We start from the raw sequence: 72,089 nt of genomic DNA, 5'->3' as shown, positions 1-72,089 counted from the left end.
ATGAGACAACATGGCCAGTGACCAGAGACTATGAAATTGCAGCCTAAAGCAGCAGGAAGCCATCAGGTTTAACTTAGTTCTCAAAAGAGCCACTGAAGAAACAATCCAGAAAGGCGTTTTGGTTAAGTTGCTTGTGCAATCAGCACTTTGGAGAGCTCCTATTGCATTCCAAGCCAGACTCCCACAATCTTTCTGAATCCCATAATCCTTCTACCCTAACGTTGCAATGAATACTTCCAGTCAAAGGCAGCTAGTAAGTCCTGAGGTGGATCTAAGGATGAGATTGATCAGTTTGGCTGGGAGTTTACAGTGCCCGTGGCATGGGATTCATGCTGTAGTTGGTTGCGAAGAAACACTGCATCTGTAGTGAGGGTTCATAAGTAAACAGGAGCATAGGGAAGGATTTCCACTACCCCATGCCAGCACATCAAACCTTGTGTAAATACTGCAAGAATGATTGAGGAACATCGCTGAAATGCTTTTGGGAGGTGCTACCACTTGATTTTCCCCAGAGCACAGCCCAGCCCCTGAGCTTCTATAGTGTATTTTTAGAGGGAATGAAGTGACTGCTGTGGGGAGAAAGGGTGAGAAACCCTGCTTCCCACTTGCATGTGCCTAAATCTGGATCCATCCCAATGGATAGATGATTATTAATATCCAGTGTGAAGTGCAGAGATCTTTCCCATCCTATTCCCTGCTGAATCTCCTGGACCCCAAAAATCCTCTGCAGAAGTTGGAGGAGCCTACCAAACAGTATGGACTGTAGTCAGAGGGGGGAATTGCCAACACTGGAAAACTTCTTGCACAAGCAGTGCAAGACTCTTCAGCATTTATTTATTTATTGATTGATTGGTTGATTTATAGCCTGCCTTTTTCCTACAAAGGGCTCAAGGCAGCTTACATCATTCTCCTCCTCCATCTTATCCTCACAACAACAACCCTGTGAGGAAGGCTGGGCTGAGAGTCTGTGACTGGCCCAAAGTCACCCAGTTGGCTCCATGGCTGAGCGGGGACTAGAACCCAGATCGTGTGAATCCCAGTCCCATGCTCTTAACCACTACACCACACTGGCTCTCATTTCCCTCTTTCAGATCCTTGCTGTTCTGTTGCAGCCCCATAACATACAACTCACAATGTTAAACACTGAAGTTCCTACTTCCATGGATTACCTGTTCTGTTTTAGGCTGGTTTATTGTTTTAATTTGTTTTAATTTTTTTATATTCTTGTATGTCCCCTTGAGGGAATTTCTGCCTGTGTGAAAAGCAGTTTATAAATTATTTTATCAATAAAATAATGGTGTGAGAAAGATTATATATATATGAGATTCCCTCTTCTGAAATTTTGGACAGTGCATTGCAGCTGAACTACAGCTTAATAGTTAAATTCATTATATTCACCTTGCTCTGTTACTAAAAATAATCGTTTTTCAATTACTCATATATGTGTTCCCATTTCTCAATGAGCAGGAGTCTAGAATACTGAATGGCTGGCCACTACCTTCCAGCAGTTCTCTCTCCCTTTTGTTATCACTGGATGTTGTTAGTAGCTTGCTTTTTGCCCCAGGCCTGTGATCCATCTGGCCTTTGCATTCTAATCTTGCATTGCTATCAGTCACAGATTGTCACAATAACTCAAAAGTTTCACCTCACCATCCACAGATTGAGAGACTTGTCTTCCATCTAAGTCCATTGATCTTTCAGAACAGAGGCTAGAATCCCCATTTTCTTTGTGCCAGTTTACCTTTCTTGTTCCCTTGCAAGAATTCAGGGTAAAGAATAAGGAGTGAACTGCTCTGAAGTTCCCACTCTGCCAAGGTACCTCCAGAGGTTCTGTGAACTCCTTTCTGAAGTGGTAGATTAGAAGAACCTCAAAGTATACCAAACATATGCTGCATTCATGTCACTTTCTCCCTTCCACTTGACCTTCTCATCTCCATCAGAGAGTCCTGTGGTGTAGGCTTCCCTGTGTGAAGTGTTTATTGTACTCTCATGATCCCTCACTCATGGAAGGATTTTCATCACACTGTAATCTTCCAGAGCCTTTCCTGTGTTTTCCCGCTTTTTTAGTTGTGTGTGTGTGGGGGGGGGTAGTGCAAGGAAAGTCCGCTATTAAATTTTAAAGCATAACAAACCAGAACAAAAACCTCACAAATCCACTAAACTGCAACTATACCACAGCGCCACCTTGTGCATAGTTAATAGAATAAATAAAAAGGTAGAAAAATTAACTCAGTGGGGTGGGAGAAGCTTGTATATGATGGATTCTTTCCCCAACTATGAAAATAGAAGGTGCCTCAGTCAAGCACTGATCTTGCAACTTAAGCATACTCCCTGCTAAGAATGGCTCCCTCTCAGCAGTGAAGAATGTACAATGCAAAACAAAAACTCAGCACCCAACTAACTCAAGCCAACCCTATCATAAGGGAGGAGAAAAGTTGTCACTTTTACTCCCTAAGTTCCTTGCTTGGTATTTTCTAGCCTCCTGTAATCTAACCATCAATGCCACTCTCAGTAAAAGTGAGAAATGGAGAGCTGCTGATGCCAGTATTTCTGCTTCAGCTGTTGTAATTTCCACTGCCCCAAGAGCCAGAAAACGTCTTCAAACATCAAAACGTTAACATTGCTGCAGAAAACTCTGCCAACTGCCACTTCCAAACACAGAGTCCTTACTGGAAATGTAACTACTGATACTAATAAACACCAGTGATTACCGTGATGATGGTGACAGGGGAAAAAGGACTTAATTGCAAACTGCCAGCTATTTGAAAGTTTGGCTGTATATAATTGGAACTTTAAAAAGGTGATATGGGGCTTACAAGAAAATACTATAAAACTTCAGGAATTGTACTTTCTACTGGCAATGTCCCTAAACCCCCCAAGCCCCTCTTTGGGCTGGACTATGACTTATAAAGAAAAAAAATACTTGAAAAACTGCATTATTTGTTGCAACAACAACTTTTACTTTTGCCCTCAATGCTTTTATACCACAGCTTGGATCCAGGATCAGCTTTCCTGAAAAGGAAGGAGTAGGTGCACAGAAGGTCCATCCACCTGTTTTTGGGATTCCCCCCTTCTCTACCATCACAACTCATCCCAGTCAGCAGGCCTTTTTACTTACTGTATAAATTGTCCACTTTGCTCTCAGGAATGGATTGTGGTCAGTCAGTTGTTGCTCTATGATCAGCTACATACAAAATCACATCTCAGAGAATCCCTAGTTGGTATCAGATTCATTTTGATATACAGCTCTGAACATGGAAAGGAAAAGAAAGGTGGAGTTGGAAGTTGATATGGCTCAGTGACAGAGTATACACTTTGCATGATGAAAGTCCCAGTTTCAGTCTAAGCATCTCCAGATAAAGCTGGGCAAAAGCTATGCCTTAACATGCAGAAAAGGGTAACTAAAATTATCAAGGGGCTGGATCAACTCCTCTGTGATGAAAGGCTGCAACTTCTGGGACTGTTTAGCCTAGAAAAACAAGTAAGGGAGATATGATAGTGGTCTACAGAATCATGCATGTTATGGAGAAAATGGATGGGAAATTTTTTCTCTCTCCCTTATAGAACCCATGGTCATCCCATGAAAAAGAGTTGTGGAAGATTCAGGTCATATGAAAGGAAGTACTTTACACATAGCAAAGTTCAGCTGTCAAGTGCACTTCCATAAGATGTAGTTGATGCTCACCAATCTGAATGGCTTTATAAGGGAATAGAACAAATTCATGGAGGATAAGGCTATCCATGGTGACTAGCCTTGATGGCTATATGTTACCTCCAGTATTAAAGGCAATATCCAATGTACACAGGTTGCTGAGGTACCTGACTGCCATGTAAGTGTTACAAATGAAGAGCTTGCCAGAAAAAGAGGTGGTAACTCCCAATTCAGTTCCACAGACTGGGGTAAGAGTGAACACTCAGAGCTCTCATCTGAATGGACAAAGCTGCCCATTATGGTTACTTCAACATCTGATTTTTAAAAAAAAAAAAAATCAGCTGTGAAGAAGTTTGCAAATTTTGATGAACTCTTAGCAAAAACAAGTTGAAATAAAATTTTCATCTGTCCCAGTGCTACAACGGAGCTTTACCCTCAGTTATGTGGCTATAGAATCATGGCCTAAGGGTTTTGTAGAAAAAAATGTTTCTTTTGATTTGTTTCATTTTACTTTTTCATTTTGGAGGAAGGAAAATGGCAAGTTGTTATATAATTAGAGTTCTATCTAGCCCACTGATTGCTCAGCCTGCTCCTAGACTTCCTCTTGCTGGCTGAATGGAAAGCCACATATTCTGGAAAATTCCAAGAAGCTTTGTTGTTTTTCTTAAGATTACAAAGACTGAAGTTATGACAGCAGGAAGAGAAGCTGTCAAAGGAACACCAGTGTGTAATGGGGATGCAGGATGTGGTGAGGGACAAAAAATAGCTTCATGTTTATGTGTCAAGATGCACAGAAACTGAATTGCTCTGGACTCGTCTAGTCAAAAATGGACAGTGCAGTTTGCTGAGCACTGCCAGCACCCAGCTTCTCTTAGCTACAAATTGTCCATTGAAAATAATGCATAGCCAAGCAACCACAGAGCGAGAGCTGTCTGGCTGCATCAGCCTCTTTCCGCACAGTTGATTAATGTGACTGTCAAGCATTTACCCTGACTGGTACTTTGGCCCAGTTAGGATGGCAACTGTGGCTAGAGCCAGTTTTTTCTCCGTATTTATAACAAGCACATTGCAAGTTTCAACTGCTACATCTTTCTTTTGCTTGCCTGAAACAAACGTACCTTAGCCGCATTTGCATGACATATGAAGCCATTCTGCAAATGTGGCTAAGTTGTTCACGGAACCTATTTTTCTCCAGTTGTTACCATGGACACCCCTCACCCTTGATACCTATCCACCATGGACACCGACATTGGCAGTTGTACTCAAAAACCACCCAGAGGGCCTCAGGTGGGGGAAGACTCCTGTAGGATATTTTCTATAAGAAAATATTACCCATACCAATGTAGCTCAAATATGTAGAGTGATTTTTATGAAGGAACATGCATGGAACGAGTTGGAGAAGGAAGCTGTGCAAAACAAATATAAAAATAGCATAGTTCTGAAATATTGGTTATTGTTGAGAAAGAAGCCTTTTGACAAGCAGGAGAAAGAATGCTTTTTCTTCTTGCTTGAACTCAGCAGCTTTCTATGGAAAGGATATCCATGGATGGAACCCATGGATTGGAAAATGTGGAGTAGATGTCTGATTTAGAGTTTAGACTTCAGGGACTATATTGTATGGACAACCTGGTTTTTCTGGATTAGTTGATTTATTACATTTTAGTGGGGTCTTCTGGGGATAAAAAAGAGCTTTGTCCAAGAGTAAATAAGTATTTGCAAGTGTGAGGAAAATGAGAAAGCAGTCCTAGAGTAAAACCATCAGCAAAATTCTGTAGGTTTAAGGAACAAGAGAAACCAAAGAGTGTAAGTCCTATTTTTTTCCTGATCCTGAGATAAAAGAAAGGCAGAAGAAGCAAGTCCTATTCAGGTATTCTGATAAAGACTGTAGCAAGCCAAGAGGGCTCAGGAAAGATATGTGGTATTATTCTGGCGAGAGGAGGAGCAGCTTCAACAGCTGCAAGGAACAACTAGCTGAAAATGCCCCAATATATACATGTCTGTTCAGAAGTAAGACATATCGCCCTCAATGGTACTTATTCCTCAAAAAGTCACCCTGAGGGAGAGGGTGGGTTACTTTGGAAACTCCTTTCAGGAAGGAGGTGTAAGTTACTTTTATAAAATTTCCAGCCCTTCACATCAGTAAACCTGTGCATAATGGATCTAAAAATAAGACAAGACATGACAAGAAAAAACAAAATGAAGCTTAAAGGATCATTTCACAGCTCACATCCTCTTTTCTCTACCTACTTCTACAATTCCATTTGCGTGTGGCACAAGATAACATTTTTGACACAATATTCATTAGCATATGTCCCAACAGTGGTAAATGTGCTTTGTATAATGCTGCAACAGACCTTCCTGATAAATGGAAGTGGTTCTAGTGTAGATTCCCCTGGGAATAGTAAACAAATGAGGAGATGAAGGATGCTAGCCCTGTCTCTATCTCTATTAATATTTCCCTTTAGCAGAAGGCTTCCTCTCTTTCATTTTTCATATAATTTGGAACTCTAGAAATGATTTTTTTTAAAGGCCTTAACACTTTAAGCACAAACCAGAGCATACTAGCAGAAAATGATTTTGGACTTGTATGTTCCATAACCAAGCATTTTCACATGTATCTCATTTGTCTTCCTTGGCCTATTTATAGCAAAGTAGGGAGCCCAACTTGCAGTTGGAAATCTGAGGCTGAAAATGAGAATTCTATCCAGAGCCTTCCAACTAGTGCACATTCTCTATCTTATTTTAGTTGCATTAAGGCAAAGTTCTCAGTTAGGGGCAAAGTCCTGCTGTATACTTTAAAAGATGCTCCTAGCCAGAAAGATGACCAAGCAAAAAGACATGAATGCAGTCAAAAGATAAGCTGTGGAAATTAATAAGCAATTTAATCTGTTGTAAATCTACTTTTCCTTTACCATTTCCTTTACCGCTGCCACCTACCTCAATTCAGTCCTCCTCCAGAAATATCCTAAACTTCTCACACATTCCACATGTCCTATTCGTAACTAAGACCTGTCTTCAGGAAAGGAAGGGGGACTAGACTGGCATCGTTCTTCAGACCTGGTAGGAATGAGACATGGTCCTTTAGCTTACCCTGTCCTTCTGGCTCCTAATGGTTAAAGTGTCTCCTTACAGTCAAGATCCCAGGTGAAAGTGTTCTTCTTGGGCAAACTTGGCATAAGGAGATAACTCTGGCAACTTACATGTTAAGTTCTAACAGTAGAGCTTCTTTTTCATCTTAGGAGTCAGCAGAAGGACACGTAATGCTATTGAGACATGTCAATATCTGCCAGTTCTGCCTTTCTGGAGCCCATAAATGAAAGTTCCCATGTAAAAATCATTCTCTTTAGAGATCAGATCAGCTTTACTCTTTTTCTGCAAAGATACAAGGAGTATGAACCATTAAAGGACAGCAATAAATTATTGTGCATTGATGACCTTTTGGATTCTGCGGGGAGAGAAAGAGAAACTCACAAAGCTGTTTCTTAAAACAAAACAAACAAATGCAAATCCCTTAGCTTCTTGCCTTCCTGCAGATATTACACATGGAAACACTGTGCATGGCATTGTATATGTCAGTTCCAGAAAACTTTCTTCCACAGTAGTCCAAATGACTTCCTAGGGTGCCAACTTATGAATCTCCAAAATAAGAGAAATGCATCACTGAAAAGAAGAGGTCAACAAATAACTCAAAGTTGTATAAAAATTGCATATGTTAATTCATATGTATAAAAGTAAATTTAGAAGTAACTATTATAAATTAAATAATGGTAATAAATAGAGGGCTGCCCTTTATAAACAAGGTCAAATGTCCACTCAATGTCTTCCTCTAAGGTACTAAATGCCTAAGTTCATTATTTCAGACATGGGACAGCTTAGGCTGCTGTAGGAGCCAGACTGAAGGAAATTTGTCAATTGAATTCCCTGCAATCAGGCAAATCTGTTTGCAGGAAGAAGGGGAATGAGAAAGATTGGATCCATCAGTCTGGACACATTCTGATGTCAACTGGGGTACATAAATATAGCCTTCATTTCAGGAATGGGTTTTCAGCCTAGAAAAAATGTGAGTGGAGCATCCAATTGCACATGTGTCTCTGCAGTTAGTCAGCACGAGCTCCTAACAGAAGCAGGGTGTCAGTCTCTTCACCTCCTCACAAAGACGAAACGGCTTAATCATATTAGGCTATTGTCATGCACTGTGTCCTTTTCTTCCTTACACATATGCTCTTTGACATTTATGGCTTCTAGCTAAGCAGTTAAGAGGGTACAAGATGCTGGTTTGCTCTTTCATGAGAAATTACCCCAATTCATTCATGGGGGCATACACAGAAGAACCCAAATCCCTGTGTGTGCCAGCTTGACTTCTGACCTTTGTGTATTCACTGCAAAGATATGAAGGGGAATCCTAAGTGGGTTCAGAGCACACACATAGAAGCCCCACCCTATGCAACTGGGAATCTCATGAATAGGAACACGTACAAAGCAAGGTTCTAAGTACATGCAACTGAACACACTTGCAGTTTCACTTTGGAACTTTACAAAGAATGGAAAAAAGCAGAAGGAGAGCTAGTATAGTGGGGGCAGGGGGCAGGAGGAAGGGAATGCATGTGTACCACCCCTCCCTACTGTAAGCCCACATCCCTTCACATTAATGGGGCCACAGCTGAGGCCTTCTTCACTGTGTCCACATTTTTATTAGAGTCCACCCCTCCCCCCCCACACACACCCTTTCAGGTCTTGTTTGGCTGTCACGTAGCATTTATTTTTTTCTAGTATGGCATCTGGTTCTGCTGCTAACATAGGCTGGATAGATGTCTGCCCCAGAGAACAAGTGTATCAGCTTTGTGTCAGGCACCCACTTTGCCTGCACCACCAAGGCAAGTGTCCTTGACATCAGATCTGTATAACTGTACTTCAGGCAACAAGCATGTGCACCAGCTGGAGAACTGAAAGGCAGAACTTTGATGTGATTCCATGCCCAAGAAATGAAGTGCCTGTCTCTCTGTAGAAAATGATGATCAAACACACAAAGTCAACATCAGCTAAACTTGAACAGGCTAGTTCCAGTATCTTTAAATGCAAAACAGATGTGATGAATGCCAGCAGAGGGGCCAGCCATGCCTTTGGCACATCAGTTTAGCCCAAAATCACAAGTGTCAAGAGCAACACTGATGACAAGATGGGACAGTTTGTCATGTAGTAGTAAGGGATTTGAGCTGAATTCTTAAGATCCTGCTTCAAAATGTCTTTCTGGTGTTGTTTTAGTCCTGCTAGGACTAAGGAACCATTGGATTCTACAGCTTCCGTAGCGGCTTTGCTACAGCTTCCTGAATGAATGCTCACTGCAGGAAAGAATCCAGCTTTGTATGAATTGCTTGGAGTTTTCCTGAATTCTAAGAGTCAAATGAAGTTATGCCCTTGCATTACCTACAGATGCACTTTGACTTGTAAGAGGTTTGCAGGTGCCAGAATAAGTTCACAGAGAAAACACATCTCTAAACTTTATTTGAATGTTTGCAAAAATGTGCAAATGTTTTCTGCAACCATCTACAGAAAAGCAAGATCCTAGTTACTCTTCTCTCTAGTTGTGCCTTATATAGATTGGTGCAAGAGACAAAAAAGTGGACTCAATGGCCAGGAGTACGTTCCTTCAGCTGTGATTAATTTATCAACAATGGCTGTATCTTGACAGACAGAGCTTAGCCACAGTTATGCTTGCCCTGGGAACATCCCAGTTGGATTATTGCAATGCACCCTACGTGGGGCTGCCTTTGAAGACAGCCCAGACATTCCAACTGGTTCAAAATAGGGCCTCACTACTGTTAAGAAAAACCACTCCACAGGCCCATATTTTACTAGTTTTATACCATCTACACTGGCTACTAGTAGAAGTATGGGCCCAATTTAAAGTGCTTGTGCTCTAAATGTTATAAATATAAAGCTCTAAATGGCTTGGACCCTGGATACCTAAAGGATTGCCTTCTCCCATATGTCCCTACCCTTCCATTAAGATCAAGTCAGGAGGTCCTTCTTAGAAGGCTATCCACCAGGGAGGGGAAGGGGAAGGTGGCTGGAAGAAGGGCCTTCTTTGTAGTTGTGCCTCACCTCTGGAATATGTTCCCCACAGAGGTGTACCTGGTGCCATCACTGCCATCATTTCTCTTCTCTGGCTATTTTAACAGTTGACTTTAATGGTGGTTTTGATTTTAACTTGATCCTGGGTTGTGGTTCTATCTTAGTTTATATTATTTATTTTAAATTGTAAACTTCTGTCCTAAAATGCCTATAAAATACGGGATGCACATGCTTTAAATAAATAAATAATGTGATGAACTTCATTTGCTTGATTATAGTTTGTATTGTTGATGTTTTGGGATTCTTTTTAGTATTACTGATCTTAGAATGTTATGTTGTTTAATCATGGTAAGCACCTCAGGAAGCACAACTATAGCTTATGGCATTTATATGCTGCTAGAAGCTAATGTGGCAGCATATAAATGGAAATAATTAACAGTATAAAGCAGAAAAGATGAGACTTCAGGGTTGATGGATTTACTGTGGCTTTCACTGGACTTTATCAGGAGGTTAATACCCCTTCCCCCAATATTGCCCAATTAAGATTCTAAATTCCAAAACTCAGGACAAAACCAGCTATCTCATGCATCCCATGGAATGCACTAGGATGGTTTGCATCCCATGAGGTATTCCAGGATGAACTGCTTACACAAATATAAGTGTACATCAGATATACTCTAGAACAGGAATTCTGAGGGCCTAATTTAGATATAAAACTACTTTTGCTAAATAATTTTTTGGAGACCCTTGCCAACTGGCCAGCAAACTACCAGTAGATCTCATGGCCCAGCCGTGGTCCAAAATGCTATATAAATGCCAAATTGTTGTTGATGTTAACTGCAGCATTATTTCCTGCACTTCACATTTTTTCTTCACCAGGAAGGATGGTGGATAGCCGGAAGAGAATTATTTTACCCAGGAGTAGTGGGTGGCAGAATTAAAGCACAGAAGTACTCAGGAGGATTCTTTAAAAATAAAAATGAGCAACATTTGGATGGCACCAAACTGAGAATTCCTCCAGAAGTCTAATGTAAAATTGCTGATCATCCAACAGAAATACTCAACTTGTCACTAAAGTTGGACTCCATTCTAGAGGGTTGGAAAGTAGCCCAGCTGGCTTGTGGAAAGGGAACAAGGGCGGGCAGGGGGGAAGTGGGGAGCCAAGGAATAACAACTCAGTTTACTTAGTGTCTGTGTTGAGTAAACTGGTGAAGAGCAGTTTATAAATTCATAAATTTATGCAGGCATTTATGCAAGAACTACACATATGGAGCCAATAAATGCTACATGTTTGGATTTCTAAGCAGCTTTTGACAATGTCTCTAATTGATTCCCAGTTGACTTTTCCTGAGGGCTGATGGCCCACTGTAGGAAAAGGATTCCTCACTCCTCTCTGATTAGGTATTCAAAAGTGCCATCAGAAAGAATAAATGAAGGTGTGAATTAAGAGAGGTATCCACAACCTTTTCTGGTTCAATGGCACACTGGCAATTTTGAGAAAATGTTATGGGTGGTCTCACAAAATGGTTTCCATGGGGAAGGCCTTTGTACCATTCATAAAATGGCTGACATGGGAGGGGTAGTCACTCACAAAGCAATCCTGGAGAAAGCAAACTAGAGAAACTAAAAGAAAATTAATTTGCCCCAGAATCTATATATAAAACGGACATGGGCTCTGAGCTCCGACACATACACTCCTTTGAATCCAAATAAAGATTGGATTCTGGAGGGAAATACCTTGCTTTGTAGAATTGCAATCTTCTGACTAAAATATGTATTTTTAGAAATCTTAAGAATGCAATTAAATATAGGAAGGACCAGAAACCTTGTGGGCACTGAAAAAGGTGCCCATGGGCACATTGTTCACAGCCAGCATGATGGAGACTCCAGACAAAGGCAGTATAGGAAACCATGCTTCTCACAAATGAAGGATGGTATAGGAATGCATTTGACAGCTGCAGGGCAATCATCAGTATTTCTACCCTTCTCTTTTCACTTGGAAGGAGGAAAGTAACTGGTAGGAACACAGTTTTGCATTGGCAGCATGTAACACGAACCCACTCCTCCATTTTATCTGGTCCATACCTGAGATAATGAGTGGATACCTCCCTTCTCTTCATTTCATAATTTTGCATCTTATCAGAAAGACCTTTTTTACTTTTGGAGATGTTATGCATGTTTACATGTATGTATGTAAGTATATGTGTTCTTATGCATGGTTTTAGTGAGCAACCACAAAATTGTTTTGACATGTCTTTGTCTTTGGAATGTATTTGCAGCAAGGGCTTTTTTTCCAGTTTGTAATTCAGCTTCAAAATTAGCACAGAGACTCAACCAAAGCTGGTGCCAACATTTACCATCTCCTGCTACCATACTTTGGTGGCTATTGTGTTTACTTAATCTTGGGCTTGTTAAAAAAGACATTCGATTGTATGATTGTCAGTATATTTCCTTCATCCAGCATTTTCAGTATTTTTCCTTAACTGACCTCTATATTCTGCAGTCCTGCATTTTTATGTTGTCTGTAGGCAAAAAATGAAAGAGCTGCATTTTACTTACATACATTTTGAGCAAGCCCTTTGGATTATTGAAGCCAAGATCAGCCTTTAATGCATAGCTGTGGTTCTTTTAGTGGTTTTCATGGAGTGGAATGATTAAGGCTACAATCCTGTAACAACTTGCCCAGATGCAAGCTTTACTGACCTCAGCTGGGTGTACCTGTGAGACATGCTTAGGATTGCACTGTAAAGGACTTAACCTTACTCAGTTATCATAATGCTTAGTATTTATGTACTTATATATTGCATTTCTTCACCACCCAATATATGGAACTCTGTGGGTGGCTAACAAGAGAGCTACAAAATTATAAAAAATTAAAAAACAGCATAAATCTGAATAAATAAATAGAAGCAACTTGAGTATAAAAAAGTAAAACCAGTAGCAGCACACAGACTTCAAAAATGTAGGCACCAGGCAAGTCCTTCTGTGGAGGACATTGCAGAACTAGAGCACCACCATCAAAAAGACCATCTCCATGGTAGCCACAACTAGATAATCCATGTGGTGAATTATGGAAATTCACCTGAAAGCACCACACAAATATTAATAGTTACCATTACAGTTTTGACTGTATAGATTGATTCTCAGAACTGTTGTGTTGTATCCTTTCTTCATTGGAGAGGCACAGAGAAAATAACCTGGAGGTATATTCCTGTTGTTTTGACATAAGGAATCCTATGTGTCCCAAGCCCTGCACCACATTACTCTTCCATCTAAATGGTTCTGGGGAATTATGAAGAACAGGGAGTCCAACAGAAACCTTCAGTGGGCTTCAGGTAGTGATTAGACAGGTGCTAAGCACCATGTCCCAGTTGCTTCCTGAGGCACTTCCTGCAATCCTGGTGTCCCTTGGAAGTAGCTGCTATCTAGGCATGCCTGTATTTTCTGTTCTAGTACTGTTGGCTTGGCCTAGGCAAAATGAAGGATGTCCTCAGAGAGCTCATTTCACACATGACTGCTGAACTATCAAAGATGTCTGAACCTTCTGCTAGTTCTCATCTGACTCCAAAAAGTAAGATTCTAATGCACTGTTAGATCTCCTCCGAAGGATCCAGAGGCTCTTCTTGAGACATTTTATCTACTTTTATCCCTGTCTAGTGGCAAGTGTTTTGGGGAATGCTGGGCTAGAACTTTCAGAGGTATTTGGATAAATCCCTAAGATAGAATGATAGCATTAAAAACTAGGCAATTTGTGTTGCCTAGTTCTGTTCCAAGGTGGAATTCCAAATGCAGAAACCAATAATTCTTAAGGGTTTCATATAATGTTAGTTAAAGCAAAATGGTAGTATAATGCTTCCAATGTTAATGGTTTTGTTTTTTCTTCTTACCTGCAACGTTTTTAGTTAAGGATTAGCTCTGGTAACCTCTTATTCTCTTGACTACAACAGCAATCAAGCTGCTTGTTTGTGGATCCTTAGAGTCAGCTTTGGTACTGGAACATTGGATGAACCTAATTTTATTCAATGTTTATTAGCTCCTGTAGCCTGTAAAGAAGTTACTATGACAAACTGGCTCAAAGTGGAAATCATACACTCTGGATAGAGTCTCATCGAATTAATGAAACATCTGGCAATTGTATACTATACAATTGTATGTTAGAACCTTATCATGAGGTGGCTGATGCTCACTGGGATTGGTGGGGCAGAAAGCAGGGCGGATGCTAACAGTAGATGGTATTAAGTGTTGCAATAGGCAAAGTCTCTTAGGCAGAAGGAAAACAAAGGTTACAGTTTCCAACAGCAGCAGCTCATTATACAAAGAAGAGCAACTGTGGCTAGTTAACTTTGAGATCATACCTGCAGAAGCATTAGTTTAGGGCACATTTTTCTGTTCCAGCAACCTTCCCACACACCCCACAATTGCACAGGGAATAAAAAGTAAAGCAAGTAACTTCAAGATCATTGGATCAAAGCAAGGGGGTGAACGCTCTTGCACACATGCACGCACATGGACAAACACTCAGTTTCACCCTCTTTTACTCTCACTTTCTGTTACTCTCCTTTTTTTTAACCTTTAATGACATTGGGCCCAATTCAGATTGGCCTTCTCCATGCATACATGCAAGCTACCCTTGACACAAGCATCTCTAAACTCAGAGAGTGTGGCATGCTGAGTGTGAGCATTTCCTCTCTCGGAGATGAAGAATTACATGACAAAACTTGGAAGTACTGAGAGTTTTCACTGGACCAATAAGAAGCTTTATATTTCAAACCTGCTAGTAAGCTGAGCCCCCAAATTTAACATTTGAGAAAAATCACTGTTCTCTGTTCCAATTTATTTCCAAGACTGTGTAAGTGATTGATTACACTTTGTAATTATTCTCTGAGGCTGTTTGATGTATGTTAGAGCAGATGAACAAAATTAATTTGCTGTTTAGAATCACCTATCTCTTTCAAAACACACCAGATTAGAAAATATGAACACAGCATTAATGGGAAATTTAACACTGTCTGGATCCTGAAACTATGCAGTGCATCTTCTCTCTTTGTTCTTTGACATTAGTAGACACATATTGACCTATCAAACCTTCATCACAGGATTTTCTGATTATGCTCCTTTCATTTTACTTATGCCTGTGATATAAAACCATAACATTTTGAGTTGGAAGGGACATTGAAATTCATCTAGTCTGGTTTCCAAGGTCCTTTCCCTGATCGGTGCAGGAATCTTGCAACTACTGCAGCTCTGACAGATGGTCTTTAGCCTCTGCCTAAATGTCTCTAGTGAAGGAGACCCCACCACCTCTCAAAGCAGCCTGCTGAACAGATGTTCAATGCTGTTGAACAACTTTTACCATTAGGAAGCTTTTCTTAATGTTGAGCCAAAAATCATCTTCCTTGCCATTTCCATCCATTAGTTCTAGTGTAACCCATTGGAGCAACAAAGAAGAAAACTGATCCATCTTCTATATGACAGCCATTTGAGTATCTGAAGACCACTATCATAGATTCTTGACCTCACCTCTGTGGCATCTGACACAAATCCATCAGAGCAGAGTAGATACAGCAACTTTTAGTCAAGTAGAATTCAGTGTTTCTCAGAGCTTTAGCCAAATTTTTTCAATAGTTTGCTGCATGTACGTGGTCATTAAAAAGAAACATAATTAATCCTGCTGATGGCACTTGAGCTATACATATATTTGTGTGTGTTTGTGTATATGTTTGTGTATCTGATATATCCTATTTCAATTTTACACATTGGAGAGCAATATTGAAAGATAAAATAATTTCTTCAACTACACTGAAGCACACTGGCAGAAGCAACAAATCAAATACATGACTCCTGCAGAGCTGCAAGGCATTTCACTCAGAGGACTCCCACACAAACATCCCTAGCAGAAATAAGGGGTTTGCATCCAGCCATGACGAAAAAGTAGCAGCAATTCCCTTCATGCACAAATACAGTCTTTAGGACTTTTCCTCACCATGTGCCATAGTGGCAGACAGCAATATAAAGAATGAGCTGAATGATTTGAATCTCAACAGCTCCTCAACACACACTCAATTACATGTGTCAGACTAGAAGTCCAGTGTAGTGTAGTGGTTAAGACTGGGACTCAGGAGATATGAGTACTAGTCCCAAGTCCCAAGTCAGCTCACTGGGTAACTGTTGACCACAGACATTCAGCCCAACCTACCTCACAGGGTTGTTGTTGTAATGATAAGACAGAAAAAAGGAGGAGAGTTTTGTAATCTGCCTTGAGTTTCTTGGAAATGGTATATAAATATTATTAATAAACACAATACAGGTTGTGTTATTTATATCGTATGAGAGCTAGCTTCAAGGGCAAGCAAACTGGTTGTCAGTCAAGGGCTCGCACTCCCACAGGGGTCCACTGGCAAGGAGTCCCTGAGCTGCGATGCATTTTCAGCAGGACAAGCTGCTTGTTTGCTGCCTCTCCCTCCAGCCTGGACAATGGTGGCAGGGCAGTAAAGAGGAGGAGAAGCCAAGGCCATGGCCTACTTGCCCACTGCCTCTCTGCCTGCCCAGCAATCAAGCATTAGCAGAGAGGAGAATGAGGAGAGGAGCCAGGAGTCCTGGGCACAATGGCTGCAAGAAGGCAACTTGCTGATGGAGGGGAGCCATTGGTGGGGGTGGTGTCTTGCCTTGGAACCCTCAAACTTCTGTAGCTGGCATTGCATGGTGAGCCTTTCCACCCCTACCCAGTCCTAGTTTGACACTCCTACCTCTACACTACTCTTGTGTAAATGCATCACACCCTCTAAGTCAGCTTCTCCAATCTGGTGCCATTTGGATGTTTTGTATTCCAATTCCCATCAACCTCAGTCAGCACAGAATGCCAAGAGTCATTGTTCACAATATCTGGAGTTGGAGAAGTTGGAGAAGACTGCTCTCAGTTATTAATCCTGATTATTTTGTGGGCACCTATGTGCATGTGTTGCAATAAATAACAGCACATACTGTGCAGCATCAATTGGACAGGTAAAGAAGCTGAAAAATATGTTCCTCAATACTTAGTATTTTTCAATGTTTTAACAGTTCTACCATATAGATGGAGGCTGAAGCTTGTCCATCCGCCTGCCTCTCCTGGGGTCATAGCTTCACCTCCCCTACCCCTTCCCACTATTTGTTGGATTTACCAAGCAAGCAGCTAATGATATGGAACAGTTTGGGGTATGTGTCATCCTCCAAAAGGAAAAAGAAAGCCAGAAGCTTGTCTTTCACTTCAACGCCTTGAGAAATCCTTGCTGCCAAGGACTGTCAGTATAAACTGTCAGGGCAAAGGTAGTGCAATGAGCCATGTTTGTGTTGGCAGGAGAGGGGGTGGGAGATTAAGTGCGGAGGGTGGCGTGTTCAAGGCAAATGGGAACAGGGAGTGGAAAGCAGTTTGGAGAGATGCTTGAGAAAAGAAAGTTGGAGAGCTAGTCAGCTTGGTGGGAGTGGACTGAAAGAATTACTGGGTAGGTATTAGATTGCCATGTAGTTCCCAGTTAACATTTGAACATAATGCTGTATTTATATATGTAATGCATATTTGATGTTGCTTGCTGATATGCATAATAGCAGAAATGTCAGAAAAGAAAAGGAAGGAGAAGAAAGCAATACAAGTTCTTATCACATTCATCTCAATTGACTGTAAATTTGTTTTCACCACTATGGGTTGGATCCAGGATGTACCATCCCTGAACTGAAGGATTACCCTCATAGAAGATGCTGATGCCTAATTTGGAGAGGTCTCCCTTCTCTCAGCCCCACAGCTCATCCCATTAAGCAGGGATCCATGACACACCAAACTGCCTTTTGGGGGATGGAGGGACTGCCTCTCCACCAGTCCGACTGCATGCACCTTATATCTGGATCAAATCCAATGTTGTTAACATAGGGTGTATTTGTCATTCAATATCCCACACTTAAAGTATTTCGATACCTGCTCCATACCTGCATCTACACATTGCAATCAACATAGTAACACTGTGGCAGGACTTTTAACATAAAAGAGAAAACCTTCACTATCACCTTCACTATCATCTAGACCTTGTACAGGGCTTTATTTTAATAGCACAGAATCACTACCATGCTGCTTTGGGTGCTCTTTAGCCACCAATTTCCCTGGAACCTGAAGAACAAAGTTGCTATGCTGCTGTTATGGCACACTAAAGGTTCAACACCTCCAGGTGAGAATGGTCTCCAGAACTCCCACAGTTGCTCACCTTTGGCCAGTGTGCATATATCTTCCAGGGGCTTCTGAGATCCAGAACTTGTCAACATTAAAATATGTTGCACACTGATCATTCCATACATACATACATACATACATATATATATCAGAAAGTTTTTGCTTCTTTTTGTAATCAGCACTTTCCATAGGTTTTTACAAAAGAAAAAATAGGTATTATTTCTGATAGCAGAACAGTGTGTGATTTCTACTTGCATATTTTCACTGTTCTGCTATGCCACCGTGCCATCTAGAGGGTACCTAGCAGAAATTCCACAACAAATCCAAAAGTAGAGTTAACAGTATAGCACAGAAAATCCTTCCATTCATCTCATATGTTTGAGGAACATATGATCTGGTCTCACTGGTTCATAACTTAGTAGGGAAGCGCACCATTTTTATTTTATTCAAAAGGTACTGAGTTCAGTCACTGGCATCTCCAGATAAGGCTTGAAAAGGCCCCTGTCTGAAACTCTGGAAAGTCCCATCAGTCTGTGGAGGCACTATCCCGGGCTAGATGGACTAGGATCTGGTATATGACAGTTTTCCATGTGCCTTCCTGCACTCAAAAGATGTTGTTTTCATGGTTTTTGTTTTTCAGCTGCTGCTCTTTGTACACATGTGCAAAATGTTAATTTCATTATTTCAGTTATTTGAGTCCTCTGTACCTTAATGATGTCTTTCAAGCATGCATCATGATGCAATATTTCCCATTCGCTGCATGGCAGCCTACTAGTTACATTGACATGTGATGTGGCAGCCCGAAGGACAGAAAATTAGGGCATATGCATCATTAAATAATGTCCATCCATGATATTTGATTTGCTGCCCATATGCTCATATATACAGATGTCATTGCCAAACCCTTGAGCTATCCAGAAAAGAGAAATTATTGTATTAGTTATGTGTACAATTTGCAATAAATTTGGTACAAATATCTGAACTTTCAAAAGCCTTATTTTTGAAACAAAGGAGAAATGGCTTTTCCACTCAGACCTCTCAGGCCTAATGTTTATATTACAGTGGATATAGTGGACCTCTAGATGTTCTGGCCTATAGCTCCCATCATATGTTACCATTGGGTATGCTGGCTAGAAGTAATGGGAGTTGCAGGCCGATACATATGGGAGACCACAACTTGCCCACCCCTTGATTATATAGTCAAATTCTTTTAATCATAGAAGACTTAGTACTGTATTTTTGTATCACAGTGTTATTAGGTTTATAAAGGTTTTTCACTTTCTTGAAATGAAGAATAAAATACAAATAAAACAAATAAATAAATGCACAGAATAAGCATTCGCTCAAAATGGAGATAATGCATACAGCTGGATTATATGCAGGCTTACTTGGAAGTAAGTCCCATCCAGTTCAATGGGACTTGCTGCTATGTGAGGATGCAAAGGATTGCAGCCAAATTCAAAGCTGAATGACCATCTGACATTCTAGAGTATACACTGAGATTCATTCATATTTATAAAAGGAAAGAACTGGTAGAGGAATTCAGGGATTATACAAAATTTACATTTTAAACACATCTTCTCTTGGAAAGGACAAGCTCTGACCTTTGATGTCTTCATAATACCAATATTTACTCACAATACATGTAGCCAAGGTTAAGAAAAGCAAGGAGGGCTGGCTAAGTAATATATGTATTTGTTTTCATTTATTTACATTTTTTTCATTAACTCATTTTTTATTGATTTTGTCCTTTATAAGAATTCAGCAGGACACAGGCAAACAAAATGCAAAGAAAAAGCATCCCAATAATAATATTACATCTTGCATAATTCTGCTGAATACCCAAGTCTGACAGAGAAACATCATCCCCGAGATGACTATTCTTATTGATGAAGCAGATAGCTCTGTTACTAGGGAAATCTAGTTTTTAAAGTCATATTGTCTTTTTTCCATAAAATCATGTTATATAAAATCAGACTTTTGTATGTTTTGATTCAGTTTCTCCTATGATAAATACAAAGCAGAATTAGCTAAGAGCAATTGGCTAAGACCAACACATATCATTCACACACACACATACACACACATCTCCACAAAAGTATAACTTCCATTTTCTTCCGTTTTTAATTAACTGTATTTCCTTCATTGTTTTAAAATGTACCTCATGCATTATTTTGACCATTCATAGAGAAAACTGATTTGTTTCTGGCAATGTAGTCTCGGGCCTGAATTGGTTCTTGAGTTGCCCAGAATGATGACAGGGAATTGCATGATTAAAATTGCCTTGGGTTTTTGAGTGATTCCGATTTAAAGTCATTATAGAATTATGGAAGCCTTTAAGATAGTTCAGAATCTTTTAAACTGCATCAAAGAGAGCCAATGTGTGCCTAGCTGTGGCAATTTTAAAGCATCAGTGCAGACACATGAAATGAAAGTTGCAGCTCTAAAGTGCCCTAGAGACCTATTATCTCTGAATCAGAAAACAATAATCCAGAATAATTTTAAAGGAGCCATTCAGGGCAGCATGTCCTTTTTCATATTTCCTTATCTGGGAAAGATTCAATTCTCTACTTGTAGTCACAAAACAGGGCCATCTGGAGGCTACTTGGATTGTCTGTAGAGTTTTTAACCAACCAAGCTGTACATATAAGCATAGTTGGTTTTCCCTTTCAAATATGTATCCGTGCATAGGCAGCATTTTCCCCAAAACTCATACTTAAGCATCTTAGATTGGGGGCACAACCAGCCCTCCCTTCAAGGGGGTGGGAACAGTTCTGGAGGACAGTGTCTCATGTCCTGTCTTGTACTCCCTAAATTGGCCTGCCTGTTAGGTGTGTCGGAAGATACTGGCCATTTGCCAGTGTTGTAGTAGAATTCAGCTGCTGATTGGATTGGCTTTGGCATGTGGATACAGCAATGGAGCAGGTGGTATCTTCCCATCAGGCAGCAAAATATCTTGGGCTAGCCCTGATGTGGAAGCAACATAACACAGAGTAAAAATGCTTTTCAAAATGGAAAAGATCAGACCACTGTGCTTGGCAGTTTGGCCTTGGAACTAGGAGCACTCAACAGAGTAGGAAAGGGTAGGTCTGGAAGAACAGTTTACATAATACAGTTTTTGTCATAGGAAGAACCCAGGATATCCCTGTGTATGTGGATATCCTTTGTCATGTGGGCACATCACATAATGTCCTTTCCTAAAACCTAGGGATTTGGATCCATAAGTTTCTGTTCTCTGCCCCACAATACCCATCCTGCACCCTGAAAATGATCTACAGAAGGCCAGGGCATCCTGTTGAATGACATGGAGATGGGCAAGAAGGGCAAGAAGACGGATGACCAACACTGGACAGAGCACAGCCCTTCCATCATAACGTATTTGATTCCTAGGTCACTCTCTTATCTTGATGGAAAAGGAAGTTGCGAAAATGCCCAGTATTTTGCCTTGCACACACAGTTCTTTCCACTTGTATAAAGGTGGAATTGAATACAAGCTTTTATTTGCATTTTGGTGGCCCATCACTAAATGGAAATAGCTGCACTTCATTTTTTCATGTATACTGCAAGTCCTTTCCCAACACTCTACATAGCAGTGTGCAAATTCATGGGGAATATAGTGATTCTATAAATATACAAAACAACCCTATAGGCACAGATGCTTTGTCTTGCAGTCAGCTATAAAGGAGTATGGAAAAGTGTTAACCTCTAGGGCATAAACTATATTAAGTCCAGCCACACTGTAGACTGTGATGGCCTTAAAGCAGATTTCCGAATTATTACTCAGTAATTGGTTGTTTATGTGCACAATTTGGTTTCCTCAGCAACTAGGTTTGTGTGTGTGTTCATGTATGTAGAGATAGGGGCTATTTTTGCTATGGCAACCAGAGAAAATTGCTTATTTTATAGCAAATAGTTGGTCTGAACTGTAAAAGGGTTACTTAGATAGGATCTGAAGTCAAAAGGTTGACTAACCATAGGTCATCTTTGTAAGACTTCTCTTTCTGGGGGAGGAGTATTCAATTGGACCATTGCTAATTAACTTATAGGTTCCAGCACTTTGGGGTGAACACACTATGCTCAAAAAGCATAAAGGCAGAACATACTTGAAGGGCAGAGGCTGTTTGATTCTCTGTATGGCTGGGTTTCGATCCAAGTTCAAGTATATGCTGCACAAGCACATGTTCACACTGACTCTTTCCGAATATTCCTTGTTCAGAAACCTGTCATACGTTCTGTAGAAATGAAATGCAATCATCCCACTGCTCTTTGGCTGTGAAATATTATTATCTTATTATTTATTAGCAACATCTACCACTTCTTATTTAATACAAATCCCAATGTGGTTTAAAACAGAATGCATTGGCAGTTTGGTCACATAGCCCTAAAGGATCTCAAGCAATAATAGCTTTAGGCCTAGCCCAATGTATTTCACTGGCTTCTAGACACACTCACAAGTGCTGCCATATTTTTTTGGAACTGTCAATAGTGTGCCACAGTTCCTTGGAACCTACCATTCCAAGTCAATATGGTGTAGTGGTTAAGAGTACGGGACAGGGACTCAGATGATCTGGGTTCTAGTCCCTCCTCAAGCTATGGAGCCAACTGGGTGACTTTTGGCCAGTCAGACTCTCAGCCCAACATACCTCACAGGGTTGTTGTTGGGGTATAAGATTGAGAGCAGCAGGCAGAGAATGATGTAAGCCATTTTGAGTTCTTTCAATGAAAAAAGGTGGGATATAAATCTAATAATAATAATAAAAATTGTTTCGCTTTTCAGAAGTGACTGGTAGGAGCACATGGTTTTTGGAAGGAGGATCTCTGAAGACTCTACACAAAGAGATGCCACATAGACCTTTGGAAATGTGTCCTTGACCTGTATGCACATCTAAGGGCCTAATCTTATGCATGTTTAGATGAGAAAAAGTTCTAAAGCACCCAGCATTCCTCAGCCTGCACGGTCAGATAGGGAGTGCAAGGAGTTATGTGACTTTTTTCTACATAAAGACGCATGAGATTGCACACTAAGGCATCCTGAATTATCCCTTTCCTTGCCTCCAAGGCAGGCAGACAGGCAGGCAGACAGGCTGGAACCCATTTCCCAGACTGTCAAATAGCAATACTTATTACCAAAACCTAGCTGTTGAACTGAAAGAATGTATGAGCACGATGAAGCAAGCTGCATATTAAAATTGTTTGCTAGTGTCACATAGCACTGTGTTCATTTTCTTTTCATGACGATATGGTATCAGAAAGACCGAGGGATGCACCACATAGTTAAATATATTCACATAAGTACAGGAAATCATGTTGCAAATTGTATGATCCTGCATGTATGATCCTACATCAGTAAATCATAGCATGTGGATGCACAAGTGTCCCCACACCCACCACCCGCCCAGGCTGGAGTACTAGCCAGTCATATCAAGAGCCCAGAACAGGTTGCAGTTTTTCAGGACGAAGGACAGCTCCATGGAGTTTCTAATACTTTTTCCAAGCTGGTTCCCTCCGTAGAGCACCCAAATTCCTGACGATTAGCCATACTGGCTGGGGCTGATAGACAATGAAGTCCAAAACATTTGGAGGCACATGGCTTCCGAAGACTGACTTAGAATGCTGGTTCAGCTAACATCTGGATTCAACTGCAGCTTAAGTAGTCCTGACACCAGATCTTGGAGCTTAAGATAGGATAGGAAAAGTGTCTAAATAAACCATGCCTTATGAAATTCCCACCCATTCTCCATTCAGCTGATAGAGAAATTGGCTCCCTCCATGAAACCTGTTCCCTATCCAGTCTACTCTGTCTCTTAACAATGATCATTAGTATCAGCAATATGCCCCTCCCTGGCCCCCTGCCAAAGATCTCTTGAGCTCTGGAGAGGACAGGGAAGGGAATCCTTCTGTCATTTCCTATCAGTGATCAGAGATAACAGGGGTAGAATGGGAGTTCCCCTTCCTACACCTCTGGAGGGCCATCAGCATGCTAAATGCTTCACCTCTATCTTTTCCCAGCAGTGGGGATACAGCACAGCAAAGTGTTGCCAGCCACGGCTGGAGTGCTGCAGCTGGACCTTCAACTGGGTCAGCTTCTTTCCCATCTTTGCCCCTTGCTTGACTGGGTAGGACACAGTGAAGGCAACTTGAAACACTAGCTGGAGAACCATCTTGTGCTTTTTGTCAGGATACAATGATGTAGCAGGGACTGGACACACCCTACTACATCACCCAGCACACAAGGGTTTGGGAGACACATCCAACCCCACATCTAACTCAGTTGCTCTTCCCTGTTCTCTTCTGAACATGCCCATCTTTGCAAGCCTGAAAAGCCAGCTGCTGCCTCTACCATAGCATGGTAGCACAGGGTTGCCTGTATAAATTGCACTTAGGTCTGGAGATGAGTATTCTTAGCCAGTACAGAAGGGCAGCATTACTTCTTCAGTCACAAAGGATGGTAACATTGCTATTCTCTGGAACATCCTTTCCAGTGCAGTTCTTCCCAAGCCCAGCTTTTCCCAATTGCTGTACCACTGGACTGCTCCTATCAGAGAGAGGAGTTTGAATTATGGGCCATGATAAATTGGGACACTGGAATGCTCCAGCTTGCAGAGACTTCTATACGAAAGTGATACACAAGCAACCACATGAGAATATTATAATGTGTGAAGTAACCCCGATATATCCCTCATATAGAAGTATAATTATTAAAATAACTTTTCCCCACCAAGCTCTTCACCTAGTTGAATGCTGGATTTGATGAAGCTTGCTTGGATCTTGAAATTCACTCTAAACTTAATAAAACTTTGCCTATAGATTTTCCAGACCTGACTACCGTATTTTTCGCTCTATAAGACGCACCTGACCATAAGACGCACCTAGTTTTTAGAGGAGGAAAACAAGAAAAAAAAAATTCTGAATCAAATGGGCACATAATCACAGGCACATTCCCAATCACTTCCCCATGGGCTGCATATCTGACAGACTTACTGCACACACATATTCGTTCTATAAGACGCACAGACATTTCCCCTTACTTTTGAGGGCGGGGGGGAGTGCGTCTTATAGAGCAAAAAATACGGTAAACCAAAACTGTTATTTGAGATATGTGGAGAGTAGAAGCTAGGAATTACTTCTGATCATTTAGAACTTCACTTAAAGTAGCTGAAACCCTGCAAGATAACATAGACTATTCAAATTTTGAATAGTTCTCAAACCATTTAAAATATGGACTCACATACATATGTTAATATAAAACATAAGCACTGTACCACCTAATAAGAGTTTCGATACGTCTTTCCCAAGTAATTTCAAGTACAAATGCTTCACCCAAGGGGGTAAATGATTCTATGCAAATTAATGGTTATATTTATATTCTTCCTTTATGGGTCAACTTCAGAAATTCAGCTTCCCTCTATTATCTAGTGTTGTAATTTGTACCTCTGTTCTTTAGTAATAAGCAAGAGAGAATGGAGGGGGAGGTACCAAAGTAATTGTCCGAGAAAGAGGGGGCACCTGCAGAAATGACCAGAGTAATGGACACTCTAATTTAAAGGCTAAATCCAGGGATAAAGCATGTCCATAGGAACTCAGAAGCATTAGGCAAGCAAGATGAGGAAGCCAAATGGAAGCAGAGAAAGTAAACCTCAATAGTGACACAGGAACATAAACAACTGCATTTTATGGCACACATGCAACCATACTAATTTCACAGTATCAAAACAAGCCCAAAGGACTCAAAGAGGGGGAGGAATCTTATTTCCACTATCATTGGTTTTAACTGTAATTGTTCAAATAATTGATTAGTTACTTACTGCATTTTTATCCTGCTTGTCAGACAATAATTGTCTTCCAAAGCAGCTCACATCAATGAGAGAGAGAGAGAGAGAGAGAGAGAGAGAGAGAGAGAGAGAGAGAGAACTTGCCATCAGACTTTCAAACTAAAAACACAAGGGAAGGGGAACAGAGAGGAAAAGAAGAGGAAGGTCTGTTTCTCAAGGCCAAAGCAAGGTGATGAGCATTCAAACATGGGCTGGGCTGGCCATGCTTAAAGGTGTTCTTGCTTGAATAGCAATTGGTGGTTCTGTTTTCTTTGGCCAGTGGAAGGGAGCAGAGTGATCTTTTCCTTAGTTTCTGCAGACCCAAGAAAACTGTCAGTGGGAGCCAAGAGATGGGGAACCACGCTCCCTGTAGCTGCTCCTTCTGTAGCAGATGGATGTGAAGAATAGAAATTATTCCTGATGACCAAACAGCATGGGTCAGTTAGTGTTCTATCAGAGAAACACAAGAGGGTTGAAAATATAAACCTCTATCAAGAAGGTCAGAATTTGTAAAGATAAGCCTGGAGGCAGATGCTTTAACACCAGATGTCCTAAAAAGAAGTGTTGGTCAAGATAACCATGTACAAAAGTAACTTCTCTGCTATGAGATTTTCTGTTACTAATAATTGAAAAAACAATAAACATATAAATTTTTGTGTATGATGACTGTAGCAGCTGGTCCTAACTGGAGATGAACTCACTATATATTATTAGTGTGCACCTACAATGAGCCTTTTTAAAATAAAATTACTTGCTGCTGTTGCCTGTTTCTCTCATGGTCAGACAATGAAGAAGAGGATTGATTGATTGATTGATTGATTGATTGATTGATTTTTGTCCGCAACAGAAGGACCTCTCTTCTGGCTTGATGATATTCCTGGGAAGCAGGGTGCTTTCAGGTGTCCCCTGGCTAAGAGCAGAAGCTAGAGTGCACTTCCCTTGCCTGTGATATACCACAAGGGTTAACTTCCTCATGTAGAGTGTGCCAAACTAGCAGGAGAATCTGTGTTCTGTATACCTGCTTACCTTCTCATCCAGTGCCACTGTTCTGATGACTGCAGGAATGGTACACCTACTCTGGAGGTTCAGTCATCCATGCCTGGACACATGAGCAAACTTTCAAATTAAGCCTTGGAGCAACTGGTTCAAGAACAAACCAGAGTGCTGATTGGTTGACTCTTCTCACAATAACAGCTCAAGCTTCTTTCCTGCTGCCATCCAACTAAGTGGAGCACTGTTGCATGGGCTCTTATGGCAATAATGGAGCCTTTTGCCCAGCCTAGTACCAGACTTTGTGGGGTTTTTAGTCTAAAAAACACAAATAAGCTTTATTGGGCATGGCTCAGCAGAGCTAATCCTGGAAACAAGCAGGACAGGGCAAAAAACCCATGTTGGAGTTGGAGGACTTGGGTTTGGCCGAAGAGGACTAAAAGGTAAGAGGAAGGTGCACCAGAAAGACATGCATCAGAAAAATCATAGAGGGGGATTTGTCTGCCTTGGATCTTAGAAAGATGAGAAAGAGAAGAAGGTAGATCACGGTGTTTCAGGTAGAATGAGTGGAAGAAGCTGAGGGCAATAGAAAGAAAATTTCAGTGGGGAGTAATATGGGATCAAATACAAATATACAATAAAATACAATGGAACACATATTGAAAAATCTGAACATGCAAATTTAAAACAAACATTTTCCAATATACAAAAATTTAAAATGCTTTAACATCTAAAACACTTGCATGTATATTTGAGCTTTCAAGAATCTCTTGAAACTGTAATGGTCCTTTTAATAAAGAAGTCTATAGGAAGGAAAGATCAACCATTTTTTAAAAATGAAGGTTTGTTTTATAAGAACCAGCTTAGAGCAAACGGAAGCAAAAACTGCCACAGAGTAGAATTTTAGCACTTAGTGATATGTTGGCATGTAATTTGTCTTTCACAAAGGTTTGCTTGCTTGTTTTTAAGAAAATTCTTGAGTAGGCATTCTAAATTATTTACATGATTATCCAAGCTGACATGTGATCGGAGGAAGCAAAGTTGACAGTAATGTTTTGATATGTCACAATCAGGGTGTGATGATCAGGCTGCCCACTTTGAGACAGGCTAAAATGTACCAAATTGACATATTCTCACTGGCAGCATCATTGCCACATACTGCCATGCTATGGTTTTGACAGTCTACAAGAAGTGGAGGAATGATTGCACTTAACTAAGTGATGTACATGCAAACAAACTAAGAAACATAACCCGCTTTCATGAAGATCAACCAAAACCTTTTTATTATAATTGACAGTGAGGTTAGAGAATCACACATTTTTCTTCCAAGCGTTTTGTCATTAAGAAAACTTTACAATTGTAGGTTTCAAATGTCTCCTCTCACAGCCTAATAAAGGAAACATTATGGACATTATGGACATTGGTTCCTATGAGGCAGCTTCCTACATTCTTAGTATGTGAGCCCCCAAGTGCAGAGCAGCACATCTACCACGAATGGCAGCTACCTGAGTTTTGATCAACATCTTATTTACATTTTTAGTCTGGGACATTAAAACAGCAGGAGTGAGATCAAGCTGGGTTGGCCATACAATGTGCCTGATAGGCTGTATTTGGCTAGGAAAGGGTCAGAAGTTAAGCCAGCCCAGATTAGAGAAATGTGCCTACAATGGTGCACAGTGGCATTCTCTGCAGGGTGCTCCACGTCTGACATTTTTCTTTCAGGCAACCATCTCTAAGTGGGGAAGAAGGAATGTACATGATCACTTCAGAAGTAAACTGTGCATGTGCATAATCAGGAGAACTCTGGAAAGGCTCAGTAGGATCTGTGGCTACAGGTTGTCCTCCCATGACAAAGTCCCATTAACAACCTTGAAGAAAATAGCATGTCATTAATATGAGATGGAGCATATAATTATTTGTGAACTGTGAAAAAAATAAGATATGGAAACATGAAGTTGCTTTTTGTACTTTCTCTCCATCATGTTACATTGAGATGGATTAATCTTTTTTTCTGAATATTTGAGTTCTATGCTCAATGTGAGTGGAGAAGGAAGATAGCTGTTTGGGACTAGAGGCTATTCTGGGGACCAGATGAGGACACTTTGAGAGGTGGGTAAGTCTAAAGATGTCCACTTGCCTACTCATAAAACATTATCTCAAAGTTGTGAAGTAACAGACCATCCATCTATTTTCTCCGTAATACTACTTAGGTAGGTTTTTTTTCCTTGATGTTGAGGGCACAGCTGATGGAACCCTATACCACAACTTAAACCATTTAGCGAGTTCCCCTGGCTCCTCTATGTAGCACTGTCTATGGGACTGGAAAGGGGACAGGAAGTCGCTCTCCCCTCTCCAGTTCCACTGAAATTTAGTTACATGGACCAAAATTTGGATCCAGCTAAGGAGTATGCTTGCTATAACCCAAAGGAAGCTTCTGCCACTGCCAATGTGCAGCTGTGTTCAGACTTTGAGACAGATGCTTTGAAAATAGGTCCTGATTTCAACACTGAGCGATGTAACATGAGACTTGATTGGTCAAGGATGTTACTGGCCAGGCATCTCTTGGACATAGGCGTACGAGGTTAAGAACAGTTTTGGTGTTCAGCAGACATTGGTACCATGGCGGAAATTAGAAAAAAAATGTGAACAATAGGTTGAATACCTGGGACAAATGGTATACAGGAGAGAAAAGGTTGCAATGCTCCTTTTGTTAATGTTTTCAACCTTTGATATCGCTTTGAGGGGAGAGACTGTAAGTCAATGATAGGGTATCTTCTTTGCATGTAGAAGATCACACTGGGAGCACCCACAGTAGAGAAAATACTGGACTAGATGAACTCATGGTCTGACTCAGTATGAATTACAGTGGGCAGAAAGTCATTCCCCAGATGTTTTCCACATCTACTTGCAGTATTTCTGAGCAATGGCCATGCTGGCAGGACCAGAGCTTCCAGAAATTTTGCTTCTGGACATCTACCTCCTGCTCCACCTTGGTATAAAGTAGTTTCATATGCTCCTTCCAGTCTAAATATATTACAACCACACTTACCATCAGGCTGTGAAAAACTTCTGTCAAGAAATTCCTATGGTGTAGTCCAGCAAGGGAATCCAAGATCACCAATACATATCCTTTTGAAGAAGGATATGGACCAACACAGCTGCCTGAATCTCCAGACTCTTTTTGGGGATGTGGCATTGAGACTGTCATGATGAGTGACTGCTGTTCAAAATTTGTAGCTACACCATAGTCTCAGACTGTTTGGGGAGTGCAACTAGACCTGTACCAGGACCAAGTTATCTGCTTGAACAAAATCGGTGCACTGATCATAAAATTATAAACAGATATCTCTATTTTACAATAAAAGAGTTTTATTTCTATGATCCAGCCACCAACATTGGTTTTGCTTCCACAGTATTAGCTATAAATCTAGTTTTATTATTACTTTTTGATATAATATCTAGACACTTGCTGAAACCAAGACATAAGCTTTCTGCCAGCTTTGGAGTTTTGTCATAAGAGTAAATTAGTTTGATACAGTTTCATATTCTCTTCCCACCTTTTGTCAGGAGAAGGAATATTTCTTAGCCTCTGTTCTACCTTTGCTACAGTCTGTCACCTGAATGATTTATCACCAAATTTTAATGCTCCTATATTGAGCATTTTTATTCTCATTATATTCTCACCCTTCTTTCTCCCCCACCTTAATCTACTGAGAAAAATTATAATAATAAAGAGGAAAATGGCAGGACATTTATCCATTCCCTTGACACCCTTGAGACAGGAGCCTGGACAGGAATTATATAAAACTGTAAAATGAAATTATACTGAAGCTAGCGATGATGCAAGAATGTAAGTTAAAACCAGTTAATTTTTTTAAAAGACTTTGTCAAATGTGAACCCTTGGATCACCTTCACTTTGATAAGTAGCACTGCTTTGTGTTAAAGGAAAAGACTGGCACAGACTATTGTCAATAGTTACTTTGATGTGTACTGTGGGATCACTTTAAAGCAGCTTTATTGGTTATTATAGTGTATAAAGGTAGAAAAACTGAAAACAGAAATAATATTTTTATTACTTTAAGTTTGCAATCCTAATCACACTTCCTAGGAAGTAAAATGCCCTTGCAGTCAGATTTTTAAAATATTTTAATATTATGTTTACTGCTCATTCAACTTGTATTTCCTAGCAGTATTGCAGAGTCTATTGGGTGCTATATGTTATAAAATACTGGATGAAAATGGACAACCACTGACGAAGTTGTAGCTGGACAAAGTGTGCTTGTAATCACTTGATAAATTGGTTGTCTAGAACCAAGTCTCCAGCATGGAGCCACTGGGCACCAATGTGCCCAGACAAAATCTCTGCCCCTCTTGATTTTTATTTCTTAAGAATTTTTTAAAATTGTGTGTGTGTAATAATTATATATATAATTATTTCTATATAAAATTAGAGATCTAGATAGATATATTGACTGGAAGGTTGGCATTCTATAAACCAATAAGCTGTCTTTCAGTGCCATCTTTGAGTTTAAAAGAGTGCTTCCATGTTTTGGAGGTCATACACCTACTCTGCCTCATACTTAGGTTTTCAAGCAGGTAACTTTTCTTTGAGTCCCACCAATTAGATTTTATGATGGTTTCTGTAACCACCCATATTCTTTTATGAATGGGTAAATCCATCGTGGTAGTCATTTTGTTAGAATGCTTCAACTCTCTCAAAATTCCAAATGTGGCAACCAGCTCAGAAAGATTCAGGATCCCTGGTTTATAACATCCTGACAAGAAGAACTGGCATAATAAGTATTATATGATATAATTTGGACTGAACTTGGGGGTGTGCAGAGAGTTGTGGGTTGTAGTGGGGGAAGAAATCCATTTCACAAATGACTTCTATTCTGCTAGTGGATGACCAGAGGTGTCTCCAATCCACAGTTGTGTTATAATACACATACATTGTTGTGAGATGTTATAAAGTGTTGCAGTGAGTATATCTTTTAAAAATGTAATTTATAAACCAGAAAAACTGAAGTACTGTATCTTAAAATCAACTGATAACACTAATTGATAAAAAATAAAACTTACAAAATGTGGACAACTATATCTGGCTGGCTCATTATAGGAATGGCATCACTGACCAGCATGCTTTAAAATTTGGGAATTCATAGAAAGTACAAATGTGGCAAGGGATGATATCATTACCTGACAGTAGCTTGTACCGTTCACTCATTGCAGGAGCAGTTTTACAAAAACTTCCCCCAATTTTTTAATAAAAGAAAATAGAACTCCTGGTATGAAACTCAGCACAGTCTGGGACACCTTTAAATCTGTTGCTGGAGGGTGATTTATAGGTGCCACCTCACTCATTATAAGACAGATTGAGTCAACCATGAAAAGCTTTCTACAGGATATTAAATATCTAGAAGTTACGCATACGTGTACTGGGTCTAAAAGTTTACACTAGAATTCTTGCAACCAGAAATAAACATTGCTGTATGAAAATGAGCAAAACTCAGCAGGTCTAAATAAGCAAAATATATGCTATGAATGTTACAGTAGCCTGGGAAATACCTGCTTTAGCAACTGTTCAAAACAGTACATTTGGTGAGGAGATAAGAACAAAAAAAGCCAAGCTTCATCATCCTAATGGTCCATCAATCCAGCATTCTGTTCACAAGTACCTAAAAAATTTCCTGTTGGAAGACATGAGTGCAACAGTACTATCCTGCTCATCTTGCCCAATAACTGGTACATGCAGTCATACCGCCTCTGACACTTGAGGTACTATTCAGCCATCATGACTAGCACCATCTGATGGCTTTATTCTCCATGCATTTGTTCAGTCCCATTTTAAGCCATCCAAACTGATGTCTTTAAAAAGCTCAACTGCTGGTCAGCAGCAAATTCCATAGTTCAGATATGCACGCTGTGAAGTACTTCCACATGACCTGAATCTCCCGCAGATTTATTTATTTTATTTTTTATTTATTAAAACATTTTTATGCCGCCCCATTCGCCGAAGCCTCGGGGCGGCTTACAACAAATAAGTTAAATAACATTTTAAAATATATACATTAAAATAAATTACAAATATACAATATACAATAAGCCGCCCTGGATGATCCCAGGTTCTAGTATTATGAGAGATGGTAAAAAAATATCTCCCTATTAACTTTCTCAACATCACACATTATTTTGTAAACCTTCAGTAAGTGCCCGTATTCACTTTTTTCCTAAGCTAAATAGTCTCAGATGCTGTAACCTTTCTCCTTACGGGAGTTGCTTCAGCTTCTTGACCATTTTAATTGCCCTTTTCTGAACATCTTTCAACTCTTTTTTAGTTGCATGACTAGGACTGTGCACACTATTCTAAGTGTGGTGGCACAATAGATATGTAAAGGGCAGTATGTTAATAGCAGTTTTATTTTCAAGTCATTTACTAATTAGGTCTAATATAGTAATTGTCTTATTTCATATATGTGTCAACAGTTTCGCCAAGCTGTCCATCACAACTTCAAGAGCTCTTCCTTGGCCAACCACCACTAGCTCAGATCCCATTGTCATATATGTGAAGTTGGGCTTTTTGCCCGAACATGCATCACTGTACACTTGATTACGCTGAACTGCCTTACCATTTTGATGCCCATCCTCTCTATCTAAATCAAAGGACCAGCTATAACCATCTTTGTCAAACAAGCTGATCTGAGAACATATACATCTAAGTAAGTGTAGGACAGATATTTCTAAGTCCATGTCTGTCTAACTAAGTCTCCCTTAGCTATTCTAGAAATAATACCTATGGAACCTAAAGAGGTGGAGGACATTGTTAAAATGGTAAAAATGTAACTGTTCAGTATTTATTATAACAGAACCTAGTCATTAAAGGGTAGGTTAGATCCCTCCAAATTTCATAAAGGCATTCAGCAGAACTTAATTCCAGAGTTCACAAAGCATTATCATGGTATTATTTACATGGGAGTGAAACTTCGTCGTGCAGGCTGGGCAGTTGCATCTGCTCTGCCCCAACTTATAGCAAGAACCTACTGCCTTGAAGGTGATCCAGGGCCAAAATCCATGTCCAGAAAAATCATTTAGTAGTAGTTTACAAGTTATTCTCCCACTGAGATTCTCCAGATCTATAAGCTTAGAGGGCCCAAGGCTGATATCAGTGACACCAGCCTCTCACCACTTAAGCTCTCCCCTCAACATTGGGTCATACTCTAACCAGGAAGAAGTTCTCAAACTTCAGTGGGAGCTTCCATTCCAGGGCTAATACAAGTCTCTAAGTCTGTAATAAAAGATGAAATCTGCAACAATACATAAAACCTAAAAATAACCATACTTTTGTTCTGAAAAATCATCTGGCAATACCTGGTAACATTTTATGCAAAGTTAAATTTTGCTTTACAAGACAGGAAAAGAAAACAAAGAAGTCAACAATGGAGTATATGTGTAGGATACTGTAGGGGAAAATTCCAGGTGCCTTTTCCATCCACCCCTTCCAAATCTAACAATACCAGCAGTTTATTCCTAACTGGACATTTCCACATGAGCCAGAAGATGTTGAAGTATTGCTGCTGTAAAGAAGAATCACTATTTAGGGCTAGCCATGGCAATTACTACTGAGTGGCAGTCTTTTTTCTTCTCTTATATTCCCACTTACTGCAATTCAAAAGGCATAATTCTAAAAGCTTGGACCACCTTTGGATCTAACCATCTCCTCCTTTAATAGCCCCCAAATAAGAAGCAAAGGTTGCATTTGCACAACAGTGGGCCATTCACTTGTTGGAGCAAGTGTCCTTAAGCAGCAATACTAGGAAAAAGAGCCAGCTGGGTTGGTGGCTGAGTGCCAGATGATGATGGGGAGATTAGGGTCAAATCCACACTCAGCCAGGAAGTCTATTGGTAACTGTGGGTCAGTTATTATCTCACAAAGGGGGTTTCTGCTGGCACAGTGGAACTTCGCATCCTTTCCGTCCCTTCTGCAACTCCCCCACACATGCCAGATCTGCTCTGAATGGTCTCTCTCACGAGACATGGAAGGGGAAATCCATTCTGCTAGCAGCATCTGTTTTGCTAGTTGATGACCAATCTCAGATCCAGCCCAGAATACTGGAGTACGTAGTCCTTTGATACAGCACAGGTGCTTTTGAGTTCAAAAGATTCCCCTTCTTCCATGTACTTCTTTTGAAGTATTAATAAAAGGAAAGTGAAGCAGTTGGTGCCTGTTGCATCAAAAGATCTTTCAGAAGTCAACTACTCTGTAGTATTTACCAGTGCAGGAGTACCTGTTGAATGTAAGACATTAATTCTATAAAGGTGTTTGCCTGTAAATATGTAGGGCAGAAAAGGGGCAGTGGTATGCGACTGACTGGCTAAAATGGATTTTAGAAACATGTTCCGCAAACACTCTTGAAATGTATTAGGCCTCATAGAGATGGGAAGGGCAAGGAGTATTTGTAAAGCAATGACTGAACTGTTGCCAAGGGGAAGTTACTATGTGCAAAGTCATCAGATATAGCACAAGATACTGACTTGTTTGTTTCTAGAAATCCTTGCCCTGTATCAGAACTCACTTCTGCTTTTGTATCTTTCCAACTGACTGTTTATATCCAAATAAAATCCTGTGTTCTGGCTGGGGTGTGGGGGGGGGTGACAACCTTTCTGGGTTTGTGCAGAAGGGTTCTCTCTCTACAGTGCTGCAGATGCCCAATAAAGGTTTAACAAATCTAGGTTGCATCTAATAACATTGGGTGATGAGATTCCCTGATACTTTAAAATAAATATCATTTTGTAAACTGCCCAGAGAGCTATTTGGGCTAATTGGCAGTGTAGAAATTAAATACACCCACAATGTACTTTTTCCCTACATATAAGTAGGTAGTAGACTCTTCTTGGTCCCCTTCAGGTTCCATACAATGCTGAAGCATGGATCATCTTTTAGGCCATTTTGTTCAGTCTGAACTAAATAACTGTTTCCAGTTGCTTTGAGTACATCACTCTTTCCCAAACCGCTGCCCCCCAGCTGTTCTGGACTTTAAATTCGTGGGCAGGAATATTGAGAATTATAGTCCAAAACATCTGGAGAGAGTCAGCTTGGGAGTCAGACTGGAATACATGGTGCAGCATGGCAACACTCGGATTTGAAACTACTAGCCTTTCTTGCAAAACTAGTTTTCTCAAAACAGAGATCAAACAAAGTTCTGAAACAGCTTTGTCATTCTGTCTTCAGAATATTAGATGTTCAATAAACAGGGAGTATTTGAACTGTCAGCACATTCTCAGACAATATGCCCACTCCAGCCAGCTAAAAGAGACTCCACTTGCCCCTGGAGTAGCCCTGTTGACCGGACCATACTGATTCCTTCTTACCCAGAAACAGGAGACCGCATTCTCCCTTTTCTGATGCAGATGACCTTGCTACAGTTATCTATGGGCCAAGTGCTGCCCCTTAGCCACTTATTATTTATTCAGTAGTAAACTCTCCAGGTGGCTACACAATAAGAATCTTCCAGCACCCATCTCTGAGCAGGGAATGAGCCACTACAGTCAGCAGACAAAAGACAAGCAATTTCTCTGAAATCTTCACCTAGGAAAGAGGAGAGAGATCAGTGGAGAAAGGGGAGGGGGCTTTTCTCTTCCAGCTTGGGTGCCAGAAACAAGTTTGCAGGAACTAAGGGAACTTGAAGCTAGCCCAGGAGAGATTGCTCGAGGTTTCTCTGGTATGGCACCCAGGATTTTTTTTAACCCAGCCACCAGGAGAACTTTGCCATTGACACAGTGGCTCTGCAAGGAACTATGCAAGCAGCTTAGAAGCAGGGTTGTGTTAGCTGGACTGTATTTCTGCCCACATGGCCATACATTGAGCTAGCATGCCAAGTCACCCTTGCTAAGGTAGAAAGACACGGGCCTGCAGCTAGATGGAAGAGGAACAAGGGGCTGAACTCAACAGCCATATAGGCCCCTTCCAAGCCTTTATCTATTCTATTCTCCTTTGTTCTTTGCTTTGAACTGCTGATTGATTGTTCACTGAACCTGATCTGCCTCTTTAAACTGCTCACCAGTGTGTGTTCAGAACCTGACCACCATATTTATTTTATTTTATTTATTTATTAAAACATTTTTATGCCGCCCCATTCGCCGAAGCCTCGGGGCGGCTTACAACAAAAAATTAAAATAACATTTTAAAATATATACAATAAAATACAAATATATAATATAAAACATACACTATAAAACAAGCCGCCCTGGCCAAATAAAATTCAATAATATTAACATTTAAAATACTGCTTAAATAAAAAGGTCTTCGCCTGGCGCCGAAAAACAAATAACGAACAAACAAACAAATTCTGTACTTATCCTGAATCTTTAATCCTGTTTTTACCAAAATCTAGACTGTGCTTTTTGAAGGTAAAAGTGGGGAGACTCACAAGAGTTGCACCATGTTTACTGTTCTCACTACACTGTGGCAACAACTAGATTGCATGCCAAATATTGGATGATATGCTCCCCTAAGGATACAACCAGGCTGCAGAGAAGCTCAAGACAGAGAACCCCAGTAGGATCCTTAGTCAGTCATTCCCAAGGGATCAAGTATGCATGGGGATGGAGACTGGGTTTGTTTTACTTTCAGTGGTGGCAGCAGGTACAAGTAAGCCCTGCTGCACCAGACTGTGTGAGCTCAGACGGGGTTGCCTGGAGGCACCAGGTCATCACAACCCTATCTGAAAGTTCTTTCATGATCGCCTCTTTCCAGGCATCCTAATTTATATAATTCAAAGCAGTTCAACCTAATGTGACTCTCTAGACATCTCCATGAGTCATCAGGCCATAGAAACACCGCTTGCAGTTCTGTTTGAAGAGAAAGGGACAAAATAATATTAATCATCACAGACATTTGCAAGTTTGCTTTACGCCCCAAAAGAACAAATATATGCTGAGTTGTCTTATGATCCCATGCAAAACTGCATGAAGCTTAGTAAGATGAATAAATTAAACTGTTTAATAGGAGTATTAAATTCAGACCCCTGAGCAACTGTTTGAGCAAATGACAGGCCTGCCCTCAATGTTTCTTTTGCCGTGTTACTTGACAGGGTTTTTTTCTATTCCCCATTGTTATGAACTCGCTATTCAGCCACTATCTATCAACATGGAAATAATGTCTGTAGTGGTCCCGCTCCTACTTGGCTGACCATGTGCAGAAGGTGGTGGTGGGGGATAGCTGCTCTGTATCATGGCATTTATGGGATTCCACAGGGCTCTATACTATCCCCAGTGCTTTTTAACATCTACATGAAACTGCTGGGCAAGATCATCCAGAGGTTTGGGTTCAAATGTCAGCAATAAATTGACAACATTCAGCTCTACTTCTCCTTTACATCAAATCCAGGTGAAGTGGTATCCATTTTGAACCAGTGCCTGAGCTTGGTAATGGACAGGATGAGGTCCAATAAATTGAAACTCAATCCAGGTAACATTGGACTATTGTAACACTTTCTACAAGGGACTACCTTCAAAGACAGTCTGAAAACTTAACCTGTTTCAAAACAGGACTGCATGTTTGTTGACAAAAGCTAGTCTGTGCACCCATATATCTTATACCATCTGCACTGGCTACCAGTTGAGGTTTAAACCCAATTTAAAGTGCTTTGACATATAAAACCCTAAACAGCTTGCTTTCTCCTATAAGTACCTACCTGATCCTCAGGATCTGAATCAGAGGCCCTTCTTAAAGAACCATCTCCCAAAGAGGCGAGTGGGATGGCAAATAGAAAGATGGCCCTTTTGGTGTTTGTGCCTCAACTCTGGAATAGGCTCCCCAAAGAAGTCCACCTGGTACCTTCGTTACTAGCATGTTGGCACTGGGCACAGACTGTTCTAATAATTGATTTATATTGTTTTTTTATATATTTGTGAATTTTAAACTGATGTTTTAACCTGCTATACCTTTTTCATATTGTTGTAGTGTAGTATTTTATGGAGCTATTTAATTTATTGGTTTTAATGGAAATGTACACCACCTAGAGAGCCCTAACAGAGCTGTTTATAAATTTAATAAATTAATCAATAAATAAAGTTTTCACCAAGGGAGCTTGCCATAGGCTCTGTATAACACCTTTCTAACTCTTTGCATAAGTTTGGAGTTGAACTCCATTTTGGGAGATGATTACTTGTGGTTAACAGTTTTCTTGAAATCCAAGTAAGAGGAATGTTTGATTGCATGAATAAAGCCCAGCATTCTGAAAATATTCACTGCCATGCAATATCAGGTATAAACCCTGCTGATCCAGATTTATTGACAATGCACTTAAATGATGGAAAGAACAAAATCTTCTGGATTCTTATTAAACAGAGAGGTGGGTTGCAATCAAACCTTGTTCCATTTAGAAGCACAATTTGAACTTTCTCCCAACAACCTTAGCCCCTTTCATTAAGTTATTGTTGTGATAGTAGTGGTAATGGTATGTTTATTGTTTTGTGCTGTTTAATTTCTTTTAAACCACCCAGAGCCTATGGGAATGGGGCAGTGTATTAATATTAAAATATATTTGTTAAAAATAATGAAAAGATCATGTCACCAACAAATACCAAACCACAGAGCTAAAGAAAACAGAACTAGTTCAAATGCATTATCTACTAGGTGGATATTATGGAAATAAGTTGAATATAAGCTCAATATCTGAGACTGTAAAAAATGTTTACTGCTTACATGGTCCAGAGTTAAGGCCAGCACTTTAACTTAGTTTCCTGGCGTTATTTTGATGCCTCAACGTACAATTCTAGGCAAGGTTTTACGAAGAAGAAGAAGAGGCCTACAACTCCCAGAATGCACCTAGCTAAAGCATGCTGGGAGTTGTAGGCCTTTTAAACTTTCCTAGGTTTATGACTATAGTGTATTTGTAAATGAATTAGATAGGGTTCCTACGCCTTTAACGCCTTACTTTTCTCTTAGGTGTTAAAGGCATAGGAAAGAAAATAAAAAGTTTGTAATGTCACGGCGTGGCTACAACGTTTAGAATCAAGAATGCAGATAATGCCTTGGGACAAAATCCTAAATTTAAAGTGCGTGGCTTCTGCGCCAACACCGATGTAGAAATAGTCATGAATTAATTTAAATCTCTGCGACTGTCAGAATTAACCCCATCCGTCATGTAATCATCTCAGCTTATCCTCTTCTAAAATGATACAAGTGATGATGACAATGTAAGCCACGAAGCAAGCAGCAATCCCTGGTTCTTCACCAGACCTCCTAGCTAAATGCACGTATTCCACCTATCGGGATTGGGCGTAGAGTGCTCTCGGGACCGACCCTGTCAAGGGTTAACAGGGATGTTTTGCAATGTATGACGGGAGTTGTAGGCCCCAGCGAATGCCAAGAGCGCAAACCAGACGATCACATGCTCTTCCTCTTTCTTCTTGTGATGGCCGCTTCCAGGAAGGTAATTCCCGTTTGCGCTATTACCATGATCCAAGGTAGCAGTGGGTGCAGGACTCATCTTCAGGGCGCCCCGTAGAGTCAGTTGATGACTGGAGGTTAGCCCTCCTCTATTTAGAGGAAAAGCGTAGAGATTTGAGCCCAGCTGTTGCCAGGGAAGTTGGTTTCCTCTTTGGTGTGCCTTAAGTTACTGCCTCGCGTGACTCTAAGCACCTGATCAGAGCTTTTTTACAACTCCGCCATAATCTGCCTTGTCGCCTCAGCCTGGCATTAGATTGATCTGACAAAGACTAAGCTATCTTGCACAAATGAGCGAGCTTTGGCTTCTTTTCTGCTCTCTTTAGTAGGTGTTCCGGAGGACTGCATGGTTTCCAGGAGTGCAGCGCTAGCTAATCAAGGAAATACTCCCTAATATAGATTGCCACTGGTAAGATCCTGGTAGGGTTCGGAGATGGACATTGATGGGATGGTTTTTTGTTTTGTTATAATCTAAGGGGATCATTTGCTTTTTACACAGGAGAGTAAAAGTGAGAGTAAAAGTGGAACTATCTAAGCCACCTTGGGTTCCTCACAAAAAGAAAAAAAATGGAATATAATAATAATAACAGCAACTTCAGAGAAGGGCTTTGGAAGAAATTCTAGTCAGCAGGAAGGGGAGAGTACTAGCACCAGCTAATTATAATGTATTTTGGTGGTACCTCAACCTCCTTCCCTCCATCTCTGAGGTACCACACTTCACCAAAAGCAGTGTACAACACTCGGCATCCACCACCGAAAAATCTTCTTAACCATTTTATTTATTTATGATATTCTGTCCACCTTTCTTCTTACAAGGAACCCAAGGGTATTCTTATTTTAGTGAGAATGTAATGTAATGTTGCATCCTGGTTCATACCAGCTTAGTTAGGAATCCTATTTCAAACTCACTGACCCCCTTCAGCCATAATCTTTGGCGATGGGCCTGCATGTTCCCTTTTTTTTCCTACTTGTATTCCTTCATGTGCCCAGCTTTGGCATGAATAGTTTGGCTTGTGTAAACCACAGTTTCCTGTTCATCCATACTGGGAAATTATGCTTAAACCTGGTACTGTTTTCATATCCTGGTTAGTAAAATGGGATTAAACCATTGTTTTTCAGTTTGGAAACTGTAAATTTGAGTAAGCCATAATATAATCTCCAAAGCCAAGCATTATTATTATTATTATTATAACATTTCTATGCCACCCCTTGCCGAAGCCTTGGTGCGGCTTACAACACAATAAAATACCTCGAAATACAATAGCACATAATAAATTACCATTAAATACAAAAATACAAAAAATACATTGAGTTACAAACATAATAATATAAAATTACAGTATAAAATAAGTAAATAAATAATATAGGAGGAGAAAAGAGAAGGAAGAAGAAGTTGCCCTGGCCAGATCATATATTTTAACAATTAAAATGATGTTTAAATAAAAAGGTCTTTACCTGGCGCCGAAAAACCAGTAACGACGGTGCCAGGCGGACCTCTTTGGGGAGTGAATTCCATAGGTTGGGCGCCACCGCAGAGAAAACCCTCCTCCGAGTACTTACTCTCCTAATTTCTTTCATGGAGGGTTCCCGGAGAAGGGACTCTCCCGCAGATCTCAAAGGGCGGTCGGGCATATACAGACGTAAGCGCTCGTTCAGGTAGCCCAGACCCAAGCCGTTTAGGGCTTTATAGGTCATAATCAACACCTTGAATTGGGCCTGGGCTGGGGTGGAAGGGGTGGGGAGAAAGTGTGCAGGCACATGGCTTGTTCTTAAGCTAATCCACCGAAATGCTCTCTTAGTAAGCAATAATTCCCATAACACTGTAACAATAACAATACTGATGTAATAAACAGTGAAAGGTCCCTAATTCTGTCTATATCTCACAGACTCCATTCACTACGTTCTCTTAACTGAATAATCCCCTCTATTTCTGATGTTTAGGTAGGAGTACTGCTGTTTATGTAACCAAAACAGCACCAGCCACACATGAGTATTAGCAGGCTTGGTGAGGCCCCATGGTTTGCAGATGTATGAAAAGTCTAGTGGAAACAAGCCCTTTGTGTGGAGGAGAGGTTCTTCCAAATACAGTTGACCATGCTCTATCCTCATTCATGAAATGTTGTCTGCAGAGTGGGGAAACTAGAAAATTGGACAGGAAAATGGAATCTTGGAGGAGAGCTGGCTGATTGGAACAGTGAACAGGAATATTCCATACTGCAATACTTTATTAAAGATTCCAGTTGTCCCTTTCTAATGAATTGGCATGTTCTTGTCCATCCCAGGCAGGTACTTCCTAATATTTCAATTAGGCTTGAAATGGCACTGTGGTGTGCACAGTGTGAAAGGAATATGCTTAATTTAATTGTTTAATATTTAATAGTTTAATAGTATTCCAGTTATATCTACTGTGAAGTTTGTCAAAGTCTCTCTCCTTATATTCTTCTGCTTTTGTGTACTTTAGAGACACTCGAAGTGCCCAATCTTCTCAGTAGTCAGCCTGTCATTCAGGATCAGCAATGATTGGGAGTACAGCTGCTACCAGGAATGCTTCACAGCTCTTTTTGGTGCTTTTCTCACTACTAATGGGGCTGCCTGTTGTGGAGGCAATGGATACAGGCGATGCCTTGGCCCTCTTGCTGGGTGCAGTGCTCAGTTGCATTGGATTCTGTGCCTGTTTGGGCCTATATGCAAGAAAACGAAATGGAGAGCTATGACTTCAAAGAAAAAATGTCCAAATCAAGCACAACTGCCTTGTTGGATGGCACTGTGGTTTCGATGTGAGTTGTCAAATCCTTGTTGCTGGGCTCTACTAGGGGTTGTACCTGATTTTGGAATGCTGCAGCCTGATGTTCACAGGAAGATCACCATTTCCTATTTCTTACGATTAAGATGTTGCCTTAAGAGGGCAACCATGGTGATCTTTTTGGGTGAGGGGAAAACAGGTGATCTAAGTTAAGGTGGGTGCACAGAAATCATTGCAACTATATATACCTTCTTAGGAATATACAGATCCTCCTAATTAATTGATTTAGGGGCTCCATTACTTAGCTTTCTCTGATGAAACTTCCCTCTTTGATTTCCATCAAATTAAGCCAAAGTGTTTTGCAATCAGATCAAACTGATGTTTATCCTCCAAACTCTGTCATTCATTTGCCTTGGGACCTTCTTTCTGTAATTAATTTTTAAGAGCTTGAATCATAATTCTCTTAAGTACTGGGTAAATGATCAGGAACATGTGGCCCTCCAGCAGTTGTTGGCCTACTGTTCACATCAGGCCTTGTAAGCAAAGCCAGTGGTGAAGGATGCTGTAAGTTACAACCCAGCAATACTTGGTGGCCTCATGTTCCTTATCCCTGATTTAATGTGTACAATCCATTGGGTAAATGTCTTATCCAAACTTTGCTGAAATACATAGGAAGCACACACAAGTATGCTTTATATACTTCTAGTTTATTTCACTAGAGCTTACATGGGTAATCCTGATGGATTTGGCACCAAGACTTCTCAGTTACTACTTGAAAGTGTTTCTGGAGAAGATTTTTAAATGATCAGTTATTTTCTATAATTATCTCTTGTACTGTCTGCAGTGTTTTTAACAAAATAGTCCTTGGTGGTATTTCAGAAGTATTAAATGAGATGATGGGTCACCAAGAACCCAACCCTGACGGTTGTCCCTTGGTCTTCCAATGTAACTTAGTCAATAAACTTTCTAGTTACAGGGTTTAAATTGTAGCAGCTAAGCTCTCTTGATATCCTCTGAGCTTACATACTTAATTTTCCATAGCCTGCAGTCCTAGCTCATAAAAGATCTGCCCAAATTCATGAAACCCATGCTAAAAAGGAGGAAATAACAGCACAAAGGAACAAAATGGGTGACTTAGAAATGTAGGAATATTGGAATGCACTCACTTAGTCAGATTCTAGAGTGCATTGTTTGTGAATGCTTTTTTGAGGAACAAGCTATGCATTCTAAAGGAAGATCATTTAATTTCTTTATTTAGTTTATTTTTAGTGTGCCTTTCAAAGCACACTGCCATCACAAGGCATCTTAAAACATTACAGAAATATAAACATCCGGGTTATGATTTAACACACCAAGAGCTTCACTAGCTAATAATATTTAAGTACCAGAGGTAGACTTTGTCTTAAGAGGTTTTTCTAAATGACGGAATGATAAGGCCATTCATCTCTCTCTAAAAAGGGGGCTCCAAACTTATGGGGCCAGCCCTAAGAATGCCCTGACCTTATTTTACCTCTTGTCCTTGGTCCTAAGAACAAATGTTTATGCTTACGGTAAAATTGCATGAAACAGCATTCTTTTGTAAAGGTAAGCCCTGCCTAGAAGAGCTCCACAGTCATATCAACATATTGGAGCAGAATGGCTTAAGGGGAAACAGAGCAACAGACTGATAATAGTTAAACTGTGGGATCTCTCTAAGTGAATTTCTCTAGAGAAGGGAACAGGGTATCCCTGAACCTGAGCTCCCTCACCTGTGGCATAGGAAGTGTTCCTAATCCTGAAATCATAGCTTTAAAATCAACCCGGTACATGCAGAATGATTTCAAGAACTTTTCTACTGGTGATTTTTCCATGCTGTGGCTCAATACAGCATCAGTATTAGACACAGGGGGTTTTTTTCATTTTTTTTCCAGAAAGAAATGTTAGTAAAGGTTTTTCACCATTTCACATTTTACTGCTACCACTCCAACATTTATCACCATGCGAGTTTAATTTCAGTTGCTTCTTAAAATGGTCCCTCAATACTAGTATTGCTTCATATGAATGTTTCTTTGTACTTGACTACATACCCAATTACAAAGTATATGTACATTGTGTCACATAATTGTACACTTAAGTGGGTGGATATGGTAGGTTTGGAGATATTTTATTGTGTAACAGGTGAGCCTTTGGTGACTAGTAAAGGCTTAATCCTCATCCTTAGATATACTGTAAAGGCTGAGCATCAAAAAATAAGCATATATTTCACATCTAGTGTGATACATGTGGCAAAGGTCATTTAAAGAAATCTGTTTGGCTTTTAAAAAAGGAATAATTCCTCATATAATAATTTACTTTCAGTATTATTTGAAGAAAGGATACTTTGGAAATTTCTGCATAATCTCTAAAGCTAAGAAGGGAGATGTCTTTGTTCAAAGCATAGGATAAAATATGAAGCCAAAGAAATATACTTAACTTTCCTCTATATGTGTTGTGTTCCACTTTGTTTATTTATACATGCAATGTACTTGAACTCTTGTAAAATGCTGCCCGTGGTTGGGACAGGTACTTGAACTTAACCCAGTGTTTACCAGACTGTGTATACCTTGGTTTGGTGATTTCTGGAGTGGGTGGAAGAGGAAATATCTAATATGGATATTGGTATTTTCACAGAGCAGCATACTATCTTTGGCTCTTGAGAGTAATGGAACAAAATCTTAGCAAGAATGCTAGTCAGCTGATGATTTCTCCTGATTTTCCCCATCTACTTTCATTTTTTAATAAAAAATATTTTTATTCTGTACTGGATTGACTTGGTTGTGATAAAAATGGAACAATTAATTACCAAAGAAAATTACTGAAAATTCATTGATTTCACACTGAAATATTCTCATTTTTAACAGCTCTGCTAAGCTGACTTTGAAGAAGTTTTGCTTTCCCATAAATGATGCTTAGGTTTCTGGATTTCTTAGGATCAGGGCCTGTACCTAATGACAAGACTTCAACTCTCTGAGCAGTGCATATGTAAAATTGCATATAGTAAGGTGCATTGATGCAATATCTAGATTCAGTGTAAGCCTTCCCTGCTGCCAATCACTAAATATATTGTCCTAGCATCAAGACTAGACCCTAGTCATTGAAAAATGGTCTCAGTTAAAAAGTGTTTAAGATTGCATTGAGAAAATGTTCAAATTACAGCACATCTCCAGAGGAGAAAATTTTGTACTTTTGGGGAAACACCTGGAATATCTCTGCACACAACCTTGTCACTTTGTAAAAATGGTATACTTGAGTTCTTGATTGGTATGAAAGTTACATGAAAATAAGTAAGCACAAGGTTCCTATCACTTCTGACCAGACTCCGCTCTCTCCACCTTCCTGATGTGATGCAACTGTGTGCTCTGACGGATAAGCCTCCGGGCCTTATTTTCATGCTCTGCTGCCCCAACATTCTCTCGCTGATCCAAAATGAAGCCCACCAAATCCTTTACATCCCTAACATCCCAGGCCACTTAAGGCTTCACATTGCCAAGACCAGAGCTCAGTCTGAAGACGTGCTCTGTAACAGTGCATATGTTAAATGAACAAAAGGGGGGAAAGCAAGACAAAAGATCTGCTGTTGCCAGAGTGTTCTAAGTTGATTTACTGAAGAATGGAAACCTCTCTATCTTGTGTATGTAACAAGTGTGTACTCTGTGAATTGGCTGGTTGTAAATTTTCTAGAAATCTCTTCACTTTTTGTGTGTAAACCTTTCCTATTGCCTCACAGCTACTAAAATCAGGAGGCTGTCCCTTTTTCATTTAAAACAAAAATGGAATATGTACTTTAGGCTCAAAAATCAAAGAAAGAATGCAAATATGTTTTTCTTAAATACTACTTGAATTACATGTCAAAGGTCTTAGTTCACACATTATATAAATGTACACTTGGCAATCTGCCTTTGTTCAGGCAGAAAGTTCAGAGCCATAGGAGACAGCTGCAGATCCTTGAAGAGTTCAGCCTTTTATAATTTCCCAAATACTAAATCAGGTAACCAACTTGTGGTTCTTCAGATATTCAAGCCTATGTCAATTCTAGCTAGCATAGCCAATGGTGAGGCATGAGGGGAGCGGGACGCCAATTCTAGAGGGGCACAAGTCATTCATCTCTGTTCTAAAAGCGCCAATAGGAGGAAAGTATGTTGAATCAAGAGACTGGGATGTGGGGAGGTGGGACTAATTCTTCCGCTCTGCATATTCCTGTATTGTATTGCTCTTTCCTTCCTCAAAGCCTGCACCAAAGTTGTTTTCCTGTTGGGGTCAGAAAATAGGCTAAATCACAAACTTGGATCTTCTTTCATTTGTCCCTGACTTAATAGCTCAGGAGATTTATTATGATTATAGTGAGCCAGGAAATTAATTTTCCAGCTTTAATATCCAATACAAAATAAATAGCAAATTTGTTTAAGAGATGTTACTATCCTTCACATGTCAATAGAAATACTACTAAACTCAAGCACAGGTGTGGAAGAAAGTCCATGTCCAGATGTTTCCATTTCAGCTCCCAACATTCCTGATCACTGGCCATGGTGGAAAGAGTTTCTGGGAACTTAAATCTCAAAGTCTAGAAATTTACCTTATGCCCAGCCCTGATCAAGTTGTTGGCCACCTTGGTGGCTTTAAATGCATTTAGCATACCAGTAAGGTTATGGTTACTTCATTAAGTATCAAAAACAAATTTTGAAAGTGTTCTGACCAGGTATTCTTGTAGAATTTCAGAAGGTCCCAGGTTCTCCAAAATGGCATGTGGTTCTTTGGCCAAAGATGTTTCCTCCATCCATACCATGGTTTAAACACTTACTGAAAATTCCAGAAATGCATTTAATGTGTGGGCAGATCATATTCTTCAAATAAGCATAAATGGGGATTTCCCCCACTCTCTGCTTGGGAGCTAACAAAATCAAGCTCTGGCTTGAAACAAATGGAAATTATTAGTTAAGTAGCGTAAGAAACCAGTGACCAGAAATCGAATGTCTCAATCCTAGAACTATAGGTATTACTAAACAAAAGCTATATGCTTTTTTCTGAATATAATAGCTTACTGTACTTTACGATCTTCCCTTCTACCCTTCCCAGCAACATCTCTTGAAAACTGAGTAGATACGACTTGTTCCAGCATGTTAGCCATAGGGCCCTAGTTAGTGTCTGTCATTCAGTGGATTAAGTCTTAGCATCCAACTCAGATGTTATGTTACCACATTTTGTTTTCTGCAACAGCTTCTACTTGAAGAAAGGAAATGCTCAACTCAACATTCATGAGTAACAAATACAGACAGACCCTCTGAATAATGGAAATGTGGCCATGGTTTTCTCTGAAAGTGACTAGTAAAGACAAGCATTGCTTAAAGCAGAGCAAGCATCATTCACATTGACTTGAATCTAAAATGTACACCTGACATCTTTGTTGCAAGATGTACTTGGAGCTCATTATCTTGTGTCAGCCCTAAGGCCAAAATCATACCTTGTAACTCACCTTCTAATTTTGGTATCTCAAAGATGATTCACTGGTGCTTTATGGAAATGGAAGTTAACTTGATAGAACATGGAGATAAGGAACCTGAGTGCTCTTACTGTACTGTAAACAGCACATATAGTGATTCACTCAGAATGCTCATTTGCAATACATATAGACCAGAAAGTTTCAGAAAGATGGATTTTAACTTAAAGCAGGGGTGTTGAACCTCTTTCAGCCTGAGGTCCAAACTCAAGTTCCCAAGGACTGGATTCCAGTGATGGGCATGCCCAAAGATAAGCATGGAAGAGCCCCAAATTCCAAAGTGTGAAGCCAGTTTTAGCTAAATCTTCTTACTGCCTGTGTGGTGTAGTAGTTTGAATTCTGGACTAGGGGACCTGAGAGATTCAGGTTCTAGGCTTCATAGCTGAAGCTCACTGGGTGAATTTGGATCATTCACTCATTTCTAGCGCAACCTACCTCACAGGATTGCTGTTGTGAGGATAAAATGGACTAAGTAAGCCTCCTTGGTAGGAGAAAAAAGGTGGGATATAAATGCAATGTGATGATATGATGATAACCTCAGTCTTATTATTACATCTATTATTTATTATTATTACATCTATAGTTATTACATCTATTATAATGTAATTATTATAACATTCCTCCTTCTGTAAAGAGGCCAAGACAATTCAAACAGCAGCCCTTTCCATTTTCTCTTCATAACTATAACCCCGTGAGGTAGGTTACTCTGAGAATCTGACTGGTCCAAACTTACCCACTCAGTGTAACAGCTGAGTAAGGACAACAGTCCCTATTCCCAGGGCCATCTTAATGCAAGGGCCTGATGGGCACTTGCCTGTGGGCCCCATACTAAATCTGTTTATGTTAACCCTTGGAAAATTGGAAAACTTCCAAAGTTAACAGTAGTTGTAGTTGTCGTAGGGGCCCCAGTACATTGCTTTGCCTGGGGCCCATAATGCTGTTAAGACGGCCCTGCCTATTCCCAGAGTTCTAGTTCAGTACCTTTAAACACTACAACACACGGCCTCTTATGAGAGGCATTCTAACATTTTAGAATTAAAAAAACCTCAGAAAAGCTGGGAAAGCCTCCATCGAGGAAAAGGTATGCAATGGAGGCAGAGATGTAACGGTTCTTCACTCCTCCTGAATTGAATAAACTTGAACATAGGCATACACCAGCATTCAATTGCATCTGTTGGGAGTTTTCTTCCATACATGCTCAAGCCATTTTCATGCCTCTTTCATTGCTCTCAGATCTAGTATATGTCATAGAGCATTACAAATCAGAACAGCCTGCTCAGGTGCAGCTATGTCATCTGCCCACATCAGTTCTGCATTCCATAGATCAACCAGGCCTTTGACAGGAGAGTCAGCCATAATATCTGGACACGCCCACCCCTGAGAGTCCTCTAAAAACTTTTGGCAATGCATCATCTTATTAGGTGCCACACTACCGCAGAGGAGGAAAGCTGCCATAAGTCTTAACAGCTGCCATCTGTTCCAGCATTTCTTTGGCCTGTCAACTGCAGATGCCCCCACTAGTTGGATCTAAAATATGTTGAAAGAGTAAGATACTCTTTGGGTACCAGGCAATCTCACAGTCATCCATAAGAGCTGAAGTTTGTAGTATACTATAAGGAACTAAAGGTATTTACTGCAAATCCAAATAATACACCAAAAGCTCAATGGTAATGTCCTGTATGTGTGGCATAGCCTTCACCTTGTTCAAGTTTGTGGCATAGGACGCTGTTAAGGCCATGGATCCCTCCCCATCAGAGTGATGACTCTTTCCTGAGAAAGACAAAAATGTTGAATGGGGGCACATGGAACATATTTCCAGAAGTGTCTCGCAGAAGTTCCTGTCCTGTCCCTGAAATTGTCACATTTCTTGACAAGTTTGTAAAACTGCTGTGTGATAGAACCAGTGCATTTTGCAACATTAAAAAGGCAAAACAGCATCTGTTTCCAAGAAAGTTTCAATCTCTATAGAATATTCCACTAATACAGATGGTTCTTAAACAACAGGAAAGGCACTCAATCTGTAAGAGAAGAGATTATATAAGAAGAGGTATTTAAAAGAGATCCAAAGTTAACAAGTCCAGGAGATGGCTTTTGTGGGGAAAAGGAAGACCTCACTGGCAACCAAAGTGGAAAAGTCTTGGTTGAGCTCAGCAAAATGCTATGAACTAATAAGCTACACCTGTAAGTGGGAAGAAGTGCCTCTGCAAGTCTACAGTCCTGCTTTTAACTGCAGTGCTGGTTGCCATTGTGAAATAAACTGTTTCCAGAACTAATTTAACTGGAGTAACAGTAGTGCTCTAATCTACTTCACAGAGTTAATGTATGCCATAAATAGAACAAATATCTAGGTTTCCAGTTGAAGTTCATCCATAAAATACATTACCATGGCCATTATCATTATGTCTCATAAAAGAATTTATGCTCCATGCAGTATCAATTTGTACACACATAACCAAGAGTTTGCACATTTGCTGTTGGGTTATTAATGTTTGATCTTACTATCAGGTCAGTGATAGATGCAGAATGATTTTCCAGAGATAATGGGCTGGATACAAACCTCACCTGAGCAGGCTTTCCCATCCTCTTCTTCCTGCTGCTGTCCCAGTGCATTCTCAGGATCTCTAGATGGTTGCCCAATTCTGTGGAGTAGATTTCTGGGGTAGAGGGGAGGGCCTGGGTGCAGAAGGAAAGGGGAAATCTGTTCCACTAGCAGGCTGTACCACTGGATACCATCCAGTATCTTGTATTATTTAATGTTTTCTAGTGAACTGCTCATGTACAGTTCTTTCAGGAGCTACTACAGGATTGCCTGCTACTTTATGGACACACATACACAGTCCCTGTTTTCCATTTTGTTAATGTACTGAAGGGAACATTTCATGCAAAGGTGGGCATGATAAAGGACCAAAATGGCAGGGACCTAACAGAGGCAGAAGAGATTAAGAAGAGGTGGCAAGATTACACAGAAAAACCATACAAGAAAGAGCTTAACATCCCTGATAAGCACGATGGGGTGGTCACTGACCTCGAGCCAGACATCCTGGAATGTGAAGTCAAATGGGCCTTAGGAAGTCTGAGCAACAACAAAGCTAGTGGAGGAGACAGTATTCCAGCTGAGCTATTCAAAATCCTAAATGACGATGCAGTAAAAGTGCTACGCTCAATATGCCAGCAAATTTGGAAAACTCAACAGTGGCCACAGGATTGGAAAAGGTCAGTTTACATTCCGATCTCAAAGAAGGGCAATGCCAAAGAATGTTCAAACTACCACAACATTGCACTCATTTCACATGCTAGCAAAGTTATGCTCAAAATCCTACAAGCTAGGCACCTGCAGTATGTGGACCGAGAACTACCAGAAGTAAACGCAGGATTTCGAAGAGGGAGAGGAACTAGAGATCAAATTGCCAACATATGCTGGATCATGGAGAAAGCTAGGGAGTTCCAGAAAAACATCTGCTTCACTGACTATGCTAAAGCCTTTGATTGTGTGGATCACAACCAATTGTAGCAAGTTCTTAAAGAGATGGGAGTACCAGACCATCTTATTTGTCTCTTGAGAAACCTATATGCGGGTCAAGAAGCAACAGTGAGAACTGGACACAGAACCACTGATTGCTTCTAAATTGACAAAGGAGTTCGGCAAGGCTGTATACTTTAGCCCTGTCTATTTAACTTATATGCAGAGCACATCATGAGAAAGGCGGAGCTAGATGAATCACCAGTTGGAATTAAGATTGCTGGGAGAAATAACAACAACCTCGGATATGCAGATGATACCACTCTCATGGCAGAAAGTGAAGAGGAACTAAAGAGCCTCTTGATGCGGGTGAAGGAGGAGAGCACAAAAGTTGGCTTGAAACTCAACATTAAGAAAACTAAGATCATGGCATCCAGTCCTCTCACTTCCTGGCAAATAGATGGGGAAGAAATGGAGGTAGTGACAGATTTTATTTTCCTGGGCTCCAAGATCACCGCAGACGGGGACTGTAGCCAAGAAATTAAAAGACGCTTGCTCCTGGGGAGGAAAGCTATGGCAAATCTAGGCAGCATACTAAAAAGCAGAGACATCACCCTGCCAACAAAAGTGCGTATAGTCAAGGCTATGGTTTCCCAGTTGCAATGTATGGCTGTGAAAGCTGGACCATAAGGAAGGCTGAGCGCCGAAGGATTGAGGCCTTTGAATTGTGGTGCTGGAGGAGACTCCTGCGAGTCCCTTGGACCGCAAGGCGATCAAACCAGTCAGTCCTAGAGGAGATCAACCTTGACTACTCTTTAGAAGGCCAGATACTGAAGAGGAAACTCAAATACTTTGGCCACCTAATGAGAAGGAAAAACTCCCTGGAGAAGAGCCTAATGCTGGGAACAATAGATGGCAAAAGAAGAAGGGGACGGCAGAGGATGAGGTGGCTAGATGGAGTCACTGAAGCAGTTGTTGTGAGCTTAGGTGGACTCCGGGAGATGGTGGAGGACAGGAAGGCCTGGAGGAGTGTTGTCCATGGGGTCGCGATGGGTTGGACACGACTTTGCGACTAACAACAACATGTACATTTAATTTTATTATTCAATTCTACTTGGAGTTTACAGTCACCACTGAGAACATTTTCTCAATGTAGAGCATAGTAATTTGTAGGTGAAAGAACAAAAACTAAAGCACATTTATTACTAAACAGAAAAAGATATAGAAAGTATCCATATCAAGAAATACATAGGCATTATAACTGCATGTTAACTGGAAGTTTTGTGCTTTTTACACAAAGTCTGCAAGTTGGTCAAACACCCTGGCTTCGCCCTCAGCCCCGCACAATGGAAATCAGGGATTTTGTAGACTAGGCACAAGCTTCTTTGTATATTTCTACATATATTGGGAATTACATGGGAGCATTGTGACTGAAAGTGTTTCTATTCTAAACAACAAATTGGGCCATGCACAGTTTTCATCGTCGCATAGGGGACTCTTTCCTGAATGTCAGAGTGGAGGATCTGGGGTGGCCAAAAGTTTATTGCAGTGAGCACAGCCATAGATCCTTATTCTTTTCTGTATATTTTGGCTATTATTGCTATGGGCACAGCCATCCTGATAATGCCTGCTTACCAAACAAAGCTTCAGGTGCCCAGAATCCAATGTCATTGCATAGAAGGTACTCCCTGGGTATATCAGTATGTGATTCAGGGTGTCCCAAAGCTTCTGGGGGTCACACAACCAGTTCCTTATTCTTTTTATAATGAAAGCACACATAACTGATAGAGCTTGCCTGCCAAAGAAAGCACTCAGCTGAATGAAATAGTGCTGTCTAGTAGAGGACATTCTCCTGGGCATCTGAGTGTATGGTTTGGGGTGGTCCAAAGCTTAGAATTGGGTGCACACTTAATATTGGGTTAATTTGTTCTATATTATTTAGCTCTAACATGCATGACATTGACCTTGTTTGCATGTTCAAAACAGCCCACCATGGGTTAAGCCCTGTGGTCTCTGGTACATGTTGTGTCATTCAGCCCAGGCAGTGGGGCTTGTGTGGTCTATTGGTTGGCTATGCATGGACTGTTTCACCCACACACAGGCCCTGCTGAATATTTAAAATGGCCACCTGCACATGCTGGGCTGTTCAGTCATGTAAACTGACCCATTATCTTGTACCCAAAAAGGTTTTGAGCTATACTTAGCACTTTCCTCTCTCCTGCTGCACCCGTATCTTCATCATCACCAATTCTTTGCTGCTATCTACCCAAATGCTCACAAGCATGGCCCAGAGAGAAGGATGATGCTACGTAACAGGGGTTTGATCCCAGGAAGAATGCTTACTGTGCTCCTTTGGTGGCCAAACAAAAGATAATAAAAGGTGTAGAGTAAATTTCTAACAGAATTTGCCAGAGGACCACTTTGAGAAGATGGATGGTATGGTGGTCCCTTACTTGTTTCTTGCTTCTTTAAATGGCTCTTTGGGACAAAAGCAAAAAAAAAAAAAAAAACCTTATTGAAAGGATGATGCTGTGGAATGTGATGAAAAGAAAGTAACTAACATTCTAACTATTACAAGTAAGCATATATACATCCTTAAGAGTTTCTAGTCTAATTAAAACAATGTTTTTCAGAAGTGATTCTTCTTGTATGTCTGAAAAGGAAGATGACCTCATTCATCCCCTTTACATCACCCTTCAATTGAACTGAAAGCAGCACTATTTTGATAGATGGATGAATCAAACACTTATGCGGAGAATCTTTCAAGATGTTTTCCTTACCAATTGAACAAGTGTGAAAAAGAAAACCCAACTCTGATTTACAGGACTTGACTTAACCCTTCAGACAATTCATAACATCATTCATGCATGTGTGTGTGTGCGTTCACGCACGCACACCAGGCATTATGAAACATGCACATGGACATCAAAGGATAGCTTTATGGCAGAGTGACTCATTTGTTTAATTTGTTCCATTCTGAAGTTTAATGAATCCAATTAATCATGCATATTTTAGTAAGCACTTCATTACGAAATGGCTTTCAGGGGCCACAAATAAAACAGCTATGCCTTATTCATAGGACTTAGTCTGGAGAAAAGAGAGGCAATCTGTAGACCTTTTGTACAATTATCATAACCAGCCAATGACTTTTGTGTATCACAGAAGGTTATAGACACATCCCAGCCACAACGATGCATACTTATATCTCATTAATTGTTACAGTGCAGGTCAAGGATGTTGGAGGTGTAAGATAAAGCATTCCCCTTTAAGCCAAATGGGAGGGATTGTATACTAACTAGTCTTAGAGTCACTGCAGATCCCGAACCTTTCACCTTCTGGCTTTGTAGGATTTTTAAGCATCGTGTTGGTGCCATGATGTCTGACAGGATAGAGAATGCTGTGCAAGGGAGGGAGGAATAAGTGAAGGGCAGGCTTCTCCAGTTCGCAGAAAGAAAAATGTCCCTGTTCTGGATTGAGATTGTTACTCTTATGAACGACGACTTAAACTTTTGTATCCAGGTTTTACAACGAATAGCCCTTTCTAGCTCTTGCTTCAAGAAAGCAGAGATCTTGCACTGGCGGGCAAGACTACCACATCAAACTGGCTTGTGGTTTAGCAGTGTTGGAAAAGAACAAGGAAGGTTTAATGCATTTCCTTCCTGTTCTGTTAAAAAATCCCACTTTCTTTCTAAACTTTCACTGGTGCCTTCAGAAAATTCACTGCTTTTGCTGTCTCATAAGGGGCAAATAATCTTCATCCCAAGCCTTGTACCTACTAGTTCAGATGAAAGACCCACATGTTAGGCTTGCTTGCCCCATGTGAGGATGGTGAGTACAAGGGAGAGGACTTTTCCCGTGGTGGCCCATGCCTCTGCAATCAATTTCCATCAGGGTCCTTCTTGGAAGTTCTTCAGGAAGACCCAGAAGACCCACTTCTTTCCCATAGTCTGCAGGTTTGTATTTATAGTTTTGTGCTGTATTTTTCTTACATAATGTTTATTTTGTGTTGTTTACCACTTTGAGAGGGTCCTGCCTTTAAAGGTAGTCAAAAATCTTTTAAAGTAAATTAATTTAAATAACTACATAAAGATCCATCTTCTCTACATCTTCTCCCTAACTCTTCCAAGAACTGTATTCCTGCTGCATCTTCATATCCTGCCCAAATGGTCTGTCGTATCTGTACACAATACAACACTTCTTCATACCCCCTCTTTCCATGGGTGGGTCATAGCAATCATTCAGAAAAATTGTTCTAAATAATTTTGAAAATGATGGTAAAAGAAAGCAAATCCACACAGCCTGTTTCAGTGATCTACCCATTTCTAAGGATGCATTTTTAGGCATAATATGACACATGTCAGGCCAATATGTACTTTTCAGGTGACTGCACATTCTCATTTTTCCCAGCAGAAACACAGTTTATAGCAATCATCCAGCAAAATGTACCTAATAGCACAGGTTGCATTGTAATATGCACTGTAAATTTGGTATCAATTGTAATGTGCTTTTAACTAAGTGGAGACAGTTTAATCATTCTACTCTTGAATCAGCAATGTACGAATGTTCTTCTCTGACAAAGAAGACAATTGTTTACCAGGTTTTGTGGGATTGTGCGTGTTCATCTGTTTAAGAGCTTTGTTGAATTCGACTAGAATACTGAGTACCTATACAGACAAGCTAATCCATGGGAATAAATTGTATTGAGTCCTGACATTCTGCTTTAACAACTTTCAAACAGGGCAGCAAATAAATACTTCGACCTAAAATTATATAGACAATGTGAAACTGCTTAGTAGCAGTTAGTGTTGCAGTTAACTAGAGCAACATCAAACCTAGCAACCCTCATTTAGACCAGCATACCATTAAGAGGGGTCTACTGCAGTGAATTTTAGATGTGCTTGCCTTAGAAAACTGTTCAGAGATCAAAAGGTCTACAGAAGGAATGGGCAAGGTAGGGCTGGAGCTTTCTGAATGATTTGCAAGGGCTACTGATCCCCAAGTTGTTTGACAATGTCAGGAATACCCCTCTCATTCGTACTAATTTATACTGTGAAAATGAAAGAAAAAGTAATAAAGACTGGACTTTTGTATGGAAGGAGGATAAGCCTGGTTTAGTTATGCTACTTAAAACCAATTCCTGGGCTCAGTATTCTTTTAAGTGTGCATCTTTTGCATCAGGCTCCCATGGGTGGATCTTATGGTTCTTTTACAAAAAGAGTGAGGGAAAAGTAGATTCACAAACGTGAATTCTGCCCTGCCCATATCTGGCCTGGTTTGCACATACATGGTCATCACTGGATGACTGCAGTATGAAAGGACAGCTTGCACATCAAACCTGCTTATCTCAGGTATAACACATAATCTTAAATGCAAAGTTATTCCGTGTGTTCAGTTCACATCAGTGGATGCTAATCAGATGTCAAGTAACGTTTATGTGCGAACTATGTCTTTGTCATCACTTGCCTTCAGGTCATGTGGTTAAAAGTGCATTGCACTAGTCCCTCAGGATTTGTACTTGTTTCTTATTTCCTTTTAAACACAAGTCAAAGTGCTACCTTCAACCTACAAAGCCTTAAATCACTTTTAACTCTCCATCTTACTGAGACAACCTCCTTTTGTGAATCCTGAGATAACTTAGCAATGACCTCTTGATATTACCTTCCACCCTTTCAGTCTGAATCTGGGAAGCAAAAAATGAAACTTTTCTTTAGGGTTTCACCAAAGACTTCAGCCTGAGCTGCCAAAAGTGATGGCAAAAAATTCAGCAGACATCTAACAGAATGAGTGAGCATGGTTTTGTTTTGGTTTTCCTCTCAAATATACTTATCATTTTGGAATGGCATTCTGTGGATAGTAGTCGTCCACCCTGAATCTAAAGCAGTGTTGACCTTCTTTTAGTTCAAGGGTTATATCTTATGGAATTCATAATTCCTAGAGAGGTTTTAAGTTCCAGGAGGGTAGATTTCAGCTGAATGTTAGAAGTTTCTTGATGGCAAGAAACATTTGATAATAAAACCAGCCAGAGTTTGAGGGAGATCTTCAGGCAAATGCTGGACAGCCATCTTTTGGGAAACCTCTAGCTCCAGATCTCCTGCATCAATCAGGGGACAACCTAGATGGCCTACAAGGACCCCTCCAACTCTGTGATTATATTATTATTAGCAATAATAATGTAGTATTACTACTACTAATTTCTTTTAATCTAAAAAGCCTGAAGCACATACACAAAATTTCCTTGCCATACAAATAATTCATTTATGCATTTGCAAGTCTCATGCAGTAGGTATTCACACAATGAACCAACATGGCTGTGAAGCAGCACTTTTAGGCCTCTCCCAGGTGATATGCCTCCTCCTACCTCCTCATGTGGAGAACTAACTTCTATGGTTGAGATCCTTTCCTATCCATGAAGGTTAGCCGCATGATTTAGCAATCTGGGCATAAAACTGCCTCTAAATCATGCAGGCTACCCCCACTAACAGAAAAGGCTCTTCACTCCAGAAGTGATTTCTTAACATGAGGCACTTGGAGGAGCTACATGACCCAGAACTAATCTAAATGTATAGTCCAACTCACCTCATACCTCTTCTTTGCTTGTCATATTTGTATTCAGCTTACTCTAGAATCTGGCATATACCTATGAAGGAATCTTGTGCAGTTTAGTTCTAAGATGCCACACTATGCTACCCAACCCACAAGTAATATGATTACATTTAGGCATCAAAAAATAAATCTATTTTTCAGTGATATCATGTGCTTACTTTGCCAGTTCCTAAATTCAGCATCTACTAGCAAAATTGAGAGAACTGCTCTTTCAGGTGAGGTTGGTTTGGGGGTACCAGAGGAGAAACAGCAGTAACTCCCCTCCCCAGCCTCCCACCTATGACTTTGCTACCATTTTTCACATACAAATTAAAACTGAAACATAAACTGGAAAGTGTTTGTTTGTGGCTGAAATTCTAAATGTGTTTATTTGAAAGTTCTGTTCATAATATCCATAAAAGGTACTTCAGAGAAACTACACAGTAGAGCATCAACATGCAGTATTATTTTTATTTTATAAATCTAATAGGAGGGCCGAGCTCAGCACCTGTCCCCCCCCCCCCCCCGAAAGGGACTTTACCCTCTCTCACACGCGCATGAATACAGACACACAACCATGCTGCCCCTGGAAGTTGGAATTCTTCCAGTTCAGTATCTAAACTTGTAAGCCTTGCTCCAGTTTCAGGCTGAAACGAATGTCACAATAACTAAAACCCCCAACACAAAATGAGAAAAACAGGAGGTCCGGACCTACATTAATTAGTCGTTCTAATGCCTTAATAGGCCTTAATAATTCCTACCGTCTTCTGCTATTATTATTATTCATTTAAAAGTACTCGTTTCTTGCAATTAAAGCAAATAATAGTACACGGAAATTCCCCACTTCCTTGCCAAGGGGAGAATCAGATGAATACAGTTCAGAAGCAGGAGGGAGCCTCCAAATGCTTGTCCCTCCTCCCACCCATATTCTGCCAAGTGCAATAACAATGCAGTCATCATCAGGAGTGGGGGTGGCGGGAGGGGAAAAGGCGGGAGGAAAGAGGTTCTCCTGTGCTGAAGGCAGGCGAGTTCGGAGGCGGCTACTGAATTGCTGAATGCCAGCCCGGCTCTTCGCTCTCCAGGAGAAAGGGGCCACCCGGGCCCTGGACTGAGAGTTGCAACAGCAGCATCCCGCCGCCGCCGCCGCCTGCTATTGCTATCGGGCTGTCTTGCCCTCACTGAGCCGGCGGCGGCTGCGTTAGTGGAAGAGACTGTGCCGCTGCGACAGGGGAAGACGAGGCAAGGCGCTCGAGGAGGCTGACTGAGCATGCGCTGGCTGAGCCCACAGACTACAGAGCCCCAGCCGCCGAGGTACCCAGGAAATAAAGAAATAAATGCAGGGATGAAAAAAAGACCAGCTAACAGAAAGAAGAAGATCTGGTGAGGGGTGGGCGCGCGCTCTCTCTCTCCCTTTCTCCAGCACCAACAGGTATGGGGGAAAGAAGGCTTGTGTGTATGTGTGTGCGCGCGCGCGTGCATGCATGCAGATATGTGTAGTGTGGAGAAGGTGTATTGGATGTTAGACTGGGGTGGAGAGACGTCTTCCATCCTCTGGGCTGGCTGTGCGGTGGTGGTGCTGTTGTTTTTCTTTTAATGTTATAATCAGCTGCATAATGGAAGTGTAGGCAGACAAGAGTAGGCGCTCTGCGATCTGGTGCTCGAGCACAGAAGCGACCCTCTCTGCTTTGCCTCTCCTCGCCGTGTATGTATGTGCATGTAATGGGGCGTGGGGGGAGGTAGAGAAGCTGGTTTCAAGGTGTGTGTCTGCGTGCGGTGGTGGGCTTTTTTGGGGCGTGTGTGTTTTAAAAGAATGCCATCATGATCTGGTCAGGCTCTTGTTTACACAGCAGCAGCAGCCAGCTAAGAATGGTGGAAAGGCTTTTTTGCTTGAATCCATTGTCAAGATGCTGTTTGTAGTCCTAAGAAGGCACAGCACAGGAGATGCACTCCATGGGAATAGGCGAACAGCCTGCCTGATTGAGTGGCTCTCCCATTGCAAGATCCCTGAAAGCAGAGGAGCGGCTTTATTTTCTTTGTTCCTTACGTTTCAGACAGCCAGAATTAGGATCACTTCTAGACTTCAGGATGCAGACCCTTGCGTTTTATGCTAGTCTCATAACAGTCCAGATAATGTCTGAGCAACTGGATGTTATTCTTGGGTGTGCTTCCTATACACAGACATACACACACACATTATGCATTCATTATTGCTGGTGCCTTCCCACCCCCATTGCAATAAAAAGAACACAGAAGCCCATAAAATACAGGGCTGCCTGCTATTTAGCATAGGCATTTATTTAAAAGTCTTGGGGGATGGGAATAGAAGACTGATTCAAAGAAAACGCAGGATTCTGTTGTCTTTTTGTCAATGTGGATGAACTAGCAGGGTGTGATTAATATGCTTGGGTGAGCTGGGTTAGGAAACATGCATTCTGCAGGGTTTCTTTTGGATGTATTCCATATCAACACAGCATCTGCCTCTGAAGCATATAATATAAACAGCAAAGGTGGGCATTATGCAGGTTTTCAACAGTCTGTCTTGACTTTTTATTTTTCAAAGATATCAGTGCTGGAATGGTGATGTAGGAATCAGGCTGTGTGGAGGCAGGAACAGCACAATTCTATATTTGGCCAAGAAATTGGATTGTAAACAAGCCCAATCTGAGGAAGCCTGAATAAACCTAATGCATTGCATAGTAAATGTGCAGTTCTCATTGCATATCCCTCAGACAAATAATAGTACTCCAACTTGCAACTTCCTTTGGCTCTCCATAAATTAACATGTTGGTTAGCACTTCATTTGTATGTTGACTGAAGAACTGATCACTTGATTATTTTTTTTCCAGAAATTTTGATGGCATGACAAATCAGGAGGAAGAAAAGAGGATGTACAGTGTAACTAGACACAAGATCAGTTCTGCCTTTGGAATACATTCTCAGTAAGATGTATGGATCTATTTTTTCCTTGTTCATATATCTAGATCATGAGACTTGACTGAGGCAATATTCATATCATCCATCTATCTATGGCGAACTACAGCCATGCAGCTGACAACATTTTACAAAATCTTTCCCCTTTAACAGCATTTTTGAAATTGACTTCACTGGGTTTCATAATAGGAGTCAGTGTGGTGGGTAACCTTCTGATCTCCATTTTGCTAGTCAAAGATAAGACCTTGCATAGAGCTCCGTATTACTTCCTGTTGGATCTTTGCTGCTCAGACATCCTCAGATCTGCAATTTGTTTCCCATTTGTTTTCACTTCCGTGAAAAATGGTTCGTTGTGGACATATGGGACTCTCACTTGCAAAGTGATTGCCTTCTTGGGGGTTCTGTCCTGTTTCCACACCGCTTTCATGCTATTCTGCATAAGTGTCACCAGATACTTAGCAATCGCTCACCACCGCTTTTATACAAAAAGACTGACCTTTTGGACTTGCTTGGCAGTGATTTGTATGGTGTGGACCCTATCCGTAGCAATGGCTTTCCCTCCAGTTTTGGATGTGGGCACCTATTCATTCATTAGGGAGGAAGACCAATGCACCTTTCAGCATCGGTCCTTCAGAGCCAATGATTCTCTGGGATTTATGCTGCTTCTTGCTCTTATCCTTCTAGCCACACAGCTTGTCTACCTCAAGCTGATCTTTTTTGTTCATGATCGCAGGAAAATGAAGCCAGTTCAGTTTGTTGCAGCGGTGAGCCAGAACTGGACGTTTCATGGTCCTGGAGCCAGTGGTCAAGCAGCTGCGAATTGGCTGGCTGGATTTGGAAGGGGTCCCACGCCACCAACCTTGCTGGGGATCAGGCAGAATGCCAACACCACCGGCAGGAGAAGGCTCCTTGTCTTGGATGAGTTCAAAATGGAAAAGCGAATCAGCAGAATGTTCTATATCATGACATTCCTCTTTCTAACCTTGTGGGGTCCTTATTTGGTCGCCTGTTACTGGAGAGTTTTTGCGCGAGGGCCTGTGGTTCCCGGGGGATTTCTAACGGCTGCTGTTTGGATGAGTTTTGCCCAAGCTGGAATCAATCCTTTTGTCTGCATTTTCTCCAACAGGGAGCTGAGGCGCTGTTTCAGCACAACCCTTCTTTACTGCAGAAAATCCAGGTTACCAAGGGAACCTTACTGTGTTATATGAGGGAGCATCCGTAAAATCTTTAGCCTTGTGAAAACACTACCCTTCTCTACTAAGCAATGATGGCCTCTTGCCATGTTTTGAGAAGAAAAAACAACAACCCAAAAGGGGATGTCAGCAGTTGTAAGGATTTGGGCAACCAACATTCTGCAATCTTTGCAATAGCTCATCTCTAATCCTATTTTAAAACCTAAACTTGTTCCTGCTGACCACTCGTGAAGGTTTGTAATTAAGAATAAAGGACTGAACCACTGCCCTAAAATGCTTTGATGTGGTTGAAATCTAGATAATGATTCAGAGAGTAGCAGGTGCTAAATATATCAGCGCTCTGTGCTGTATATATCACTACGTAAAGTAAGACCATCACAGAATAGCATTGGACATCTGAATCAGTTAAGTTTGACATGAGGTTAATGTGTTGATGAAACTAATCTTAGACACTGGATGATCTTTAAATCATTTCATACAATTATTGTTTTTGCAAAGACTAAAATCTGGGGACTGTGTTAAGTCCTGTAACTGATGGGAGATGTGCCATCTAATACTGAATTATCATCCCACCTCTGTTTGCCTTGTGAGTTCTGGGGAGCATTCCAAAGCAGTTTTGTGTTCCAGGTTTGGTTTTGGTTTTCTTCAAATTAGACTTTACTTTTGAGTACATTCTTTGTTTTTTAAACTAAATAATATTTTTCTTTTCTTTCAGGGTAAAATGTTACTGGCATATAATTGTGCACTGTGTTTTATGTATTCAATTTCTGGGTTTTTTTAATCTTGATTTGCTACAATATTTATTGAATACATTTTATATTTTCAAAAGCTAGATATCAGTCTGTTAGGCAACATAAATGAGATTATCTGATCATAACTAAGGAGTAATCACTACACAGAATAAACCACATGTTGCCTTAAAGGGTTATCTAGTTGCTTCCATTTTGTTTAGCATTTTTTGAAAATAAGCAAAGAAAAGTGAAATGGTTAAGTCCAGTCTGTCAGTTGGGAGTGCATGAATGATCACTTAATTCCCTCTTTCCTTTTGATTCCCATGATTCCCCAAATCAGTATGCTCATCACTAGGATGATATGGGCTTCCCCCCACCCCACCCCACCTAGGTGTGTTGCCCATTCTAGTTTGTTCTGAGATACACAGGCCGTCAATGTATGTTTATATTTTAATGACAGCTGTCATGGGAAGACCGCAGCCTTAGTAAGATATCTTGCACAACATGTGAAGCATTTATTCTACTGAAGGCACAGTCTTGTTTATACTTTCTGCACATTTTGGTGTATTGGTTGTTTCAAATTATTTCAATTTTAAATTGTGAAAGCATATAATATGATTTCTAGTATTTTAGAAATACATTAGAGTCTGTGAGTCTTTCCTTCTTTAAGATAACAGATGTGTGGATTTCAATATAAAGTTGCATTTGCCAAAATTTACCTGTGTAGCCTGTTAATTTTCTTGGAATAAAATTTTACATTTTTCCAGTTATACAACAAACCTTTTTATTATGGGTATTATGACTATTATTTTTGTTTAGTGAGCATGAAATATTGAGAATGTTGCCATTATGGATTATTATTCTTTGAAGTCACTGTATTCCCAAACTGTAAATGCATGAATGATGGGGACCACAGGATTGATAAATTATATTCTCGACAATAGCACTGTTGTGTAGTTTATCATAATTACCCCCAATATCTATTTTGAGTATGTCAGTGCCACTTAGAGGTACTACACAATATTTGAGATTCATGTCACAGGAGCATTTTTTAATATAGTAGAACAACATCATTATTCTGACAAAGCAAAATTTAAGTTCTAAAAGGAAGCACTTGCTCCCAATTAATATTGGTGTGCTCTGTATTTCACTCTGGTTCTAGAGTTGGCAATCTCTCATCCAAAAATACATGGGAAGAAGTGAGCAATTAAACTGCTTTAAGCAAATGTACATCATTCTTTCTGTCAATGACAAAAGTAGTGTCATTTCTAGAATAAAACACAATATTTTGGTTGAAGATTAGGCAAGAAAAATTAATTTCACCAATGCTTCTAGCTTGCTTCTTAACTTGACCTCATTTGTACTTCACGCTAGTGTTGATGGGTTCAAAGGCTAAATTTAGCATGCTGTGATGAAACACTGCAATAATCAATCTTCATGAATGCAAAAACATTTCAGGTCATAATCTCCCAAAGGCAGGAAATGAATGAAGTTCCAGAGGCCTCTCTCAGTTCCTGATTCACTTATTATAGATGTGAATCTGATTTAAGTTCCATATCAATAGTATTAATTTTATAATTCCTAAATATTTAGGGCATCTTTTTGTATGGTTTTCCTGCCAACACAATGTATAAAATCCTGGGTTTCCCATGCACGTAATCACATGTGAAGATCACATATGTCTCCATTTTCTCTTGTTTAAATGTGTGGGGAAAGACAATTGAATATTGTGCAGTGCATGACCACATGATAATAGACACATGTGCCAATTTTTGCATAGAATTGTTTCCCTCCTGTTGGTACACAAGAGGATGTGTTTGATAGGAGACAGTTACATGGCTATTCTGGAAAAACCATAGGCCAGTTTTCAGACCATCTAATTCAAAATGAGCCAACTATCCAAACAGAAATGGCTTGTGAATCTCTCTGTAGGATACAAAAATATTTAACTTTATATATACGAGGACTGTTCTCATGGAACAGCAGCAATTTGTAGGTTAATTAACCCATGACTGGATGAGATCAATTGGGAGTTCCTACATGTCATCCAAATCCAAACACCGCAAGTTAAACTACAGTTAACCAAACTAGTAATTGTAGATGCATTATAGCCACAAAAGAGTGTACACATTCTGACATTACATAGCAACCTCCAATCAACCCATCTGGGGACGGAATATGGACACAGAACATAGCACACACCATGGCAAATCATGGTTAATGAATCCACAGTTTGCCACCATAATGTGTGAATCGGATCTAAGAATACTTTTGCAAATTTTTTGACTTAAGACTACTAACAATATCAGTGAGTAAGTTCTGGAAACTACCATCAGAAGTCGCATCACTATCTTATATCTAATCAACATAAATAAAAGTACAGTGCTTATCACATATGTAGATACTGATGCTTCCAGGCCTGTTACACTCTAACTTCTCCCTTCAGAAGTTGAGTTTTGCAATGAATGTTACAAGACATTAGATACTAATATTTTTACTGTATAGTTTGGGAATATGAAGTTGGCACTGCTTCCCATATCTTGGTTTACGGTGCTGAAAATAAGCATATTATAAAAATTATAGTGATAAATGGTTAACAATATTTAAAATAAGATTTGGTTTTGCATGCATTTGGAATTGTTTTGCTTTTATTTTGTTCCCCTGAAGACTGGTGCAGCAAATGAAATTAAAAGGCAAAAACTAGACTATTTAGATACTTCTTGCATAGAATACCATGCCATAAAATTATTCAGGCAAATGACTTATTACAGCTCCTAAAAGGATTCTATGTTTACACAGATTAAAATGGTATACGTGGACAGCTGTTATCATTTTGGGTGGTATATTGTTCAGTATATGGATGGTTGGAGGTCAAGAAGAAAGTTCTGCCTATATTGTTACAAAATAGCATCCTGCACTCTGAGATCTTTATTCTAAATGCTGGGATGTGGACCACTGACAGATAAAGAAGTGACATATCGTATTCCAGTTTGGCATTTAATATTATCCTCCAGATGTAAGCGTTTGTTGGTTGGTTGGTTTTCTCTTGTTCAAAGTAACATTAGAGTTAAATATTCCCTTCAAAAGTGTTCCATGGTACAGTTCTAATTGGACTGTATTCACTGCAGACTGCAGCAGGGAAGGAGTTACATGTCTACATGTCTAAATCCTTGCTTATGCAAAAACTGCTTTGCACGAGATAATAAAGCATGTTGTCCTGTGGTGTTTCTGAAGGTATAGTTTGATTGTAGGAGCTTCAGCATTTGAGATATTCCATCTAACTAGATAGTGAAAGATAAAGTGGACGATAAGTTGGTTGAAATAAACTGTAGCTTCCCAATCTGTTCCCTTTCCTCTTATAATTTCCTAATTCAGTTTTGTCTTTCCTAGTCCAATTGTTCAGATAGTATTTTTTGCCCCATTGATAAGCTAGTCTACCTTTTGGCGTACTGACAATTACTTTTGCAATTTTCCTCTAATCACTCTTGTGATTAGATTGTAATTTTGAATGCATTGCAGTCAATTATACTTTTCCCCAGCATGGAACTTGGGACAATCAAACTTCCAAGCTCATGGCTCATTCTGTAGGCCCAGCACATTTTGATGAAGCCACTACATGCCCCAGGGTTTGAGGGACCTCAGTTTGGGGTAAGACCGCCTCAATGGGCCTCCTCTTTGACCAAGTCTGCATTCTCACTGCCACCGTCATTGGGTGCTATGACTCCTTATCCTCTTTCCCATCATTGCTACTACTTGCTTACTAGTGAGTTATTAACAGAAAGCTAGTGAACACTAACGGCTCCTCCTTCTCCATCACTGTTACCTGGGCTAGAGCAAATTAACAAGCATGTTGTCACAGTGAAGCAAAGGAGCAAATTTAGGGGGCTTTTGTCAGTGGCCCTTGCTGGCCTGTGGAGCTTTGGCAGATATCAGACCGTGCCTGCCTTTGATGCTAGCCCTATATCAAGCCATGCATTCATGGTGAGTATGTGCCCAAATTATATGGCTTCTGAAATCAGCTAGCCTGGTTTGTAACCAATTAAACAACGAAGCAATCAATTTGCTTAAACAGATTGCAGAACTTCTATCAAGGCTGCTTCACTGAGACTTGTAAAGAGAAGGGACAATTTCTTTAACAAGTGAAACAGCACATAAACTGAAAAATGAAAGTGACTATGCATCATTAGGAGCAGGCACCATATTTAATGTTGGCTTTTTATCCTTTTAGGAAACTTAAAGATTGCAGTAAGAAACTATAACTGAACTGGCATCTAAAAACAGATAAACCGAAGAACTATAGATACATAGTTTGAATATTTTATTGATTTCATCTGGACACTGCCCATTTCAGTAATTCATGATTTGTACTGATAGAAGGAAAGGTGTTAATACCCCTTCCAAACAGCAAGTTATCTGCTAGATTTTGATACAAAGTAGAAAATGCCATTACTGAGTTACTTTTTTGATTTTGGGGCACAATGCATGTCTCTGTACATGGGAGCATCTCAATGTGGGACCACTGCATGGTAGTGAGTGAAGAGTCCTTGTTTACTCTTAAGATCTTATCATTAATGGAAAGGAGGCGTATTAATGTACAATTAAAGCTCTAGTTTAAGGGTGGAAAACTTCAGATCTGAGCACCAAATATCGTCTTCCAGGATTCTCCAAATGGCCATAACCCTTCCCCAGTCCCATCCCTTTCTCCCCTACAACCTCCAGCTGTTAGATGGCTTCCTGTCTTTTATGCAGGGGTTTTTTTTCCATTTGTAAAAGTTAAAATGCCTCTCCTAAAGCAAGAAGAGGTTTGGACAACCCTGTGCTGGCATTCTTGGCCTTTCCCTTTTGCCTTTTGTCTGCCCTTTTGCATTCCCTGCTCCTCATAGAACATGGGCCTTGAGAACTGGAATTCTGTATGGAATTCAGCTGTTAGGCTGAAAGAGGTTTAGCACCCCCACTGTAGTTCCTGAATAAGTGATGAAAACCTGGATCGTTCCCTGACTTCTTGCTTTAAGGTTATTGTTGGCTCCTTTTCAGGGTAGCACTTTCACACTAATTTGGGTACAGAGTTTGTTTGCTTCCTCCCCTATATATCTTTTGTGATATTGACTATGCGTTCCTGTTTGCTTCTCTGATCTGGTAAAATGTATGTGACCAGAATGGCAAGTGATACACTCTAATCATTTGGGAATCATGGAAATATGACCCTATGAACTAACAAACTTGGGGTACATTTGAGCTCAGATTGATTTGGGGTCCCCAAGTTCCATTTGTAAAGGTAAAGAAATCAAAGATAAACATGGGTATCCAACTCTTTCCTTTTAGTTGGTTGCCAAAAGCTATCTATGGTGGCCAGGACTATGACGGCCAGCTACTGTAATACAAAGACATGGGGATGATTAACATCCCAGGGAAACCACAAAGTTAAGCCATTTCCTTCCATAGCTTGATTAAGGCAATGAACAAGGGGCAGGGAAGATTTCTGAACTTCTCTCCCTTGTCATCTATAGCAGTTGTTTTTCTCCAGTTGCTACGGCTGCATTTTTTTTTTTCTGGTTGCAACAATTGGCATTGATTTTTCTGACTTGGGAACAAATTGGATACATGACATTTATTTTTCTAGTTTGAGTGTAGCTTAGTGGGCATTTGGCATTTTCATTCTTTTTTCCTGGATTTGGAATAAATTGGTGCATGCATTGCACTTATGCTTAGTTTCATCTATCTTGTAGTCTAATAAACCTTTTTGAAATGTAATATATCACTTGTATTTAGGAGTTTGCTGTTTTACCCTTACTTCCAGTATACCTGCCACCTTTGCCAAATGCCTGGCTATGGGCCTAATTAGACTGAGTTCAGAGACTGGGTAAATGAATGTACCATCTGATTGAAGAAGGTTGCCTTTAGGTAATGATATCACCCATTATTTTCCATTTTCTGTCCCATGAGAAACAATTATGGTATCTAGGTGATATCAAGGAAAAATCCATATTTTTAAGTACTTGATTTTTCTCAGTCCAAAGAAACCATTTATTATGGCTGTACTGTCTAAAACATTTAATAAAAATGAGTCATTCCAGTCTTATCCACTTACCTGGGAGTAAGCTTCATTGGATTCAGTAGGTTTCACTGTAAAAAGCATAGTTCTGGACTCTTTGCTGGTATAAACGAGTGTAGTTCTACTGGCTCACAGTGCATCTGTGCTGCTGTGTGAAACTGCAGATAAATTTTAAACACTTAGCAAATGAAAGCAAAATATCCCATAGAGCTACAAAAGACTGTTACAAAGCAGCTTTCAGCTAGCCTTTAAACCTTTAGGGCACTGAAGTTGTGTGTGTGTGTGTGTGTGTGTGTGTGTGTGTGTGTGTGTGTCCTTTTAGGAACATTGTGTTTGTTCAGTTGTGTTGTCTTTCCTCTGCCTTTCATGCATGAGAACATCTGTTTTTATTAAAATTATGAACCATTGCTGAAGAAGCCTATTATTGCACTTCATAAAAGCATTTAGTTTGTTCGTTCTTCTTAAAATAAAAACAAAACCCACAAGTGAATTAGGATGCACAATGTAGGGTAAGTTTAATTTCATAAAAATGTTATTTAGTAGCAATAGGTTATCAATCTCAGTCTGAAGATGCCTCATCTTCTGGGTCATCAAAGAGATAGCATCCTAATCCTTTTTTTCCAAAGAGAAAACTAATCACAGTTTCATTTGAAATAACCATGCATAATGATAATAAAGACACAAAAAGCAATCATATCTAAAATCTTTGAATAGAATCTCTGTCTATAGGGTTACAATCATTCCTATCTTACACCTGCCTTCCTTCTGTTGAGATATAATCCTTGGTATATAAATGACAGTCATACCCCTTTTATCAGTAAGCTTAATCATAAGAGTGTCATCCCTCTTTAATGCCAAAACTAGCTCATGATATTTCTTAGAAAAATACACCACTGGTTCAGACTCTTCAATGAGGGGTGGTCTGGGGCCAGTCACCTTTCCCTGTATTCCCCAGAAAGACATTCTTACCATGGAGGATTGAAAAATAAAAATAGAACATAGTTTTAATGGCATCTGTAGCTACTGTAGAGCTGTAAAATGGTCACCATGAGCTTACAAATAAATTCATTTTTACCCTTATGGCACTCCATAGCCCTGATAGGTATTTTCTTAACAACAAAAAAAGTCCAGGGGACATTGCGGGGGACTAATGTAGAAGTTCAGGGGAAGGGATTTTACCATTGTTAAACCAGTAGAAATTGGAAATTATTGCTGGTCTTCTCTGAAACACATGAAGATTTACCTACACATCCTTGGTCTACCTTCTGTGCTTCCCTAGTATGAACCACAATAATTTTAAAATTTTATGTGTTGGACAAAAGGGATTTCTAGAAAGGAGCTTTTAGCTTTCATTATCATAACCCAGTGGTAAGCAACCTTTTGCCTTTCAGATGTTTTGGACTATATTTCCCATCAGACACAACCAGTATTCACAAAGGTTTAGGATTATCACTTCTGTAGTCCCAAACATCTGGAAAACAGTAGATCAAGGAAGGCTGGTGTAAACTAACACAGAGACACATTTCTGAACTAGGAAAAAATTGACAAGAGTGATTTCAGATAAGCCATAGCTTATCTGAAGCCATATAATAAAAATCATATCAATAGGAAAAAAAGGAGCACAAAACTATAAAAGGAAAAAAGATGGAAACCAGCCATATCTAGGCAACGAAGGTGCTGATGAATAGAAAACCAAAGATAAGATGTTTCAATTCATAACTCAGTTTGCATCCCCAATTGTCAGCAGAAATCATTGGCAGCCACTTACATACATTGCTCAAATCACGCATACACTTAAGTTATACTTACTCATTAACTAGAAAGGTACGGCTCTGATATATTCTCCACTTACTCATGAATAAAATTCATTGAACTCTGAGGTGTTGACTTCCAAGCAAACATTTACAAAATTGCACTATTAGGATTCTGCAACAATATTATTGGCAGAGTAGGGGGACGTCCTTCCTCCATTACTCCTTGCTGTTTATTTGACTCCTTTTCAGGTTGTGATATGGAAGGCAGGGATCCATGGATTTTATTGCATAGCACCTACTGTAGCTTAGCCCCTATTATTAATAATAACTTATGTATGAGTTAACATCAAAACTTTTACAGATGCATTTCCATTGTCACTGAAGGGAATTCCACCACACTTACACAAGTAATAAACATGCTAACAAACATAAAATATAGTATCAGGGATAGCAGGTAAAGAGACTAGGGATGAAATATTTAACTTATTTTGTACAACATTTATACACATTAATAAATATTCAACTCATTATATATAAATTAATGAATTTATAGCTTAAATAATTTTATAGATTAGTTTTTCTATTAACATTGGGACTGATCGTGGGATGAGAGTGTCATGGACATGAGCAAAAGGAGACTAGGCAAGCAAAATTGTGTGTGCCAGCTTCTTTTGACCTTCCTATGCTGTGGCTTCCACTGTCAGCAGGTTGAAATCTTTGTTCACCAGCTGCTTCTACCAAACCATCCTTAAAACAGGTATCCGCTTTCGGTAGTGTACAGATTGGCTATTAGATATGCAGTAGAGAACCCCAGAAAGGGTAAAACATTTCAAATAACAATGCTGAAAGGTTTATTGAAGAAAAATGATTTAACATTTTTGCAGAAAAACACTTAAAAAAATTAAAATCTGTATGGATACATGCAATGCACAGGAAAAAAACCCATATAAGCAATAAG

General features: G+C 40.1%; 2 protein-coding genes and 1 long non-coding RNA gene across 5 annotated transcripts; 2 read left to right on the top strand and 1 right to left on the bottom strand.

Moving 5' to 3' along the window:
• Nucleotides 1-32,833: 32,833 nt before the first annotated feature.
• Nucleotides 32,834-39,467, bottom strand: LOC123019930. Its single transcript, XR_006413989.1, has 3 exons — nt 39,430-39,467; nt 36,093-36,309; nt 32,834-35,008 (listed from the first exon to the last, which is right to left on the bottom strand). It is a non-coding gene; the product is annotated as an uncharacterized LOC123019930 (long non-coding RNA).
• A 1,035-nt stretch (nt 39,468-40,502) lies between these two features.
• On the top strand, nt 40,503-61,395 carry SMIM30 (small integral membrane protein 30). 3 transcript variants are annotated; one of them, XR_006413978.1, is made up of 3 exons: nt 40,503-40,582; nt 42,635-42,950; nt 61,317-61,395. XR_006413978.1 is itself a non-coding variant. In XM_044423032.1 (2 exons), the coding sequence occupies exon 2, from the start codon at nt 42,690-42,692 to the stop codon at nt 42,885-42,887; it is 198 nt and encodes a 65-aa protein (XP_044278967.1). In that variant the 5' UTR covers nt 40,503-40,582; nt 42,635-42,689; the 3' UTR covers nt 42,888-45,695. The 3 variants fall into 3 exon arrangements, 1 of the variants encoding a protein (XP_044278967.1); XR_006413979.1 differs by lacking the exon at nt 61,317-61,395 and adding an exon at nt 45,566-45,695; XM_044423032.1 differs by lacking the exon at nt 61,317-61,395 and having other exon boundaries at nt 42,635-45,695.
• Nucleotides 61,396-61,493: 98 nt separating this feature from the next.
• Nucleotides 61,494-64,104, top strand: GPR85 (G protein-coupled receptor 85). The gene has a single exon (XM_044423031.1). The coding sequence runs from the start codon at nt 61,497-61,499 to the stop codon at nt 62,607-62,609; it is 1,113 nt and encodes a 370-aa protein (XP_044278966.1). The 5' UTR covers nt 61,494-61,496; the 3' UTR covers nt 62,610-64,104.
• Nucleotides 64,105-72,089: the final 7,985 nt, after the last annotated feature.

The sequence above is a fragment of the Varanus komodoensis genome, unplaced genomic scaffold (assembly GCF_004798865.1).
Source record: "Varanus komodoensis strain SLA01 unplaced genomic scaffold, ASM479886v1 scaffold13_1, whole genome shotgun sequence".
NCBI lineage: Eukaryota > Metazoa > Chordata > Lepidosauria > Squamata > Varanidae > Varanus > Varanus komodoensis.
Note: the sequence above shows the minus strand (reverse complement) of the source record. Positions and strands in the feature narration are given on the sequence as shown.

Excerpts from the sequence above, each read along its gene's own strand:
- GPR85 (XM_044423031.1), top strand. The coding sequence starts at position 61,497 with ATGGCGAACTACAGCCATGCAGCTGACAACATTTTACAAAATCTTTCC.
- SMIM30 (XM_044423032.1), top strand. The coding sequence starts at position 42,690 with ATGATTGGGAGTACAGCTGCTACCAGGAATGCTTCACAGCTCTTTTTG.